General features: G+C 36.5%; 2 protein-coding genes and 1 pseudogene across 2 annotated transcripts; 2 read left to right on the top strand and 1 right to left on the bottom strand.

Annotated features, from left to right (window-relative positions):
- Positions 1-17,941: 17,941 nt before the first annotated feature.
- LOC113290882 lies at positions 17,942-23,411 on the top strand (annotated as a pseudogene).
- Positions 23,412-30,494: 7,083 nt separating this feature from the next.
- Positions 30,495-33,805, top strand: LOC113285736 (polycomb group protein FIE1-like). Its single transcript, XM_026534508.1, has 13 exons — positions 30,495-30,823; positions 30,912-30,977; positions 31,081-31,203; positions 31,399-31,479; positions 31,575-31,667; positions 31,791-31,866; positions 32,049-32,128; positions 32,208-32,279; positions 32,560-32,619; positions 32,796-32,892; positions 33,002-33,065; positions 33,302-33,361; positions 33,443-33,805. Exons 1-13 carry the CDS (start codon positions 30,623-30,625, stop codon positions 33,513-33,515), a joined length of 1,146 nt encoding a protein of 381 aa, XP_026390293.1. The 5' UTR covers positions 30,495-30,622; the 3' UTR covers positions 33,516-33,805.
- Positions 33,806-34,786: 981 nt separating this feature from the next.
- LOC113287844 lies at positions 34,787-41,597 on the bottom strand. Its single transcript, XM_026536695.1, has 19 exons — positions 41,234-41,597; positions 41,049-41,137; positions 40,837-40,949; positions 40,685-40,739; positions 40,414-40,569; positions 40,253-40,315; positions 39,908-40,078; positions 39,687-39,780; positions 39,516-39,592; positions 39,328-39,400; positions 39,129-39,172; positions 38,807-38,874; positions 38,490-38,575; positions 38,226-38,383; positions 36,801-38,133; positions 36,332-36,615; positions 35,969-36,172; positions 35,730-35,886; positions 34,787-35,438 (listed from the first exon to the last, which is right to left on the bottom strand). Exons 1-19 carry the CDS (start codon positions 41,343-41,345, stop codon positions 35,128-35,130), a joined length of 3,648 nt encoding a protein of 1,215 aa, XP_026392480.1. The 5' UTR covers positions 41,346-41,597; the 3' UTR covers positions 34,787-35,127.
- Positions 41,598-72,089: the final 30,492 nt, after the last annotated feature.

The following is a 72,089-nucleotide window of genomic DNA, read 5'->3' as shown; positions in this document are numbered from 1 at the left end:
ATGATCTTGTCTTTCGAATTGAAATTGCTAGTTGTCATTGAATTCATAAGAAGTACAGATAACCTTGTCAAAAGTTAAGTCGTTCGTAAGTCGATATGCATGTATTGATAAAAGAATGAATGGACTTTTGACATGATAAAAGTTTTGAATCCTATTATGTCATTATTGATGGAAGATAGGATGAACTTTTGATTTCGAGGATTATGTCTATTGTATGTCATTGTGCAAATAGTGATGGAAAACAGAATGAATCCTTGTTTATTCCGCTGTATTGATCTTCCCTGATCCATATTTTATGTATATACTGTGCGGCTCCGTAAGTTCTCTTATGTTGAGCATTTCCGATTTGATTAATCATGGGATTTCTTGTGTTTAATTTAAATTGAGTATTAATTGGATTCAAATTCATATTCGTACGCGATTTGTTATGTCCGAAGAAATCCTTCTTTTTCCACGAAATTAAGGTCGCTCTTGTTGTTCTTTCGGGAATGACATATTATGGGGGAGAGTTCTTAATTGAACTTGTGCTTAATTGCCAAATCTTAGTGGGGAGTGCGGCTGTGGAATATTATAGGAGTCATCCTGTATATTTATAAACTCCTTGATGAAAGCATTTAGCTTCGGCTATATGATTGCATCTAAATAAGTTGATATGTGCTTCCTTTTGGTCATGAAATGTCTCTATGGAAATTTTCATTAGGATCCCGTTCTTGTACCTTTGTCAATTTATTGAAAAAAAGGGGGAGAATTAATGTGTAGTTCACACTACAAATACATATGGTTTTCGGATCATTATGTAAGGGGGAGTGGTTTCCATGTGAGATAGAGTATTGACTAAGGGGGAGTGATACATATCACCATAGTATTGATGTCGAAGTTGTGATACCATTGAACTTTGATGCTGCATAATGATACTATGACACTGGATAACAATGATCGAGAATTCTGTTTTCTCAGTGTTATAGCTATGGATTTTCAACAACGATGATGCTAAAGTTACAACCTTTGGAATCATTAAAGTACTTGGAAGTGACGAAGATTTCGATTAATGTTGAAGATTAGTCATGTGGAATAGGAGCTACAAAAGTTTATTTATTTATTTTTGTATTCCATATGTATCAATAGTTTTGTCACTAAAATTGACAAAGGAGGAGATTGTTAGAGCACTCCTCGGTCGAACTCGCATGCGTTGCTATCTCAAGCATATTTGTCAATGTTAATGATCAAAACTATAAGTCTTGATTTCTAGACTACTATATCTAAGTCTTAGACTAGGATAGAAAGTTTAGTTGAGCTCAAGAACTCCATGGAGATCATCATACAATACGAAGAACTACTCAAGGAACTGGTGGAACTTCATCGACTACAAGGTATGTGGAGACTTGAACTTATCTATCACTCAAAAGTCTATCTACTCTATCTCCTATCTTGAGACAAAAGTCGTTTTGCTATATAGACTTTGGTTATACACATTTACTATTTCGAGCCGAGTTTATCTCGCTTATCTATTTCTCGAAATATGTGTTGGTAAGCTTTCGCTTTGGCCAAGTTCATCTTTACCTAGTGACGAAAGTCATGATATGTTTCAATCACTTGAAAATGGCTTTGACGAAAAATGGTTTGTGAATAACACTATAGAACGTCCTCTAAGAATGTTTCAATGATTGAAATGAGAGTTTAGAATATATAACCAATGTTGGATATAAGCATTGTGTGGAAACATATATATGTATAAGTCCTTATTCCTTGAACCAAAGTATGCATACTTTGTTGATCAGGAAAACCGGAACAAGAGTCCGCGAACTCAGTCCGTGAACTCAGTCTGCGAACTCAGTTCGCGAACTTTCGGAGGTTCTCGACCCGAGAAAATCTGCTGGAGTTTGTAAACTTCTTCCGGGAACTTGGGTCCGCGAACTAAGTCCGCGTACTTGAGTTGGTTATTTCTAAAGACGATTATTTATGAACTTATACTTATATAAACTACGGAATGCAAGTTTGCAAACTGTGGATATAAAGTTCATGAATCGATTCGAGTGAATCAAATCGTTTTTGCTTCGATTGTGTCTTGTATACTTCTATAAGATCTAAGCAATTGAACAACTCTCTAACTAGTTCATTTGAGTCATTTGAACTAGTTATGGTGAAGAAGAACATGGTTGATATGAAAGTGCTCATATGGCTAACCATTTGGTTAACTATTATTGAACCAACGAATGCGCATGTTTGGGTACGGTTACACAAACGTAAAATCGTGCATTTCACTTGTGTGTAACAATCTAAGTTTTCGATCTAACAGTTGAAAGATATTAGCCTTAAATCTAATCAGGTTTTCATCTAACGGTGAATATTGAATGCTTTGTTACCAAGCTAACATTGATTGCAAACCCTGATTTGAAAGACTATATAAGGGAGAACTCTAGCAACTGGGAAACCTAATCCCCACACCTTACGTGTGATACTAGTTGTATAAGCTAGAGTCGATTATCCTTTAACCTTAGGTTTCTTCTTGAAAACCAGGTTAACGACTTAAAGACTTCACTAGGATTGTGAAGCCAGACCGATACTACTTTCTTGTAGTTGTGTGATCTGATCTTGTAGTTTCTATCGTCCGAGTACAATCGCAAAGATTGGCTTGATATTGATATCTCCGATAGGAAAGATATAAAAGTAATCACAAACATCTCCGTCTCATCATTTGTGATTCCACAATATTTTTTTTCGCCGCGTCGATTAAGATTATTGTGAGGTGATTGATAATACTGAGTTGTTCTTCGGGAATATAAGTCTGGTTTATCAATTGGTTCATGTTCACCTTGATTTATCAAAATACGGAACAAAACTCGTAGGTATTTTTGTGGGAGACAGATTTATCTATTACCGTAGACTTTTCTATGTGATACATATTTATTTATTAAAAACTTCGACTTTGGGTCGTAGCAACTCTTAGTTGTGGGTGACATCAGCTAAGGGAATCAAGTGTGTAGTATCCTGCTGGGATCAGAGACGTAGGAGCATAAATGTACGTTGGATCAGTGTGAGATTGATTTGGGTTCAACTACAGTCCTGACCGAAGTTAGCTTGTAGTAGGCTTGTGTCTGTAGCGGCTTGATACAGTGTGTGTTCAATCTGGACTAGGTCTCGGGGTTTTTCTGTATTTGCGGTTTCCTCGTTAACAAAACTTCTGGTGTCTGTGTTATTTCTTTTCCGCATCGTATTTTTTTATATAATTGAAATATCACAGGTTGTGCGTTAGTTCAATCAATTAGAATACCCGACCTTTGGTTGTTGATTTACATTGATTGACACTTGGATATTGGTCTTTGGTACCATCCAAGTTATCTCTCTTATATTTAATCATACTCGCAGATTTTTATTTGATTGTGTAAGGATTAAATCGAGAGATCGAGGTAATATAACTCTTTGATATACTTTATTAAGATTGAGTCTAGTTGATTCTCTTGAAAGTATATTGGAGTTAGTCCATACAGATTTCTACGCGAAATATTTGGTGTAGTTGTTGTACCCACGCTTTTTCAAAGAGTGTAGCAGATTGCTGAATGGGTCTTGTGTGCAAGACCTGGCTACTCTGATTAATTGTACGCCAACTAAGTCGCAGATATCCATGTGTGGCGAGTTAAAGTTAGGAGACTTTCCGCAAGAGAATAGCGTGTGATGCTATTAGGCTTGTTGGTCGCCTAAAACTTGCCATAAGCCTGTCAATTCTGTGGCGAATTTGGACGGCTGAGATTGTAATTCATGTGAGAGGGTGGACATTGATTATGGCCGCATTTTGTTGGCATCTTTTAATAGCATAGTAGAGCCATTGGCACATGACAGTAACATGGTGGCATGGCCAAAGCTAGGATTTGGTGTCGTGGCCAAAATTAGGGCTTGGCGGCATGGCCAAGCCAGGATTTGGCATATTGGTGTTAGACCCAAATATGGCTTCGACAACATTGGATCCAGTTTCCATATCAAACTTAATGCCTTAATAAGCATTACTTGGATTGGTTGGCGTGACAACCTTGGCTAAATTAGGGTTCGGCATATCGAAACCCTAATTAGCGCGTGTGGCATGTGGCCGTGGCACAATGTCGTTTTTGTGCAAACGGAGCCATGGCCACGCCAAAGGAATCATGGCAGAGCCATAAGACTGGGGATGGACACAGGAGCAAGGGAGGCTATGAGTGTCCATAGCATGGAGCCACTTTTATGGTTTCTTGGGTTCCACATGGCTCGTGGCATGTTGTGGGGACCAAAGCGGCGTAATTTTGTCCACAACTGGAAATTAGGGTTTTGGTTAATGCGCCTAAAGCAAAGTCGTGCTTCTGACTAGAAAACCCTAATTTAAGCACGTCATGGCGTTGACCACGAACATGAGGTAGGTTAGCACGTAGGCGCGCTATTTATGGCACGTTGGCATGTTTGGCATGCTGTCATAAAGTGACACGTTTGACGTGGCGGAGTGGCATGTTGGCATGCCGTTCAGCTCATTGGCGCAACATGACACGTTTGGCATGTTGGCACGGTTTTAAAAAGCCAATTGGCTTTGTGACCATCTAGCGCAATTTGCCGCTTTTAACACTGTGGAAAGTTTAGAGCAACCTGATTGGTTAATATAAAAGAGGTCGGACAAGCATGGGCATGGCCATTGGCAAGTGGCGCCGACTGGCTTATGGCACAACCACACCTCCCTTTGCTGCTGCTTTTTTTTTCCGCGGCTCCTCTTTTTTATTCCTTGTTTTCTGATTTTGAGTAGGATCTTGAACCAGCAAGGTCTGATATACTGCACGGGGCGCAAAGCCTAATTTTGCAAATTAATTGGGTTAGGATATTTTCGTGAGTTATCACAAAATTGATTGAACTCTGCATAGAGTTCTTTAAATTTATTTTCGGAGAGCAGTATGCTTTCCTGTTGAGTTCTTTTATGCAAAGACCTTAACCTTGATACTTCGGGAAATTCATGCTACTTTGCTGCGAATGAATATTAATTATCATGTCATATCAATATTAAGGGTTCATCCGGGGAACGTAGTACAGAAAAGTATTCAGTGAGTCTTATATTAATGAATAATTTAGGCAGGGCGCCGAAATTTACAGAACATCTGGGATTGTTGCTACATGCACCATTCTGGGTAAATTTCATGTGAATATATTGAATTTCTCAATAAATGTGCCAGTGAAGAGGTTGAACGCTCATCAATATTACATGGCTTTGTCTCTTTGCAGAGTGACAACATATTAAATGCGGTAAAATTACAACTTTTAGCCCTGAACTAAAAACCACCATCAACAGAAGGATGAATAAACATGAATAGAGATGCTCTTAAAGTCTTCTGTGTTATGTTAGGTCATTCTTTGAAACCGGACTTTGTGCAACAAAGTACCGTGTAATCAGTAAGCGTCCATGAACCATGCAATGAATTCTTTGTTGGAAAACTTATGAATTCAGTTTCCAAATTTCATGTTTAAGCCGATTACCAGGATAATGTCTTGCTGAAAAATTACCCTCATGCAGTGTTTTATTTTGCTATACACGAGGGCATTGACTATCTGCCATTTAGGACCTATTGTTAATGGTTCAACAAAATTGGGCTTAAGAGGTATGCCTGCAAGGCATCTAGTGATATAAATTAAAGAGACAGAACTAATGAATTCAAATTTAGTGGCAACGTTAAACCTATTGGATGGAAATTGTTGCATCGAAAATTATGTTGCACACCACCCGGAACCTAGATTGAGGAAGGTCTTTAGGGATAAAAAAATCTGATCCTGTGCGAAGCACGGGCGCACAACTAGTGAAATTAATGGAATATCTTGTGTCATCTTTGGTAATGGTAACCACAGTTATGCATGCTAATTTGATCCGTAAAGTGCAATCTTAGATTTTCTGGGATATATCTATATTCATCTTTAAAATTCGAAACCATGGTCTGTCATGACTATCATATTGTGATCCTTGCGCTTAACCTTATGATTTTCGTGCTGACTTTTTGAAATACTTGTATTTCTTTCTTTACCTTGTAAGGATTGTGGAGATTCATGTAGTTCTATTTTGTAAACAGAATCAATACTCCTCTCTGTATACTCCTTTAACATTTTTTTTTGTTTTGAATTGTTCAAGTAAAAAACAAGAAACTAGACACCTAATAACTAAGAACCTTAAATACAAATCTAGGATAATTGTGGAATTTTTTTACTCTCTCTGCATTTGTTAATCTTTATTAAAATCCTATTATGTCACCTACCGTGGGAGTGGCAATTTTTCACTTTTTCCTCTCCCAAAAGTTCAAGGATATCTCAAAGTCTTAGCTTATATGTCCTCTACAATTGGCTAGAAAAATTATGGTATCCTGTTATTCTTGTCCAAAAGGTGTTGAGAAATTTGCTGGTTAGTCATGTAAACCCGACTCGGCTTATCCTATAGTCCACCAGCAAAAAACAAATTAAACGGAGGTCCAAAAAGGTTTTGAATACATAAAATTATCTTCATGCCCATCACAGTGTTCTCTTTCACCATAATTTCACTAAAACCACGTCGTTGTCGTTCACAAACTAGAAAATCTAAAACTATTCTCAGATCGAAATCGAAAATTTTGGCACTGGAAATCGAAGGAAAAAGTGTATCATCCCACAATACATATTGATCAAACACTACATATTGATATGTACTGGAGGAAAATACCTAATGTAGGTAAAAGTGTATAATCCTACAATACATATTAATCCAGCAATACATATTATTATGTACTGAAGGAAAATATGTATTCAAGGAAAAAGTGTATCATCCCATGGTACATATTGATATATACTGAAGGAAAAAGTGTATAATTCCATGATACATATTGATATGTATTGAAGGAAATTTTTTATGATCCCACAATGCATAGTAATCCAACAGTACATAGTAATATGTACTTAATAAAATATGTATCGGAGGCAAAAGTGTAAGGTCCAACAATACGTATCAATATTTACTGAAGGAAAAGTGTATAATCCCACTGTAGATATTGATATGTACTGTATGATTATACAAAATTTTACATCTCCTCATTCTTCTTCTTCTTCTTCTTCTTCTTCTTCTTCTTCTTATTCTTCTTCTTCGTGGATTTATTTGTGAAACTTCTTGATCTTCTTCTTCACTTGTTTTCACTTATTATAGAATATACCTGATTGGATGGATATGAAGATGATTACAGAGCACCAAAACGATCTTCAAATAAAAACCCTAAAAACACCGGTAGAGAAGAGAAGACAAATCAAAAATAGGAAAAATATGGTTTAGTCCAAAAACCAGTCGAAAAGTACTGTTTAGTCCAGCCCGAGTTAACTAGTTACGGATTGTCCAAAAAAGATACAAAGATATTAATATCCTTCACAAATTTTTCGTAATCCAAACTTGCTGCGAATTAAAACCGTTATTCTTCTCAATACCTAAACAAAAATTGGAAGGAAAAAAAATGATTTTTTTTTCAAAATAATCATTTAACCGAGAGAAAAAGAAACATCAATTAGTGAAGATTCAAATCAAAACCCTAGTTATGGATGAACATCGCAGCAGCAATAACATCATGGTGAAGAAGGTGCAACAATAAAACAACCCAGAATCATCGTCTAAATCGAAATCAATGAATTAAAACAAATCAAGAGATTCAAAGAAAACAAAACGACAACAAGCATTAGATTCAACATCTAATCAGGTAGCCAAAAATCCAAAACCATCATTATCTAAAAGGAAATCGGCGATTGAAGTGAAATCAAGACCTTCAAAGAAGAAAAAACAACAGCAAAAGAAGATTCAACATTTATTCAAGTAACAAAAGGTAAGATCATCTGCTACTTCCATATATTGGACTGATATGTGTCTACGATTGCTATTTTGTTAGATTTGTTGCGATAGCATACAGATCTGTACACCGACGTGATTTTTCAGGGATGTATGGCCTGTTACGTGTGTATGAATGCTATTTTTGTTAGATTTGTTATGATAGTGTACGGATCTGTACACTTGCATGTTGTTTCAGGGATGTATGGCTTGTTATGAGTGTGAATGTTTTTTTTGTTTGTATTTTTTATACTGTACAGATCTGTATACCGCAATGCTATTTCAGGGATGTATGGACTGTTCTATGTGTATGAATGTCATTTTTGTTAGATTTTTGTGATAGTGTAAAGTTCTGTATACCGCAGTGCTTTTTTAGGGATGTATGAACCGTTATGTGGGCAAGAATGTTGGTAGTGTTCATATTTGTTGTGGTAGTGTACATATTTATGCACTATAATGCTATTTCATGGGTCTATGGATTGTTATGTGGGTATGAATGTTGTTTTTGTTAGATTTATTGTAGTCGTGCACACATTTGCACAACAACATGCTATTTCAGGGGTATATGGACTGTAATGTGAGTATGAATTCTATTTTACTTAAATTAGTGGTGGTTGTGTACAGATTTGTACACACGTATGATAACTCAAGGATATATGGCTTATTTCGTGGGCATTCGTGTTGTTTTTGTTATACTTATTCAGAAGTGTACATACTTGCACGCCGTTGTATCATGTCATGGGAAATATGACCTGTTTTGTGGTTTTGAATTTCGGAGTTTTTCTATTTCTGTAGGTGTGTACATATTACACATTACACATGAATGATGTCAAATATTTCATAACTCTAATTATCCTTTTAATCCTTTATTTCTTAATCCACAAATAATCAAACATATTCTCAAAAATTAATTGTATCCCTTAAGCATAGATTATCTAACCAAACCATAACCTATCTAATTGAATCACAACTAATGAAGAAAATTATGTAAACTTTTAAGAACTCTGCAAAATCAGTGATTGAGTGAATTATAATTAAATATTAGAGAAAATGAAATAGTTACCCATTGTTCATGTGTGAATAGCTTCATCCATTTCCTTGGTTATGAGAGAATTATCCGCTCATCATGTTGGAAACACGCTCAAAAGTTTATTTTATTTATGTTCAAAGGGTTACAGATGATGAATAAGGGAGAATTATAATAAAAATCGGGTTTGCAATGCTTATAACTATTGCAAAAGCCGTTACAAAGAGCCGTTATTGTACTGTTGCGTTTTTTAAGTCTGTCTCTGATCTGCGACCAAAAGTATGAGTCGCTGACACTGTTTAAAAACGGCGGTTGTGGCGAGTCTGTTCTTCGTGTTCTTCAGTGTTCTTCAATGGCAGCAGCAGCAGGTGGTCTCTCTGCAAATTCGATTTTTTTGACTCTGTGGTGCTCTAAACTTCTCCCAATTTCTCCCTCCTCACTTCTCTATGATCCCCTCACCCTATATATACTCAACAGCAGCAAAATATCACGCCATAACTCTCACAAATTTTCATTAAACTCGGCAGTGAAGAAAAATATTCTAGGAATATTTTCTTCCCTGTTTTAGCTTCTCAGGTGTTTCTACAGCTGCAAAATCTCCTCATTTATCTTCTTCACGATCCAGAGTGTTGCTAGAGTCATCATACACGAGCAGAACACGCATAAATCTTCCAAAACCCGTGAACTATTCTTCTCATGCACGGGCTTCCCTGATTCCTTGTCACGGATTTTCCATCCAAATTTGATCGAAACAAACACCCATACCATCTCTTTTATGACATATCACAACTACCCATGAAGTTTCAGCTCTTTAGTCCACCTAGAACATCTTCAAATTTCGATCGAAACATTCTCAGAGAGCTGCCACATTTTTCCCGCCAATTTTTAAGTTTCAAATGAAGAAGATGGTGTCCCTCTAACCAGCTGTGGGGTGCGAATAGCAGCTGCCTTTTTGGGGGTGCCCCTTAGCCAAATTAGACACATTGAGGACAAATTAGACACATTGAGGACAAATTAGACACATAAATGCGTCTATCACTTGTACACTGCTGTATCATGTCATGGACATATGTCATGTTTTTTGTGAGCATACATGTTGGATTAGTTAAATTTTTGTAGCTGCGTATATACTTGTACACTGATGTATCATCTCATGGGAATAGGACATATTCTGTGGTTTTGAATGTTAGGTTGTGCCCAAGGTAGTTAATATCGGTTGTACAGGACGATAATACATGTTTTTATAGGATATCGGAAAAAATATGTACGATACAGCAAATATCGGCGGTACGAAGGAGGAACGATAAAAACACTTGTATCGTCCTGTACAGGCCGATAAACCAGTTTCACTTGTACACCTATAATATAGGGGATGGTATTTGCGTAATTCAATTCCAAGTATTAAATACCGTAATCTCATAGTGTTTTCCTCCCATCTCTTGCACAACCGTTTTTCACTCTCTCTGCAGCCGAGAAGCTGCGGAATACCTTACTAAATCGGTAAGATCTAACTGATATTTTTGTTCTAATTTCTTGTCATTCAAATTGATTATGTGATTCAAATTGTTCTAATTTCAGTTTAGTGAAACCGAGAAGTCAGTTTGTTTAAAACCTACATGGTTGATTGATAAAATCTTTTGTTGTTGTATGTAATAAAAGAGGATTCATGGGTTTGTAAACATGATGGGTAATCCAAGTTGTTTAGGTGACTTGAAGTTCTCCCTTTCTTCAAGTGGTTAATTGAAACATAAAGTGTTATATATTGATGCATATTTGTTCTAGTTACTTTGTACTCAAAATGTAAACTTTAATCAGGGACTTCGAATAAATGTTCATGTCTTTGAATGTTAATTTCAGAGATTGATTTAGAGCTTAAATCCTTCTAGAGTTTTAGTAATACTTTAGTTAGCTTGTGTAGAAAAAAATGCTAAGAATGTAGTTTATAGTGGCCAGGATATCTAGAAGGTTTTAGCTTGACTTTGCGGTGGAATTTGATTGATGTAGTTTATCAGTAGAAGCTTTGTGTCGGAATTTGATTGAAGTAGTGTATCAGCAGGTTCTTTGTGGTTCATTGAATTTGATTCGTTTTTGTTGAAATTCTGATGATATGTTTCATGTATAGGAGTCATTCTTGAACGAATTATTATTTGCATTCTCTACGAGTGAGTATTATCACCATCTCTCATTTATGCAACAGTTTTGGAAAATTTAACCAATCTTTCCTAAATCTGTATTGTTTCTTACAACAGAAGTTGAATGACTGTGTTTAAATTCAATACAATAAGAAATTGCAGCGCAGATACGAAGAAATACAAATACATAATTCTGGGGGGCCTGAAATCCCAATTTTTTTGGATGCACTTGATGGAGATGATAGCTGGTTGGACCCTGCGAACTTGAGTGATTTGCTTCATCAAGCTGATGAGTTTACAGGTGCTCAAGCAAACCATGTTATGGGTATCATTTCAGGACCAGTTACAAGGAGTAGCCGACGAGTTCCTAGGATCCACTCTCCAATTAATGTCGTGGACGATGAATTTGATTCTGATTTTAATTGTGAAGCTCAAGTACCTGCCAGCGAGGGATTATATGGTTTTGGACGCCATTTGGCTGATCCTGCAAACGCTATTATGGATGATCTATTTTAGAAATCTAACTAATGGTAGTATGATGCCCATGTTTTTAGCCTCTGATTCTGATTTCTAGAGATGTAACTAATGTCAGACTTGGTATATCACTAATGTTTTTTGTCTTTTGATATGATTTCTTGAACTGTTAGTTCAAGAAAGTAACTCCACTAATTTTGGTAAATTCGGTATATCATAATAGTGGATGTAATTACTGTAAATGTGATGTAAATGGGCTAATGTACATTTCTTCCAATGCTTGGTTTTGTTGTTAACAGTATAAGCCTCTGACCACCTTTTATTTTGTAAGATTGAAGTAGGTTTGCAACAATTATTATTTTCTATTATGGTTATATTATCTTCCACTATAGTTATATCAATATGTTTTTTTGTTTGATAAATAATAAATATTAAAAAAATATATTAATGGTGTATCGCCTGTAAAAACAGATATTATCTTTTGTATATATGTATAGGACCTGACCTTTACGATACCGATACACGATATTGACTACCTTGGTTGCGCCATTTCTATAGGTGTGTACATACTTATACACTATTGTATCATGTCATGGGCATATGACCTTTCTTGTGTGAGTATGGATATTGGATTTTTAAGATTTCTGTAGGTGTGTACATACTTGTACACGAATATGTTATGTCATGGATATATGATCTGTTTTGTGAGTACGGATATCGTAATTTCTATAATTTTCGAAGTTGGATTTGTAGGGTGTGCATACTAGTACACTAGTAAGCTATCTCATGGATATATGTCATTGTTTCATAATTTTTGAAGTTGGATTTGTCTGATTTTTACAGGTGTGTACATACTTATTGGAGATGGTAGCATCAGTAACTGCAGAAACATGTTGGTGGTTCTGCCAAATTATAGAATATCGCAGAAGATAAAGCATACCAAGATTAGCGTGCGAGTATGAGAGCAACAACTTGATTTCTGTTTAAAACTTGCTTAAATTATTTGTAACTTTCTCAAACTTTTGACAACTATGTTTCTTAAATTTCTGAAACAAGTATTATTACTAGTAAACCTTGAATTAATCTTATTATTAGTGTGAATTATGTTTTGAATGTTGATTTGTGTCATATTTACAAGGTAGATTATAGGTAAAAAAAATTCATGTGTACATGAAGGTTCACATCTACTGACAAGTTAGAAAATTAAAATGTACATGATGTTGAACATGTACTGACATATTATAAAATTATTCATACCCGCAGAAATAAAGACACATGTATTGAAGTAAAAAACCAAACTAGATTCTTCAAATAAATATGATAGTGTCATCCATTTTAACAAGCTACACGAAAACAAAAAGTACAAAGTCGTAAGCAAGAAAGGTAGTAAATCATCGAGGGAAGGGTAAGTAAAGCACTCAGTGCAGATCATAGGTATTCTTTACTTCTCCCTAACAATTTTATTGTGTTGAGTTCTTCATCTTCCAAATGGAGTCATGGATATGGGACTAATGATCCTATCCATAAAAGATTTTACATGTCTCTTAGACATCAATATGATAATCTTCAACCTGGAAAATAAAACATAAAACACCAATGAAATGATCAGGAAAAAATAAAACACCATAAAGTTTCGGAACTATGCGCAGATTCAAAAACAATAAACATGTGTATAAATATGTACACATTAAGAAAAAGCATGTGTACAACTATGTACACTTAGTTGCAGAACTATCCACATCTTCAAAATAATCAACCTGTGTACCTACGTACCCAAAAAATGCCATATGTAAGTGAGATAGAACAGCGTACACCATTTTATACGCACGTATACAACTTGAATCGTGTACCTAAGCAACAATATCACTACCCATTTTGAATAAAATCATTTTGAGCTTATGAGTCCCTAGATTTATAACATATTAAATCAAATAATAGCTAACGAGTTTGAAATGTGACATATCATCTGCATCATTACTAGGGTGAACTATGCTCAAAATAAGATTTCAAGTTCAAGCGAAGGTAAAGAAACTTACCCTAGTGACATCCACTATTTATAAATAGAATAATCAAGAGGTAATCATCTCTGCATCGTATCCATGTCCAACAATCTTCATTAACTGCGGCCAAATGATTCATGCACCTGTTACAACAACAAAAAATGTCAAAGGAGGATAAGGGTAATAAGTTCTATATCATTAATAATCAGTGTACAACTATATACACATTAACATTAACATGTGTACAAACTATACGTACACACAACAACATGATCCTGATAATCTTAAAATCAAAAGTAAACTTCAAAATAATCATTACATAGCATACAAGTATGCAAATATGGACACCTCTATAAAAATGTAACAAATTCTAGCTTCCATACTCACATGACAGACAATCCATTCATCACCGAGCATACTAGTGTACAAACATGTACAACTCTACAAAAATCAAACTAATCAAACATCCATACCCACAAAACAGACCATATAATTATGAGAGAGCACAACGGTGTACAAATATGTACACAATTACAAAAATCCAACATTCATACCCCTAATTAAATCATGCCATATAATATTAACACAACACAAATGGTGTACAACTTTAAATGGTGCACACCTTCAAAATCCAATTAATCCAACATCCATACCCACAAAACAGAACATAAAATCATGAGATATCACACTAGTGGATAAGTACGTACACATCTACAGAAAAAACAACAAAAATAAAGCATTAATCAATTCAAACAAAATAACGTGCGTTCATTACACATAAAGTTTTAGTGTACAAATGTGTACGCATCTACCAAAATAGGACAAAATACTCACCATGATTCAAAAACAAGCATATACAACCTTCTCAGACATGGTCGATACCCAATATAGTACAAAAACCATATATCAAAAAATATACGATGTACATTAAAGTGCATGCACATGCTATACAAACTGAAACATATATTAGCGTACATACATATACACCTCTACAGAAAACTAAAACATTCATGCACATGTTATGCAAAATGCTAGCATCTTACCCACTGGACATGCCATGCATTCATCAAAGAGCATTCTAGTCTGCAAAACATTTACACTCTACAGAAACCTAACAAAATATAGTATCCATACCCACATAACAGGCCATATATTCATTATAGAGCATTTCAAGGTACAAACATGTACAAATCTACAGAAAAACACCAAAATCTAGTGTATATATCAACAACACAGGTCATGCATCCATCACATACATACTAGTGTACATGTATATAAATATTTACATCAAAATAACAAAATAGATCAATGGTTCAAATAAAACAACCCATGCATTCATCGTAGAAAATATTACTGTAAAAATATGTACACATCTACAGGGCCAGCCCCATAGGGTAGTCAGGGAAAGGCCCAGGTGCAACAAAAGCCTAAGTTTGATACAGGGGGCATTCTAAAAATTAAGTATACTTAAGGACTTAATGATGAAAGCACACAAATAATTTGGACAAAAGTTTAACTTATATAAATATTTGAGGACTTATTTATGAATCTCTTTAAACTCCTTAATATTTGGGGACTTTGTAGTTCTTGCCAGACAATTTTGTTTTTTTATTTGCCTCATGAATCTTTTGTACTCCTTAAACGTTGGATGGAAAATGTATCTCAATTGTTCATGTTTATCTCCCCCTTTTTCTATTTCTAACACACATATAGAAAGATAATATTTAGGGTTTATATTTTGGTGAAAAGATGTTGTCTTTTTTGATCGATCTATGTTCGTATAATTAATTCAAAAATTATTTAGGGCCTATGGAAGTGCTTACGTGTTCAGTTCATTGATTTTGGTACTTTTTTTTTAATCTTAAGCCTTAAAGTTTGGAATTTAGGGTTTTGAAGGAAAAACAATTAGATTTTAGATTTTATCATAGAGTTGCGTAAGGAAAATATTTGGGGGCATAAATATTATTTTTTTGCTTCGGGACAAAAATTTCTCAGGAACCTCCTCGACATCTACCAAATAGGGCCGAATGCTCACCATGATTCAAGATAGCATACAAAATCTTCCCAGACATGGTTGATACACTGCATATTACAAAAAACATATATCAAAAACATATAAATGAAGACATCAAAGATCTAAACCACACGCAAAAGATCTCAAGAAGTAGCATTCTTAGGTTTAATCCACATACAATGATAAATCCAATAACTAATAAAAAAGACCCAAGTCACATCTAAAAGATCCCAAAATCGAATCCACTAACACAAAGATTTAACATTAAAAGATCCGAATCATATTTAAATTTATCTGAGAATCAACCTTAAAATCATAATAAATTGAAACATATACAGTGTACAAGAAAGTACACATTATGTACAGTCAAGAAATAAAAGAAATCAATTACTCTATCAATTTAAACCATGAATAAAATTTTCAGCTTGTTAATAAAATACACGGAAGAAAAGGAAAATCAAAAAAACAAAGACCAAAAATCGAATCTATTTCTTATCATACATCCAAAAACAAATCAAAAGAAAACTTAAAACAAAAGAGTTTCATGTCAATCAAAACTTTACAAATAACAAAATCAAAATCAGAAGAAGAAATCAAAAGATCGAATGAAAGACGAAAGACAAAATTGATTTCATCTCATGCATTAAAATTAAGGAAAAAAAAATCGAAGAAACATAATCGAAGAAACAAACAAAACAGTAGAAAGGATGAGACTAAAATATGAGATCTCTAACCTGTGATCGAAATCTGATGGAGAAGCAATTGAATCCAAAATCCCCTCAAAATCTCTCGCAGTCTCTCTCTCTCTATCTCTGAATCTCTCCTGATTTAAATTTGAAATCTGAAGATTAAAAAAAATTTGTTCATATCAAGGTATCATCATAATGAAGGGCATTTCTGGTTCTAGATTAGTTTGAACCCGTACGAGTTTGGACTAACTCGTTAACATTTTGACCAAACTGTTAAGCCGGAGGTTTTTTGGACTAGGGAGTACTAGGCCTAAGGACGCTAGACTAGAATGTCTAAAACCCACTAAAAATGAGATTAAACGTTAACTTCTACATCAAAAATATGGAAAGACATTTGAAACTCGCATATGTATTGGACCAGCGAGTAAAAAATTTGGTCCAAAATCATATTTTTGGACTAGCGAGTAAATTAGTTAGACGGGTAGACTAGACAATAGTCGGGTCTCCTAAATAGGACTGTACAGTAATTCCTAGAAAGGGTGTTTCAAATTCGAGGCTTGTCCTATTTCTAAACACCACAGCACAGCACTAATCCCTAAAATTTGTTTTTAGATTTCAAGGCCATCGATCACCATTGAGAAAATCTATAGCCACACACAGGTCCTAGGTTAAAAGACAATTTTCTCCGGCATAGGTAAATATGCATCCGCACATCAATTACGAAAACTGTCCCAAACTTAATAGTAGTATATCTTTAGATGCCACTTGAGCTTAACTGCGTGCATTCAAGTGCGTGCCTATGTTGGAGGTTTGGCATACAATAACATTCTCTACACACAAGCTTTGGGGAATATCTATTGCTGTCTGGTCTCAATTGAACCCCCAGAAGTCAAAACCGCGTCTTTGGTAATAATGCTCCATCGCTTTTGTTGGAAAATAACAAGCAATGAAGTTTTAACCCAAAAGGTTAAACCTCAGACTCGAAACTAAAACTGCACGAGTATATGACTAAAGGACTAAAGTAACAGAATAAAATTTTAGCTGCTGTAAGTGTTTGATTCCAGTTTTACATAGTTCTACCTCAGAATATCCAAGGTTAACAAATACTCATACATCTGAGGATATCCCTTAATATTTGTTGAATTCGAGCTTGTGCATTGCTCAAGAATCTGGTATTACAATGCCACCTTCCATGCACGTAAGCACCATTCTTGGGATAGAGAACTAAGATTTTGTTCATTGAAAGTCGAATCCCGTATCAACTGATTCTATATTACATTCATTTATCATATAAGTCCATTTCAAGTGTATCCTTTTACCAACGAAATCGAGGATCGAAAGGAAAAGAAGAATGCTGGGTAGAAATTACTTTCATGATCTACTCAGCTTCTTCTTCTTCTTCTTCTTCTCCTTCTCCATACATTTATATGGTGGGTTACTTAAAACAGCAGAATCAACATATCTTTATCACTACTGTTTAGATGGTAATTACGTTCCAACAAATACATTTCAAACCAATCTCAACAGCCTTCTCTCCACACTATCCAATTCTATTACAATGAACAACGGATACAACAACGCGACAGACTGTTGGTGAATCACCTGATACAGTTTACGGGTCTTACCAATGTAGAAAAGATATCGATGCAGATACATGCCAACAGAGATGTGTTCAACCAGGTTTTAATGAGCTTGCATTATTGTGTCCTAATTCTTATGAAGCAATTATATGGTATCATAGATGCACGTTAAGGTAGCTAATAGACCATTCTTCGAAATCATGGAAGACGAACCATCTTACACATTGATCGTGAACAACGAGTTGAACAACAACCTTACTAACCCAAATCAGTTTACTAAAGCATTAGTCGGTTTGGTTGAAGATCTTTCAAGAAAAGCCACTCTTGTTACTGGTCATGATTCTGGTTCAGGTTCTGGTGCAGGTGCTGGTCGGATTTGGTTATTTGCTACCGGGAAAACAAATTTTCCGGCATCTGATGGAGATAAAATCTACGGGTTAATACAATGTGATTCAGTTATAACACCAAAGAGTTGCAGAACATGTCTTGTAAAGATTAAGGTTGATGCCGGAATAGATTGTTATGGGAAGAGAAATGGAGAAATAATGCGACCTAGTTGCTATCTTCGATATCAGAGTGACGATTTCATCCATGTTGACGTGCCTAGTACCACTGAAAAACCAGCTCCATCTCTAACACCACATTCTTCGAACAACACGACAATGGCTAAACCTACAAAGAGTACGCCATTCTTATACTTAGAAGACTTTTTTTTAAATTTGTACAGTAATTATTGATTTTCCAGAGTGTCAGTTGAGGGGTGAGTATCAACTATCAAGTTGATCTCATTGCATAGTATGCACTTGATCAGTATTGTTAGCAAAGGATATTGCGCACTCTAATTTTCTGACACAAGTACTGGGGCAGGGGTCTTACCTCCTTTTTACAACATCGCTATGCACAATCTGAAATTTAACATACGTCTATTTGTACGTAAAAGTCGGTTTAGAATAGATAGTAAAACATTTTGCCCCCTAGATGATGACTGGAACATAGACAGTCTTCAGTAGGTCTCCTTCTTCTTGCATCTGTTATTGTGAAAAATATTGGCAGTTTCCATAACCATAACTTTCAGTTTCTTCAATCCCTAGCTATACTTCGAAAATCTGAAATGTTGCACGTTATACATGAAGACCAAAACAACGCCGTGCTAAAATAATTTGATACTCCCCAAAATTATGAGTTGGCGAGAGGTGTATTCTTCTTCTTTGGGGATTATCAGTATTGAAGAGCAAATCTGGATATAATTTTTGTTTTCTTCTAGGATGACTCTTGTTAGGGAAATAGTTTAGTCACTTATTCGATAGTGGAACACATTTCATTACATGGCTTGTCAGAGATGAACCACAATGGTACATAACTTGCCAACTGCATTTTCAATCTAGTCTTACTCCTCTTTGCTTTGCTTAAGAGTTTTGAACACTGAATTTCATGCTGCAGGAAAGATTAAGACATCATCAATGATTGCTGTTGCTATAGTTATTAGTATAGTTGTTATAGCAATTATAATGACAACCATTATCCGAATGCAATCATCTACTGCTACAAATGGACATTACTTGATCTGCTTAAGAAGATGGATAGCAAAGAATTTAATGGATGGTACATTTTCCATTCTACTCAATGTCAGTGGTTTTAATTAATGAGTTACAATATGTAAGTAATGTGCCATGTATTTTGTTTGATGAAGATGTGGATGATATGGCAACCGCTGAGTCCTTGCAATTTAATTTCACCACGATTAGAGCTGCAACAAACAACTTCTCGGAGGCTAATAAACTAGGCCAGGGTGGTTTTGGTTCTGTTTACAAGGTACTATATGCAATTAAGTGCATTACCATGCATACATTGCCGAAATCAAATTGAAGACAACTTGTGGTAAGTTGTTTTAATGTCCTGAGCAGGGTACACTTCCAAGTGTGCAAGAAATAGCAGTGAAAAGGCTTTCTAGCAATTCAGGTCAAGGAGAAGAAGAATTTAAGAATGAGGTGCTTTTGGTAGTCAAACTTCAACACAGGAATCTTGTTAGACTTCTTGGCTTCTGTTTACAGTTGGAAGAAAAACTACTCATTTACGAGTTCATGCCAAATGCAAGCCTCGATCAATTCATATTCGGTTTGGCTCCAACTAATCTCTTTCTCGGAAAAGACTAATCGTATAGTTCTGTTTTTCCATTTCTAATAGAAAACAACTGCTGGTGCGTGATTTTAAAGTACAAAGAATAATATTTGGTCTGTATATGTGAATGTGCAGATCCGTTAAACGTAAACGGTTAGATTGGGATAGACGATACAAGATTATAGAAGGAATCTCTAGAGGTCTTCTATATCTTCATGAAGATTCGCGACTTAGGATTATTCATCGAGATCTCAAGCCTAGCAATGTATTATTAGATGCAGATATGGAGCCAAAAATTGCAGATTTTGGCATGGCTAGGATGTTCAAGGTTGATCAACATCAAGCTAGTACAAAAAGAATTATGGGAACATAGTAAGTTTTTGTATTTCAAACCGTAAAGCAACCGGTTGTTTTAAAATACTAGTACATATTATAACTTGCATATCTGCAGTGGATATATGGCTCCAGAGTATGCAATGCGAGGGCACTTCTCAGTCAAATCAGATGTCTTTAGCTTCGGAGTGTTGGTCCTAGAGATTCTTAGCGGAAAGAGAATCAACTCTTTCCACGAATCAAAAGGTGTCGACGACCTTCTAACTTATGTAAGTATGATCCCCATTCATAAGAACTCTTTTTGCTTATATATCCGGTCAATAAGCTGGATGAGAAAAATGAGAAATTCTTACAGGCATGGGCATTGTGGAAGAAAGGGACGGCTTTAGAACTGTTAGATCCAACACTGAAGGAGAACCATTCGAGAGGGGAAGTGATGAGATGTATCCACATAACATTATTATGTGTTCAAGAAGATATGACAGATAGACCTACAATGGCAGCCATCATTCAAAAGCTCACCAACTTCTCAGTTAGTCTCCAATTACCCACATCACCACCTACGTATTTTGTGAAAAAGAAAGGTGAAACATCTACATCTTTTGGAGATAATGTCGATGAAGATCAGTATACTGTCAATGATGCATCAATTACCCAATTGCACCCTAGATAACAGTATATTTGAGAATTTTATACAATTCAATAACACTAATTGTATTCGCTTTCTAGTATTTATATTTACGAGCAAATTAGTGAATAAGATAAGGTTTTACCTAAATGCCACCCACAGTTTAAAAACACAATAGATGTACACCCAATCTAAAGTGCGTAATGAAGACTCACCTTCTTTTACAGCTACCGCCACCACCATGGCTGGGGCTGCACAAGATCCGCCCATGATACCCAAACCCACCCGTACCCGCTAAATCCGTGGGTTTTTAATCCATACCCGCCCGTTGTGGGTGCGGGGTTGGTTATGAAAAAAAAAAACCCGCTGTCTGTGGGTGCGAGGTTGGTTTAAGCTAATACCCGCCCATACCCGCCCAAAAAACCCGCAGATTATATATCATTAGATAAAACTAATCCTAGTCGTCCATTATGAAACCCTAATACTAGTAGATAGGATAACTGATAACCCTCATTCACTTTCTACACTCTTCTCTCTGTTCGACCTCTCCTCTTCTTCCTCCTCAGTTCTTCTTCTTCACCTACGAACGAAAATTACCAGAAATCTTCACCAGAAATCGACAACAACAACTTCGAATCTTCACCAGAAATCGACAACAATCGAAAAATCAACAGATTCAACACTTAATCTTCATATGTGAACTTCCTAGATATGAATATTTTGGGGGTTTTGGTTTTTTTTTCTCACTTAATCAAGGAGAATAGAAGTTACTCTAAATACTTGAATATAAAGCGGGTTTAAACCCGTTTAAACCCATACCCGCCCAACCCGTAGCGGGCGGGTAACAAAACCCGCCCGCTGTTTGTGGGTGCGGGGTTGGTTATGAAAAAAAAAACCCGCAGTCTGTGGGTGCGAGGTTGGTTTTAGCTTATACCCGCCCATACCCGCCCATGTGCAGCCCTAACCATGGCAGTCCTCCTCATAATTCTGTACCATATCAATGGATTTTCATCTTTTGTTTTTTCGTTTGTTGGCGGGAAGATCGTGTCCATGGATCTTATTGCGAAGTTTTCATGTTATATACTCCAACTTGGGAAATCTCTTTGTATATTGGAATCGAGCAGACTTTGTAGACATAAGAGATCCCGATATCCAACTTGTGATCGTGACTATAATTAATCTCTGTCAACAACTTAAAAACCTAATCGATCAACATAATGTAAGATCGAGGCCGGCCTAAGTTTTATAATCCATTGTTTTTAAGAATGATCCAGTTATAGGATCGTTGCCAGCCAGTACCCTTCAGAGTAGTAATACATGATCTGGATTTCAGACGGTTGTACCTATCCAAATCAGCGTATGGCATCAAAATAGTGATGATTCAATAAATGGATCCCATCGATACGAAATCTTTCCAGAGATTCATGGCCGACACCTACAAAAAAAAGGGTCAACTTAACGTTTGCGGTACCTAACTTTAAATCGAAAAATTAATTTGACATCCATATAAAAATAAGATAATTAATAGGGGAAAACCCACTTTTACTAGAGGGAAGCTGACCCGGTCTAAATTATTTGACTATTAGTCAATATTGGGTAGATGTAATAATAAGCTTTCCCCATATCAATTTTTTTTTTCAAGTTTAGATTCCCATATCGCCCTTCAAACGTGTGTATGGCATGAGAACTTCGTCTGGATTGTATGATATAGGTGCAGCAACGAAACTAGTACCGGACGGACAAATCAGAGAACTTATCAAAAATAAAAGCAAACAAACCTATTATATCAGCTTCAATAGTAATTTGTAGGTCGTTCCTATTAATGCTGCTACTTGTTAACTGAAACTTCTATAGATGTCAAGGTCGTGCATTTGATCTTATGAAAAGACAAGCTTTCGATGGTGGAACTATAACTGGAAGACGTAATTATATGTCAAAGGACGTTTGGGAAGGGCATATACCCAAGTAAGACAATGCAAGTGTTATATGAGACTAACTGCCAACTATCTAACTTCGAAACATTAGCAATCTAGACTAACTGCCAACGATAAGGAGACTGCACGTATATTATAATCAGTCCAATGATATGAAAAATGAAAAAGCAAATAAAAAATGAAAGACACTGCACACTGTCCTTGCGAACTTGAAAATTCTACCGTACTAAACTTATTTCATTTCAACCAAAGAAAGCATTCTCGTTTCTGCAATATCAAAATATGTCCTCCTAAGATTTTTTTTTTTTTTTTTTTTTGATAAAGTTATACTAAAGAAAAGGTCAGGCCTAATAAACAAAACATACCATACTTGGTCTGACAACAGCAACACAACAAATGTCGCATCTTCATGTAATCAGTACCACTGAAATACTGCCTAACTAACTGGAATGCTTGACTGATTCAGTCTGCAAAACACTAAAACACCTGCAATACAACTTAAATGATGAGAACTGCATTTCCAGGCTGCAATCTGACTTCGAAAATGCCTGCTACAGATCCAGGCTTCAAATCTGGCAGCAAGAAAATGACTTCCATACCACTGCAGTGAAGGATCAGACTGTAATCGTCACTGCATACTGTCTGCTACAAATCTAGACAGAAAACTGACTGCAATCTCCGAACTTGGAAAATAACGTTATTCTCCGATGAAATCATCCAAGTTAATCGTTTCCATCCTCTCATCTTTGTTTTTGGGCCTAGTTATTTTCGTGAGCGCTTCATATACCGCAATTCTGTTCTTGTATGGAGCTAACCATTCCCGTCCACAATCAGTTAAGGGTTTCTCTGCAAAATCATACGGTGGATATGGAGGGATCGGCGCATTGGATTCCACCTGCAGACTCACAAAATGTCGTCCATCAACGAATCCCATAAAGATGATCTTACCCTTTGTCCTATTATAAGGTCTAACATGGTTAGATACAAAAGTATAGCTACCGTGCTCACTGTATACGACAACGACGGTTGTGAAAAATTCAGTTAAGTCTAAATTGGAAGAAGCAGGACGAGTTGCATAGTCAAGTCCAATTTCATCGCCTCCAACATCCACAATTGGAACTTCATTCTCATAATCAAGAACCTTAACAAATATAAAAAATAGCGTTAGTTGCATCTCAGAGAGTTTGAGAGAGTTTGAGAGAGTGTAGGGAGTTTGAGAGAGTTTGGTGTTTTTGAGTTCAGGGAGTTTGGGGGAGTGTAGGGATTTTGAGAGAGTTTATTAGAGGGAGTTCGGGGGAGTTTGGGGGAGTTTGAGAGAGTTCACTCCTAACTCATTCTCTTTTAAGAAACAATAAACCCTCATTTACAAATAACATTGATCTTTAATCAAAAGAAAAAATAAATGAAAATGATCATATTTCTGTATCAATAGTATATTATTTTGTGTAACGAGATATTTTTTTCCCTTCAATTTAACGGTCTCCATACAATTCTAACTCCCTTTGTTCACGAACATTTTCCCACATATCATCCGCTATACTCTTTCTCCATGCATTAGCTTCTTGACGTTGTTGTTCTTGAGTTTGTTGTGTCAAAATTTCGTCGTCATTTACAAGCGTTGATGGATGGCTATCTTCCTCTTCCTCTTCCTCGACCGGAAACTCATCTGAACGGCATTCTTTTCGTAAGAAGTTGTGTAGGCCTGCACAAGCTGTCATTATCTCCGCTTGCACCTGATACGGAAATGGAGGTTGAGACTTAAAGATCAAGAAACGAGACTTCACAACACCAAACAATCTTTCAACTATATTCCTCAAAGAAGCATGACGCATGTTAAATAATTCTTCAGCCTTTTTCGCATGATTACCCGTACCAGAAAATTCTTTCAAATGATAACGTTGGCCACGAAATGGTGTTAAACAATATCGTCGGTTTGCAAAGCCACCATCCCCCAAGTAATATTTACCTGAATAAAACACAAAAAGAAAACTTCGTCAAGTAGAACCCGAAAATAACTTAACCAAAAAACTCAAAACTTCACATTAGATAAAAGTAAAATTACCTTGCGGTATTTTCAGTCCATTTCTTTTTGTCATTGCGTCGTTAAGTATTTTCGAATCATGAGAAGACCCTTCCCATCCACTGAGCACGTATATGAACTCCAAGTCGAAGTTGCAAACCGCTAACACATTTTGAGATGTAATTCCATGTCGATTCCGATAAACGGCTGCATTTCTTTTCTCTACCATTGCTGGGATATGTGTACCGTCCATAGCTCCAATGCAATCCTTAAAGTAAGGATAAAATCGTGTACTCTCACGAATTTTAAATGGAGTTGCACTTGTTGGCTTAGACATCATCCTCGGAGCTATAGAATTTAAAGCTCGCAACATCCTGTTGAAGTTTTTACTAACTGGCCATCGAGAGCGACCAAATGTGTCACGTATTGTGCAATATCGTGAACTTTGGCCAACAACGAGTAAAAATGTACCAAGCATTTCTTCAATAGAAACACATCTTGTATCACATAATGATGTACTTTCTCTAATGATACAACATAGTTTTAGAAAAATATCAGGGTACATCCTATAACTTCTTCGAAAGTCTTCTGGGTCTTGACGCAAAACTCTCCTTATATAGTTATATCCAAACAAAGTAACTGGGCGTCTCATTGGTCTTTCAATACGCTGACTTTGTATGTATTGCAATTGCTTGATTATATCCATCAACCATGAATGCACCGCTGAAAGTATATTCAAAAATATGGATAGTTCAAATTCATTATTGCTGCTTACCTCTTCATCATCATTGCTTTCTTCTTCTGTATCAAAGGCTTCATCTTCACTATCAGTAGATAAATCCAAATCAGACATGTTCACCTAAAAAGATGATAAAAGTACTTTTTTTTATTAGAATCATCATTATTTCAAAAGCATAAAAGTATATGTATATAGAAAATAAGCATATAGAATATAAAGTTCATAAATTCAATCATAATAACCATAAAGATGTCAATCCATAAAAATTATTAGCAATCAATCCATAATAATAAGTTCTCAACTTGGAGAAAAAAATTTAAATACTAATAGTTACGAAGAAAAACGATCAAATGTTGTAACTCTAAAAGCCCATTAAACCTAATAGAAACTTGCAAAGATGACAGGTTTATGCTTTTAACTTTGAACCATCCACAACTTTCTCTCTTCAGGAGTAAAACGTATGAATAAGTTCTTCTTGTGATTGTTGTCCAGCATTTCAATTACTTTCAGCTTATCTTCCAAAGAAATTTCATTCATGCCATAAACAAGATCCCATACTTGGTTATCTTTCTTATCCTTATCAATTCTACGCATTTCTTTTTCAATTTTGCGGTCTTCTTCTCTTTCGAAATAAGAGCATGCATTGAATCAATAGAATAAGCAATCGATGAACTGTTGGAAATCAATTTCTCTAGATAATCAGACTGCCCAGTAGGATTAGTTGATGTAGAAGAGTCACCAATATCACACCTTGGTCTTTTCTTTGGTGCCGTTTTTCTGACGGGAATTTTCGTTGTGTTCATATCTTGAGTTTCATCTTTATCTTGTTCATCACTTTCCTCTAAGCCATATCCCACGTATGATACGTTAAAAGCACTATCATATTGCTCTCGTTGAGTATAATCAACATCGAAGTAATTATCTTGTTCATCTTCCTTATCACAGGTTCTAGCACTTGTACCCTCATGGGTAAGATCAACTGTAACTTTTCCAGAAGCACATTTATTCCCAAAAACAATAAGCAAGTCACCATAGTCTTTACCATTATCTTCCCTTAAGTTAGTTTGGTTTGGATGGCTCTGTTAACACACAAAATAAATAAAGGATAAAGCATGAATTAGAACTCTGCACAAAATAGAAGAAAAAAATATCAAATTAGTTGTCAGTAAGTAACATACACATACCTCAAAGTAATTGTTCCACATCTCGTCGGATCCAGTAATCATCTTGTTAGCATCATCCCAACCAAATCCAGAAGTACAAGATTTAAACAAATCCTGGTATTGACCAAATCTAGTCTTCAGCCATCTATGTTTCCCTTTATAGTTCTCAAAAGATTTGTCACAACCACATGCTTGGTTAAGTTTTGGAAGTATCTCCTCTTCCACTATTCTCTTAGTAAAACATCCACTAGTGTCTTTCTTCTTCTCAAGTGTAGCTTCTACCAACAGTTCCAATAATTTCTCAGTCTCTCGAGTTGTCCATTGTTTGTAATTCGTAGTCACTTCCGTTTCCGGTTCCGTATTCTTATTCTTCCTAACATTATTTTTCTTCTTGTTGTTTTCAGAAGATTGGCTGGATTTTTCCATTCTATGGTGTGACATGTTAGCTACATTAGTACTTAGACTAATACTAGAACTTAACAAAGCAAGAAAGAAGAGATTCTATGGTGATGAAATTCAGCAAATTTCGTCTCTTTAGAAAGCCGAGGAATCCCTCATTAACATAAAAATGATAAGAAATAAATATGGGTTTGATAGCTGTGCCCAAAGGTCTAAACCAAACAGGGCAGAAATCACGTTTTCAAGACTTGAATACGTCTTCAGAAAATTTTAGATTTCACAATCTTTACTCAAAAAATCATACAAAAATCATTGTGTGATGGAATTCAACAAATTTGGTATTGTTGCAAATCTAAGAAACTCCTATTTAACATAAAAATTATATCGCAAAGGAATGAGTTTTATAGATATGTCAGAATCATCTCGAAAAACAGGGCAGAAATCACGTTTTCCGGACTTGAATACGTCTTCAGAAAATTTTAGATTTCACAATCTTTACTCAAAAAATCATACAAAAATCAGTGTGTGATGGAATTCAACAAATTTGGTCTTGTTGCAAAGCTAAGAAACTCCTTTTTAACATAAAAATTATATCGCAAAGGAATGAGTTTTATAGATATGTCAGAATCATCTCGACAAACAGGGCAGAAATCACGTTTTCAGGACTTGAATACGTCGTCAGAAAATTTTAGATTTCACAATCTTTACTCAAAAAATCATAAAAAAATAATTGTGTAATGGAATTCAACAAATTTGGTCTTGTTGCAAAGCTAAGAAACTCCTATTTAACATAAAAATTATATCACAAAGGAATGAGTTTTATAGATATGTCAGAATCATCTCGACAAACAGGGCAGAAATCACGTTTTCAGGACTTGAATATGTCGTCAGAAAATTTTAGATTTCACAATATTTACTCAAAAAATCATAAAAAAATCATTGTGTGATGGAATTCAACAAATTTGGTCTTGTTGCAAAGCTAAGAAACTCCTCTTTAACATAAAAATTATATCACAAAGGAATGAGTTTTATAGATATGTCAGAATCATCTCGACAAACAGGGCAGAAATCACGTTTTCAGGACTTGAATACGTCGTCAGAAATTTTTTAGATTTCACGGTCTTTACTCAAAAAATCAGACAAAAATCATTGTGTGATGGAATTAAACAAATTTGGTCTGGTTGCAAAGCTAAGAAACTCCTCTTTAACATAAAAATTATATCACAAAGGAATGAGTTTTATAGGTATGTCAGAATCGTCTCGACAAACAGGGCAGGAATCACGTTTTCAGGACTTGAATACGTCGTCAGAAATTTTTTAGATTTCACGGTCTTTACTCAAAAAATCATACAAAAATCATTGTGTGATGGAATTCAACAAATTTGGTCTGGTTGCAAAGATAAGAAACTCCTCTTTAACATAAAAATTATATCACAAAGGAATGAGTTTTATAGGTATGTCAGAATCGTCTCGACAAACAGGGCAGGAACATGTTTTTCAGAAAAATCTATACGAAAAACACTATTAGGGTTTTGACCGAGAGAGAGAGAGTACGCACAAAAAAAACTATACACAATCAAAATAAACAATCATGGAGATCAAAGATATGAAAAACAATCAAAATAGTACACAAATCAAACTATAAACAATCATGGAGATCAAAGAAGAAAAAAACATACCTGGAAAAAACGTTTCCTCTTCTTTCTCCTATGGTTTTCTACGCATCAAACTCCTTCCCAAATCTCTACTCTTTTGAGAGATTTGTTGTGAGACCAAAATACACCTAAAAACTCCTTTGAACTCCCTAAAGCAACCAACTCCCTAGTATTGTAGGGTTTTATGACTAACAGGGAGTTCAAGAGCTTTTTTTAAACTCCCCAACGACTAACAGATGTTTTCTAGGGAGTTTAGGAGACTCCTCTAAACTCCCCCACGACTAACGGGGATTTGGAGAGACTCCCTCAAACTCCCCCACGACTAACAGGAGAAAACACAAATACATTAAAATCTCTCGAACTCTCCCACGACTAACCCCCGGTAAATTGGAAGAAGCAGGACGAGTTGCATAGTCAAGTCCAATTTCATCGCCTCCAACAACCACAATTGGAACTTCATTCTCATAATCAAGAACCTTAACAAATATAAAAAATAGCGTTAGTTGCATCTCTAATCTATGAACTAATATCTAGCATATCCTAATTAACCCCATGGACAAAGGAAAAGGAGCAGATTGTATAAAAAAGTTAAATACCTCATTCAGTTGATTTTCTTGTAATAGTTCTTCATCGTGTTGCTTTTCTTTTGCTTCTACATCAAACAACTGAATATAATAGTTTTCTTCTATTTTAGCATTTCACGCTCGCGATCAAATTAATGATCTAACCATTTTGATATTACTTAGGGTTTGTTAATAAATAAATAATGAATAACAAAATTAGGGTTAATTGGGATATATATGTACGTTCTGTTAGTTCGGGAAGTGTATACGGTGGCATAACAAACTAAACTACATGAGATATTTTTTGATAGGGGAAAGCTTATTTTAATTCCACCTAATGATGATTCGGAGTCAAATAACCTAGATTAAAGTCAGCTTTCCCTCTAATAAAAGTGGCTTTCCCCCTATTAATTATCAAAAATAATTAAACTTCAATCTTAATAATAAATAGATTTCATGTCATACATCGTTATGTTATATTAGTAAGTTGATGGTGGTGGTGGCGGACTCGGCTAGATGGTGGTTATAGACACGTAGACTAAGGTAATAGTTGGGGAAGAATGCCAGGTTCTGTTACCCACTTTAATTTGAGTAGAAAATTATTTTCTTTTTAATTGTAGGCGGTATTTAGGAAATGTGTGGGTGGTATTTAGGTAAAACCTAAGATAAATGGGATACAACGTCAAAAATAGTCACACACATAGGTGCTAATCTAGCAGCTAGATTAGCAGTCCACGTCAGCCAGGACTGCTACTTCCTAAGTCCTATAGGAGTGCTAATCTAGCAGCTAGATTAGCAGCCCACGTCAGCTGGGACCACCGCCCAGCGTTGTTTGGTTCAGCGCAACCAATTTAGGTCGTCGGATCAAATTTTGTGACTTTTGTGAATCGTTTGATTTGTGAGCGTTGAACCATTCAGCGTAAAGGTGATTTTTATGGCGCTGGGCGCTTCAATTTCGCTGCATTTCACGTGCGAGCACATGCTAGGAGAGAAAATTAGTGTTAACTTTTAGACCACATTTTTTTTTTGAATTGCAACACTTAACTGCTTATCTAGCAGCTCAATCTAGCCCATAAGACTTAGCCTGGTAAGTCTTGGCAACCCTAACCTTTCGAAGCCTAAGACTACAGTCAACGTTACTGGACTATGAGTTTTTCTAGTATTTCTACTAAATCTGGTCGGAGCGGGTTTAAGGCTTCCGAAATTTAAACTTTGGAGAAAATTCTTTCCGCAAAAAACCTTTCCCACTCCAAATCCTACTACTTACCTGAGAATTTTTGCAGCTAAAGATTGTCGACCGTTATAGTTATTAGGGCAAGTAATAGTCTAATGGCGAAGATACCAATACCACCACCAATAACTTTAGGTTGTGAACCAGCAGTTGGTTCATTAACCCTAACTTCGTCCAAAAAGAGAGATTACAGAGTTACCAATAGACTTCAAGAGGGGAAACGTCCAATCTATGCAGTCGTCTTTAACTTTGTTGATTCTCGTTACTTCAATGTCTTTGGTACCGTTGGTCAAAATCGGGTCAGTAATACTGATAATCTCAACTTTTGTCAATGCATCCAGTTTAGGGTTTAAGTCCCTAAAATTTTGATTTTTATGCTTTTTCCAGATAAATGTTTACCAATGCCTTGAAGGAGGAGTGATTGCTGTTCTACAGTCTTATGTTGATGAAGATGTAAGTAAAGATTTCTTTCTTTCTTTTCTTTGAATGATATCGACCTTGTGGTTTTACCATCTGATGCATGTCGTCTGGTTTGGTCATGTATTGTATAGTTCAGAAGGAAGAGTCATTCTATACTTTGAGTTGGGCTTGTAATATTGATGGGAATCCGCTGTTAGTTGCTGGTGGACTCAATGGTATTATACGTGTTATCGATGCTGGTAGTGAAAAAATACATAAGGTATCTCAGACACCACTTTATTTTATCTTTTGCTATCTGTGAACTCTATAAAATTGTATCTAAATTCATAGTCAAATAAATGTGGAGTGCTGCATGTCTTTTCTGTGTTCAGTCTCGTTCATTGCGACGTTACAAAGTCTTGTTATGGGGAATTGGTGAAAGGAATTCATACTAGTGTGGTGTATGTATCTGCAGAGTTTTGTTGGTCATGGAGACTCCATAAACGAGATCAGGACGCAAGCTTTGAAACCTTCACTTGTGGTGTCTGCTAGTAAAGTAAAAAGAAAGACTATCTTTTCCAACTGTGAAATACTATGGTTATTCTGTCATTTGGTTAGCATATATGGTTACTTAGTTGATCAATTGAACAGGATGAATCTGTACGGCTTTGGAATGTACATACTGGGATTTGCATTTTGATTTTCGCTGGAGCTGGTGGTCATCGTAACGAAGTTTTGAGTGTGGTAATCTAAGCGTGCAACCTTTTCTTTTCCTTTCCTTTAATAAGTTTGGGTTTGTTTAATGAGATGTAGTGGAGGTGGATATAGTATGGTGCTGATTACATAACTGGAACTGGTCTGATGTAGGATTTCCATCCTTCGGACATATACCGCATTGCAAGTTGTGGCATGGATAACACCGTTAAGATATGGTCAATGAAAGGTAGTAGTCTAATCTGGATATCGAGGTTTTTTTATTCATCTTACTTGTTAAACAATTATGTAAACTGTCCAAGTTGTGCTCTTGACATACGTGAAGTTGAAGACATGAATTATGGCTACTATATGACATACTGAACTGTAATGTTGCTAGCATCCTAGTTTTAACCTTCGTAATCATCGCAGAATTCTGGACATATGTTGAGAAGTCATTTACATGGACAGACCTTCCATCAAAGTTTCCCACGAAGTATGTGCAATTCCCAGTAAGTAAAAGTCGCTATTTCGTTCATCTTTGAGTTATGTATAACTCTTGTTACCAGTCTGATGACTTATTTTTTCCAGGTATTTATGGCTTCAATCCATACCAACTATGTTGACTGCACTAGATGGCTTGGTGATTTTGTCTTATCGAAGGTAATGTTACTTGGTCAATGTCCATGGTCTACTAACTTTAAAGGCATATGAAAAATATATGCTTATACATATTTAACCTATGTTCTTTCAATGTGGTAGTAAGACATAAAGGTTATCATTAGAATTGGAGGTAAGGAGTCACTAAAATTTCCTGTTATGTATTAACTGAGTCAGTCATCTAACCTCAACTTACAGCTTTCTCTGAGTGGTGTAAGTGGGATTTGTTTAGTTAACTCTAACACCATGATTTATTCTCACTGAATTTTTTGCCACAACACAGAGTGTTGACAATGAAATTGTCTTGTGGGAGCCAAAATTGAAGGAGCAAAGCCCTGGAGAGGTTGGTACATGAATTCACAATTTTTCATTTTGTTCAGTTTGGCTTATTCATGCATCTAAGAGAGTGTCTTTCTGAAAGATACATTACGGAAGTAACATGCGAATACTTTTTTGAGCCAGAATGCCTGTTTTCAGCTAATGACAGTCCCTTACAAAGATATTGGTTTCAATTTCCAGGGTACAGTTGACATTCTTCAAAAGTATCCTGCTCCGGAATGTGATATATGGTTTATCAAGTTTTCTTGCGACTTTCATTACAATATAATTGCTATAGGTAAGGGAAACTGCTAATGCATGCAGATAAAAGTAAAAGATGTACAGCATTCATATCCGATCAAGCTTCACTGGCCAATGTCTAGAAATCTAATATTCTGGTTTATCAGGAAATAGGGAAGGGAAAATCTTCGTTTGGGAGCTCCAATCTAGCCCACCTGTTCTCATAGCCAGGTTTTACTTTTTTCCTCTTCACTAGCTTCCATGCTTCGAGGCATTAAACCAATTCTATATAGGCTGATCGATGGCATCCGAATAGATCAATGCTTATTTTTATATTTTGGTAATTAGATTCAATGCTCACTCTGTGTGGAAAGTAAAGTGGGTCATGACAACTGAAGAATGATTTTGGATGTGCTACCTAGGACAATGTTTTCATCTCTGCTATGAAACTCTTTTTTGTGTTTCAGGTTATCTCATCCTCAAAGCAAGGTTGCTATCAGGCAAACTGCTACGTCGTTCGATGGAAGGTAATTTTCAAATAGTAACTTCGTTTGTAAATGGTAGTTCTTTCTTCGAATGACCTCAATGAAATGAATAATTTTGGGCAGCATTATCCTTGGCTGCTGTGAGGATGGAACAATATGGCGATGGGATGCAAATCAGCCACAAGAACAGCAGTAGATGCCAACAGCACATTACTGAAAATGCCTGAAGTTCCATGCACATGCCGGGCAAGAGAGATATCTATCTATGGATTTGAATTCAGACTTCCTGGCCTGGGATTCATAGGTTTTGCATCCGCATGTCAGTTGATTTATCTAGTGTTATTCGCATATATCTATAGACAGGGTACATGTAAATTAAGCTAATTTGTTCTGTATTCTCAAAATGTAATTCCATTACAGTTGCTTCTCTGTTGTTTTAACTTGCTGCTATCCAATCGAAACTTGATACCACTTGCTTCTGTTTAATATCATTTTGCTTCAGGGTCTCAGCACGCCATCTATGACATGCTATTATCCATCTCCCTCGGGGGAACATCTGTGTTACCTAGTGGGCGCTCAGTAAGCAAGCACATAATCAGTTATTTCTCTTTTTTTATTTCTCAATAGAGTTGCACGAGCTGATTGGTTCCTACATTGGAATGAGCTCCAAACCTGAGCTTAACTTTCTTCGAGTTTGTTGCAACAATTATTCCATTTAGGTCTGTTATTGACCAATCTACTGTCACTTATTCTCCCGTATAATTTTTCAAAAAAAAAAAAAAAATCCCATAATTTTTCCAATCTCTGTCATCTATTCTCCCTCAAAAAAAAATTCATGCGAGGAGTTCCACACCGCATGGCTGTTACATGCCTAGCGGTGCTATGCCATATAACTAGGGATGAGGGACACCACAATCCACTCCACCCTATGCTAGTTTTTTTTTTCTTTTGGACTGCATCAGCTATAACAAAACCCTTCTTTCTTTACAATTGCTAGTCTGAACTCCATAGTCTCATATCCTCTTCATTTGGTTTTGGTGGCTGACTTACCTCTATCCCAAGTTGCCACTCCCCTTCTACTATCAGCTCACTAAGCTTGCCAATATTTAAGTTACGTCTTTGCATATTTGGATTTTCAGAGATGAGCAGTAGGCACACTGCTACGCCAAGCATCAAACCATATTGATATCTTCTCACCACTACCTAGTACACAAAAATATAGAGCAATCTTGCTCAGAATTCATAATATTCCAACAAAGCTTCACTAGTAAAGCTTTATGTACCTAATCTTTATTTAACAACTCAGTGTTACAGTTGCTTCAACAGTTGTCCAATCCATACCGAAACCACTTGCTTCGTTAAATATCATTTTACGCCATGGTCTCAGCACGAGATCTAACATATAGCAAATACATCAGCTGTCTCGTTTTACAGTCCAAAGTTCTGTGTCTACAGAAAAGATTTTAAATGCTTATTCTTGATTCAAGTCGTTCAACATTAACATCATTCATGTTAAACATATATTCAGAATCCTTGTACTGAAACCTTCACCATAGGATCAGCAGTAAGGTGTTACAGACAAGAAAAGGAACCGACTATGCTACTACAAAAAGTTAAGTATACGACTCTGAAGGAACAATTATTTTCTAAGGGAACAAAATCACTTCTTATTTCTGCCTGTTTCTTACATACTCTTCTCACCTGTATTTGTATTTTGTATATATATATTTACAGAAAAGAATGGGTGAAAATAACAAACCTACAACCAACTACATGCACAGCTGGAGGGAGGACGACGGCATGGAATTTTAAATTTGAGTCCGTAATCGTGACAGCAGAAGTTGCATGCTCTCAAGCTTCTGTTGTAGCTGTCTTATATCGGTAAGATGTTGCTGTTTAATAAAGATGTCGGGATTATCTAGCTCAGACATGAGTCCCAAGCACTTTGACTGAGAGTCTGAAACGGCTGACTCAAGCAAGGCCACTGTAGATTCCAGGCTGGGATGTTGGCTTTCACTGGCGTTTGAAGTTGGTGTGATTGGTGTAAACCCCATGCTACAAGTACTACTACGCCTGCTTAGCTTTTCTGGGCTGAAAATCTTCTCCAAACCATCACTTCCTGCAAATGAATTTCATATTAATCCGCGGAAGTAAAACATAGAAATTTCAAATGAAAGAGGGAAAATTTCAAATGAAGAAGGCACGGGACAAATTTCAAATGAAAGAGGGAAAACAATAACATGCATCGAGGCTTCTTTCTCTTCTTTCCTTTGCCTTTCACTATAGCAAAACATAAAAACACCGTGATTTTCAAACGCCGACTATGTGTCTGATTGGCCTGATTTTATCATTCCTCCACAAAGCTTTCTAATACATAATGACGCTATGATGTTGATTAAAAAAAAAATACCAAGGTTGGAGAGCTGGTCTATCGCTGCTTGACCAACGGATCCGTCCAGCTTAAGTAGTCGCAACATTCCCGCAGCAATACGACCCATTGAATCTACTTCAGACTTGCACAAACCAACAAGGTATTCCAGTTCCTCCTTAGTTGCGACTGCCTCAATCTGTAAAAGAGCTCATTAAAAAGCCAGTCTCTTCACAACAGAAAGGTCCATTGCATATATTTTCAATAGTTTAGTCTCATACCGGTTGTTTAATAGAAAATTTCACGTTTTCCAACCCCCAGGTGGGCATCTCAGTGCTTTCAGTGTTCTCTGAGCTCAACATGCGAATTTCAAAATTTACCCCTCCACAATTCCCCGTGCCTTTATTTCCTCTCGAAGAGATACCATCTACAGTGATCTCTTTCCTGGTTTGTGGTTTTATAGCCTGCAAGCCCTCAACACCAACCTAGAAGAACTCCGCAACATATAAGATGTTAGACATAAGAAAAAAGTGAAAGACTGAATGACTTGGGTGTTTGTCATCAATACTCTTTTTGCTTTTTGTTGAGTTACGAAGGACCTTATATAACAAATTGCGGATCAAGAAAACCAAAACAGTGCTCACCGTAACCAATTCAACGGGATATTTCTGTGATAGAGGTGATATTATGGAGCCATTCTCGACATTCTTGGGACGACTTTTTGCCTTCACAAGCAAACTCCGAAACATCGTGTGCCAGCATCTGTCCTCTCTGCCGATATCCTCATCATGGAACCACCACCTTTCTGCCCTCTCCTGAGCACCCTCGAGAGCAAATAACCAATTTTTCAGCTCGACGGACACATCTATGTCATCTGGCATTCCCAACTCCAGGCTTGGACCACCTTCCTCGTCCTCGGAACTTCCACCTGAACTCGATGGCAAAAGGCATACGAAACAAATTAGATAGAAAAAGGCAAGTAACCAATTGATGCGGGACATCAATAAGACCATAGTGCAGTTCTTGAGAAACGCAAGTTTAAGTGGAATGGAAGCAACAAACTAATTACAGACCCAACTAAATAAGAAGGCGAAAAGTTCAGTGTTCTCTTACTCTCTTGCTCTTCATCCTCAATAGTCGGTGATGCTCTCAGGAGCTTTGATAGTGGACCATTAGACAAATACTTCAACCCTTTTGATAGCCCTCCACTAGGACCACCATCAGGCCCAAGTATACCAAACCTATGCAAAAGAGCTTCAGTATAATTCATCCCACCTCCAAGACGTACTCCTCCAACCTTGGCAGACATACTCAGACTATGGCATTCAGTATCTTGTGCATTGTACGGGATAACCTGCACCATGCTGATGTCCAGAAACGGAATAGGTGATGTGACTCCTGTAGGAAGATTCCCGCCAGTGTTATCAATCCAAAAGACGGTTCTCATGTGTGGGTACCCATTTCCAGTCATCAGCAAACCATCTTCACTAGGAATTCCAACTATGCCGTTCTTGTGAACCAGGTTTCCATCTCCATCTACACAGTCCACCTGAATACTCTCCCAACGTATGTTAGATGACACTGCAATAGCACCACCTAGGGTTCTGTGAGAAACTTTGATAAACAGATCTTCTCCATTGAAAAGAACTAAAGGCATCCCTTCGATATTAATGGAGGAAGAAGACTCTAGAAATCTAAGCTGGAGGTCTTGCATTGCCAGTACAACTGCTGTGTCGCTAGGAAACTTCTCAATAAGCTTTCCTCCAAGGCTCTTTTTTATACTTCCATTATCTCGGTTACCTTTTCCGATTTTTGATATCTTTTCAGCGACTTTACCAAAATAGCTATAAAGGTCAAGAACAAAAAACAGTTGCTCCACTGATGTGTTGGATAGATATTGTAGGCAAGAAACACCTATCCTGACAATACCTCCTGGAGGGGGAACAGTTACTAGAGGGCTACCATCTGCAGTTACCATGGCTGCCTCCACACAGACTTCTAGGAGTTCAACACATTTCCATAAGCCCGTCGATGTGTCGGAAAAAATTTGATTTTCTGTAGCAGTCTCAAGAGATAAACTAAGTTGAGAAGCTCGAGCTGTCCACTTTAGCTGGCTGGCATCCACAGGTTGATCCTCCCAGAGACAGAAGCAAGCTGGATCCTCGTCCAAGTTCAATAACCTAAGTTTTAATTCAGATGACTCCGAGAAGAACAGATCTTTGACATGTAGTCTTGCTCCAGCAAAGGAGCTCCGGAAAGTATTGTTTCCCAATGCATCATCGTTATCCAACTTCCCAACATCCAAAGGAACAGTTAGATCTATCTCTTTGAGACTGAATATAAGGGAGTATACAGAGAAATCTGGTAAAACATCACCAGGATTGACCACAATTCCATCTGCTAGAAAGGAGGCGATCCTCAAACAAGATTCTTCTTGAAGATGAATCTATATGATACAAAAAAAGAAACAAAGAAAACTCAAATGGTGAGGTATTTGAGAAGCACAAAAATCCTTGATGATCTTATTCCAAAATATACCGTAAGAGGCTGACAATCAATGATTGTCTGTGATGCAAAAGATGGAGGGGCTGGTGAGGGCTTCATCTGTAGAGAATGGAGGCATATTACTGGAACACCCTCATTTACTTGCCACCGCATGTCGCCCAAGGGATAGATTGGCGAGCAAAAATTCTTTCCTGCTCCAATGGACGAGGGAAAGTTTTTACTTTTAAGTGGAACGCACACGACAGCTAGCTAGAGCATGCTTGTTGAAAGATAAACAATAATCAGGTTAAATAATACCAAAATCAGGAACACGCAGTGAATCATCTGTAACTGCTTGCATTGATGGCTGTATTAAGGTGCATGGAGGATGCGAAAATGTGTCCCTGCATTCCAGGCAGCAGCTTATAAGTTGATATGCAGTTATATGGACCCCCATAATGAGAGGAAAAGGAAAGTGGCTCTGCTGGTACTAGTACATCTGAGGTTTATTGATTCGCTATAGTAAAAGAGTTTGCTTCTAGAGACATTTTAGGAAGGGAGATTATTTTATCAATGGACAGAAATCGTAAGAGCCTCAAATGACTAGGCAAATAAGTAGCAAATCTGACTGGTACCTCAGAAATAGTCCAGCTACTGTAATTTTGGACAAATTTTTAGTATTTCCACCATCAGATACACTAGCCTGCACCAAACATAGAAGGATGAAAATTAATAACAAGCGAGGGAGATTATAAAGGTGTGGAATTAGTGATTATTAGAAAAATCACCTCTGATTCCAATACCAAGTACCTAAAAGGTTTCCCCTAGTGGAATATTTAGTTTTTCCCAATAATGTTTGAAGTATCACAGAAGATACACACGCAACATAAGTAAGAGGCCTTCTATCTAATGTGGCTACTAAGAAAATTAAGTACATTCAAGGTATTCGATCAGTACCCGAGAAAAGAATAACGACTGCATCAAAAGCTCAAGCTGGAAATCTGCAGATGATGATTTTGATATAAATAGGAAGTTATCTCAATAAGTGCCTAGGTAAACTCATAGGATAGCATAAGCAGTTCAAGTAATATTGTGTTCTACAAATGCGGTAATTTTTAGAGAATGGTAATAACAATGTCAAGCGATGATAACTGACCAGCATCCTTAATGCAGAGAAATATATGGTCTACAACAATCGATACGATAGAACGTCCCGCTGCTTCTGTAGCCTGTCGCCAAGTATTCGGTACAACCATAAGCAATAAAGAAAACATTTTTATACAGCATAAGTATGATCTTCTCATTATAGTTGTGTTGGAAAGTCACTTGTGAGAAAATATAAACCTGTTGGGCATTAGGATCCACATCCCTATTAATGCACACATACAATCCAGTCATGAAGCGCAAAACAGCACGCAGACCTGCTCAGATAGTGGCATGTTTTTACTCAACAAGCTTCAGAGGAAAGAGGCACTACATAAACATGAAAAATAATCTACCAAATTTTTAGCTAACCTGGTTCACTTAGAGCAGGGCAAACAGCTTCAGGGAAATGCAATTGAACCTCAAGCCCTAATGGACTGTTTAGTTCTGTCCTTTGCACTGTAATCTGGTCGCAATCATGAAATTAGAACTACTTGAGATTGGTAAATAATTAAGCAATCCCAAAAAATAATTTAGAAGCAAATGTAACCAAGTGTTCAAAAAATCATTTGAAATGGCATATTTTGACTTACATAAGCCTGTCCTGATATTCCTTCCAAAAACCTTTCACCTCCAAAGAAAACTCGTTTTGCACCATCATCTTCACGCTTATTCCCTCCATTGCTAGAGCACGTCAAATTAGCATCAGTGAACATGTCAGGATGAGGTAGGAGGTCCATCGATAATGATGCCCATTCCAGTTTCTGGTGATAGAGAGAAGTAGCATTATTAGAGAAGGAAAGATGACATTGTCAAGCCAAAATGCATGCCGCAAGCGTGCATGTCCCCATAATCTAACTTATAGTTTTCAAGTAGCATAACCATATCATCAAACCAGATTAGGACGTGCAATACAAACCACAAGGTGAAATAATTACCTTGAACACATATATGCACTTCTTATTGTTGGAAAAGTCTCTTGCTTCTTTAAGACTAACAACCTTAAAAACAATGAAAATCAAGTTAAACTGCGGTTTCTCTGAGCATGGTAATAAAGTTGGCAACAGATTGTGGTACAAGAAGAAAGTAATTTGAGCACCTCCCAATTTTCATTAGTGGTATATAACAAAAGGTTCTGAATTGTGATTGAAGCTAGAGGTGAAGCCCATGCAGCACCTCCTTGTTTTTGAGCGCCACCACGGGTTTCTATCAGAAGATTGACAGTTCGCACTTCCAAAGTCATTCCATCTGCAATCTGACATTGTACAGAAACTAAAGTTTTACATTCTCTAATTAGAAAACAAAAATGCAAAAGTACTGCAACAAATATATCATACTAAAATCTCCTCACGAAGAATAAATAAGCGTACCTTATCAGCAAATCCATAACCACTACCCTTCGACGAACTAGAGGAAGACTGTGCACTGTCACATCATTGTAGCGTAAGACAAATAAAATGTCATTATTGAAATCTGAACTGCATAATCAAAACCTAACTAAAAGAAACACACTGTTAGTTACCTAGTTGAACTCCTAGATGAAGCATCGGAACTGGAATTTTCTTCAAGAACCAAATCGAGTCTATCTATTTGAACAACAATTGGTTCATACTGAACATTACTTACAGATGGAAGCTACAATGAAAAAAGCACAAACAAATGAGCAAAAAAAAAAAACTAAAATTTCAGTTCAAATTAATAAATCGAAACTAACAAACAAGTGTCAGATCTAACCTTAATTTCTAACTTTCCAACTTTAGCAGTTGTAACAGTTAGTGGTGGTGGTAATCCAGCACTAGCATGTAAGGCTTCTCCATTTATATCTAACAAAAATATTATCAAATTCCACAGATTAACAACATTTTCCATCAATTTATCCTTGCTTCAAGAAATTAGCAACAAATTACCCAAATTCTTACCTAAATTGGAGAGCTGTACGGTTCGACCTTGTAACTTGAACTGATCTCTTGAAAAAGATTTCAACCAGTATTTGAGTGTATACTCCAATGCCCTAGCAAGAATTGATTCCATCTTCAATTATCAAATATTTTTATCCTTCTCCTAAAACCCTAAAATTCTTCTTCAACTCGTAGAATTCAGATAAACATTTTTCTGTATCTCTATTTTAGATCTAGAAAATTAGAAGAGTGATTATTTTGTAAGAGTTTCAGACTGAGGAAAAAGTGATACTCAGAGACAAAATGAGAAAGCTGTCGGAAACCAGAAACCGTCTTCTGGTTTTTGGATACCTCTCACATTCCGTCTCTTTCTTGCATGGTAATGCTTACTTTTACGGGTGTATTTTTAGGGAAGAGTTTTAGCCTCTATTGTACAGATGGTAGGGTCCACTGTCTGCTTTGTGCGTCAGATAGCACTAAAATGAGCCGGGCCCGGCGTAAATATTCATCAACAGCTGCTGCTAGTCTGTAGTTCTACTTTACTCGATCGTTCGACTAAAATACCCTTTTATGTCTTGAATGATTGTGGAGATCTTGAAGATACGAGGTTCTTTGCTTTCCTTCAGGAATAAATGATACGAGTCATGACTGTCATCCCTGGGCAGTAAGATAAACCCAAATATCCGTATTCTAAGAGCAAGCTTTCGGGAAGTCCAAGGCAATAAATCCAGCAAAGTGGTAATTCCTAGTAAGCCTATAGCATCCCGATCGCTGGTGATTGGGTTACTAACTAGGTTTGAAACTTAGTATTTCTACACAGACCACGGTCCCAAACACCATTTAAATCACTATACCTTAATGTTGAAATTTAGTATTTCTACAGAGACCAAGGTCCAAACACCCTTTAAATCACTATACCTTAATTTGGTAAGCAATTAATTATTTTAGAAATGGTAAGTCACCGCGGAAAACCATGCGACCCACAAAAACAAAAACCAAAAAAATAAAAAAATAGTAAAATAAATGTGAGACTCGATTTTGGTGATGCTTAATCACTTCATCTGTTTAGAGACCTCTTTTTCGAAATTGTGAGCAGCGAGGAGGGTAACATTTCCTAAACTAGAACAAATTCACGATGCATGATCTGCATTATTTTGATACTACGATTTATTGTTTTGAAAGTAAGTTTTCATATTAGTATGCTTTGGTTTTGCTTTTCTTGAGTTTTTAAAGAGTTTTTCGTGTTATTCAATTAAAGAAGAAAGAAAATAGTTATTGCAAAACAAAATGGGGAAATTAGAGATGAAAAATGAATTTTGAAGGCTTAGTGTATAGAGAGAAAGGTTCGGTCAGGATATTTTCCTGTAACTTAAGAGACTTTAGAAGCTTAAAAATCAAAGTTTGGATAGAGCATATCGTTGAGACATTGTCTACGAAGAGTTCTGAGGACTTAGCCAAACGTCAAAGTGAGTTTTCGTCAAAAATGCAAAAGTTACGGAAGAAAAATTAGAAGGGTTTGGACTAAAAAACCTAGTTGATCCTGGAGCCAATATCGGAAGATTGTTGGTGACAGAATCAACTGGGTTAGAACAAAAAGCCTAATCGATTCTGACACTGGCCGGGAGTAAATATGATGTGCGTTCTTTAACCTAACTTGAAACATTTGAGTCTCGATAGAGCTTTAAAGGCCTGATTTTTGAAGGAACTATTGGTTTCTTAAACTTTCAAAATACACAATACTCTATAACACTAGAGAAGGTTCTTGGAATTGATCTTCACGGTTTATAGGATTTTGTTTACTCTCTTTGGGTGTACTTTCCATGGATTACAAGAAATCCATGACGAGCTAAATTTATTTTTATCGGTTAAGGATGTAACTGGATATCCAAAACATGTTACTTCTTGATTAGCATATATTGGTTTCGTTATTTAATCTCATAATTATTGGTTATGTTCCACTTTAATATAAATTATATTATTAAATACTTTTTTATTTTATATAAGTCGCGAGTTAAGTGAATAGGTGTTCATATTTATAACTAGACTAGGGTTTGAGGTACGTAATCACCTCCGACCATAGTAACAAGTAGCATGGTGTGATTATTGATTTTGGTGATAACTTCATGTACTGCGTGTCGAAAATGTGGTCTTTATTAAACGGACTACCTTCAGTGCTAGAGCATTTCTTGGTTGAAAACACATGCTATCTATATGTCAAGTATGGAATTATCATATGTAGAAGTAGAAACTATGCTTTTATCTTACACCACTGAGTCAACTTCGATGTAAGGTAAAACTTAGGTTGCAGCGGCGACGTACATAATATAGCAGCTTCCAATTACCTATGGATACTGAATAACACACGAAAGCATTCAACTAAGAGGTTAGTAATTGGAGATTCATTTTCCTTCTTATGATTATTTCCCTCTTATGAATGGTAACTTTTATATGAGGGGGGAAATGGTCATTTTTAAGGTTCGATTCAAGATTTACGACAAAGTCAAGTCCATGAATACCAGTACCTCAACACGTGAATGACATTCGACCCTAGGTCATATGGTTGTAGTTTAGTTTGTATGCCCAAATCTCAGTCTGTACATCTGAATCCCACCTACTCAAGTCTTTGCCTGTCCAATCCCAAGATCTCAGCCTCATGAGTAGGTCTCCGCTCATTTACATATGAGTGAAAATCCACTCATCCACATATGAGAAAAACTATATATGCTCTGCTATATATGAGCGAGACTCCGCTCGACTCCTCATGAATAAGACTCGGCTCTCGGTCTCTTGAGACTCGGTCATCATCCTTAGGTTTTACATATACTTGTCGTGTCTACTCATTGTTCTTGTGATGCACCCACAACTGATACCATGAGCATGAGCGATACTTATGTGTCCAATAATCACGAATCACGTCTCGGCCTCACGAGCACGACTCAAGCCTTAGTTAGGCCTCGTAACTGATTCGTAGTACATCTTCCCAAGATATACTTAGTCATGTCTGCCCTGAGCCGCATGACCGACTCCTAGCACATCCACACGAGATACGCCGGCGATGTCTGCTACATGCATGTTTATGATTCACGACTAGATCCTAGAACCTCCTAGCTAAATACACTGGTTAGTTAAAGTGTTCTACAGTCTCATATAAAATACGTTATTAGGCATACAACCCTCAATCTCAGTCTCCCAAACACGTCCCTGACTGCTTCTATGAGACTTGAACTCTACGAGCATGCTTTAGCCCACCTTATATGACCTGATATTTTCTAGCTCGTTCTAGGACTCGTACAAGATACAGGACTAAGGCACAAGCCTCACCTAAAGTACATGCCTCCTTCTCAGACTCATATGCATGCTCACGGCTAGAAACTGAAGTCTAATTTATACAAACTTAACTAAAAAACTTGGTCAAACTTCCCGGAGCTCTATACACGCATCAGAGGGACCAAAAAGAAAAGGATGCGGCCTCCATAAGAAATATGTTCCTGGCCACGCAAAGATGAGGCTCAACCTCAGTTCCTCTCGTATTAAATACACGATTTCTGAGATATTTTCACTATTCACGATACTCATCCTAATCATATCTTACAGAGTAGGAAATATTTTCTTTATTTCGGCCTAAGTCGGCTAGAAAGACTATTGATGCTCTACTAGCACATTTGTACGAAGGATGACTCTGTCACACAAATATAGGGATACAAATTAGGGTTTTGGGTTGGCGGTCTACGACACGTGTAGAAAATATGTATCAGTATTTTGCACCGCTAAATAGAACAGTCGGTCGAGATATTATAAGAATTTAAGAATTCAGCTTAGCTCGACTTATCTTTAGCCGTTACTTTAATCACAGAAGGATTGCTCCTTATATAAAGAAATCATTGTCTCACCGAATTGAGATTAGAGGGTTTAGTTTTAAAATATCGCATTAGTCAAATCTTCTAAACACAACTCTCGGAGCATTCTTCTGAGAAACTAGAATTACTTTGATCTCTCTCTTTCATCTGCTTCCCTCCATAAGACCACCCTTAATGCTTCTATCATGTGACTAAAGCATTCTTCGAATGGTCATTTATCTTGGTTTAGGCGAGGATTATTCGTGCTCAACCTCTGGCAATTCACACTCAAAACCCTAAAACTCAGCTTTACCCTTTTACTCAATTTTAGGTGTAAGAGCACTGCTCTGTCGAACTCGCAAGTTTTGCTATCTCAAGCTTGTTAAGAATGTTAGATGCATATCGATATATCTTGATTTCTAGTCTACTAAAGTCAAGTCTCGGACTAGGATTAGAGCATGGTAATTGAGTATCAGACATCACTAAATAACCCTCAAAGATCGAGAACTCAAGATCAAACGAAGACATTAAAAGAACTTCATGGATAAAGAGGTGTGTGAAGATAAACCATCTTATTTACTCACGACATTTACCATTCTATCTTTATGATACTATACCGTATAATTTTAGTAGATTTTATTAGAGCATTGCTCGGTCGACCTCGCATGCGTTGCTATCTCAAGCATGTTTATCAATGTTAGTGATCAAAACTATAAGTCTTGATTTCTAGTCTACTATAGCTAAGGTCTCGTACTAGGATAGAAAGTGTAGTTGAGCTCAAGAACTCCATGGCGATCATCATATAAGACGAATGATTACTCAAGGAACTGGTGGATCTTCATCGACTAAAAGGTATGTGGAGACTTGAACTTATCTATCACTCAAAAGTCTATATACTCTATCTCCTATCTTGAGACAAAAGTCGTTGTGTTATATAGACTTTCATTATACACATTTGCTATTTCGAGCCGAGTTTATCTCGCCTATCTATTTCTCGAAATATGTGTTGGTAAGATTTCGCTTTGGCCAAACTTATCTTTACCTAGTGACGAAAGTCATGTTATGTTTCAATCACTTTGAAAATGGCTTTGATGACGGTAGTCAATTCTTTATGTCTAACGACTATTATAACATTATAGAAGAATGTTTCAATGATTGAAATGAGAGTTTAGATTATATAACCAATGGTGGATATAAGCATTGTTGTGGAAACACATACATGTATAAGTCCTTATTCCTTGAACCGAATTTTGCGAACTTTGTTGATCAAGAGAACCGGAACTAGAGCCGTGAACCCAGTCCGCGAACTGGCGGAAGTTCTCGACCCGAGAAAATCTGCTAGAGTTTGAGAACTCCTTCAGGGAACTTTAAGTCCGCGAATTTGAGTTAGTTTATATCTAAAGACGATTGTTTGTGAACTCATGTTTATATAAACTAAGGAATGCAAGTTTGTAAACCTTGTCTATAAAGTTCAGAAATCGATTCGAGTGAGTCAAATCGTCTTTGCTTTAATTGTGTCTTGTGTAGTTACATAAGATTTCCTTGCAATTGAACAACTGTCTAACTAGTTCATTTGAGTCATTTGAACTAGTTATGGTAAATAAGAGATTGGTTGATACGAAAGTGCTCATATGGCTAACCATTTGGTTAACTACTATTGAACCAATAAATGTACATGTTTGGGTACGGTTACACAGACCTAAAATTGTACATTTCATTTGTGTGTGACAAGCTAGGTTTTTCGATCTAACGGTTGAAAGATATTAGCTTGAATCTAAACCAGGTTTTCATCTAACGGTGAATATTGAATGCTTTGTTACCAAGCTAACATTGATTGCAAACCTTGATTTGAAAGGCTATATAAAGGAGAACTCTAGCAACTGGGAAACCTAATCCCCACACCTTTTTTGTGATATTGGTTGCATAGCTAGAGTCGATTCTCCTTTAACCTTTGGTTTCTTCTTCTAAACCAGGTTAACGACTTAAAGACTTCATTGGGATTGTGAAGCCAGACCGATACTACTTTCTCGTAGTTGTGTGATCTGATCTTGCATATTCTATCGTACGAGTACAATTGCAAGGATTGGCTTGAGATTAATATCTCAGATAGAAAAGATATAAAAAGTAATCACAAACATCTTCGTCTCATCGTTTGTGATTCTACAACATCTTCTTTCATCGCGTCGATTAAGATTGTTGTGAGGTGATTGATAATACTAGGCTGTTCATCGGGAATATAAGTCTGGATTATCAATTGGTTCCTGTTCACCTTGATTTATCAAAAGACGGAACAAAAACTTGTAGGTATTTCTGTGGGAGACATATTTATCTATTACTATAGACATTTCTGTGTGATACATATTTGTTTATTAAAGTCTTCGACTTTGGGTCGTAGCAACTCTTAGTTGTGGGTGATATCAGCTAAGGGAATCAAGTGTGTAGCATCCTTCTGGGATCAGAGACGTAGGAGCATAAATGTACCTTGGATCAGTGTGAGATTGATTGGGATTCAACTACAGTCCAGATCGAAGTTAGTTTGAAGTAGGCTAGTGTCTGTAGCGGCTTAATACAATGTGTGTTCAATCTGGACTAGGTCCCGGGGTTTTTCTGCATTTGCGGTTTCTGTTAGAGCATTGCTCGGTCGAACTCGCATGCATTGCTATATCAAGCATGTTTGTCAATGTTAGTGATCAAAACTATAAGTCTTGATTTATAATCTATTATAAATAAGTCTCGGACTAGGATAGAAAGTGTAGTTGAGCTCAAGGCTTCCTGGCGATTCATCATATAAGTAGAAGAACTACTCAAGGAACCGGTGGAACTTCTCGAAAAAAAGGTATGTGAAGACTTGAACTTATCTATCACTCAAAAGTCTATATACTCTATCTCCTACTCTTTGAGACAAGAAGTCGTATGCTATATATATAGATTTTGATTATACACATTTGGTATTTCGAGCCGAGTATACCTCGCCTATCTATATCTCGAAATATGAGTTGGTAAGCTTTTCGCTTTAACCAAGTTTATATTTACCATGTGACAAAAGTCATGATATGTTTCAATCATCTTGAAAATTTCTTTGACGAGTAATGGTGTAACAACTGCATAACGTCCTCTAAGAATGTTTCAATGGTTGAAATGAGAGTTTAGATTACATAACCAATGGTGGACATAAGCATTGTTGTGGAAACACATTTATGTATAAGTCCTATTCCTTGAACCAAAGTTTGCGAACTTTGTTGATCAAGATAACCGTAAGAATAGCGTGAGCCAAGTCCGCGAGATGCCGAAGTTCTCAAACCCGAGAATTTCTGCTGGAGTTGACAAACTACTTGCGTGAAGCTAAGTCCGCGAACTGGCGAAGTTCTCATACCCGAGAATTTCTGCTAGAGTTTGTAAACTCTGCCTGGTAACTTAAGTCCGCGAACCTAATCTGCGAACTTGAGAAGGTTATATATCTCAAGATGATTTCTAAACTTAAACTTTAAAAAGACTAAGGAATGCAGTTTGCAAACCGTGGCTATAAAAGTTCATGAACTGATTCGAGTGAATCAAATCATCTTTGCTTCAATTGTGTCTTGTGTAGTACATGAGATTTCCTTGCAATTGAACAACTCTCTAACTAGCTCATTTAAAGTCATTTGAACTAGTTAAGGTGAAGAAGAACGTGGTTTACATGAAATGCTCATATGGCTAACCTTTTGGTTAACTATTGTTGAACCAATAAGTGCATATGTTTGGGTATGGTTAACAAACCTAGAAGCGTGCATTGTAAAGTGTGTATAACAAGCTAAGTTTTCGATCTAACAGTTGATAAATATTAGCTTGAATTTAAATCAGGTTTTAATCCAACGGTGGATATTGATTGCTTTGTTACCAAGGTAACTTAATTGCAAACCCTGATTCGAAAGACTATATAAGGGGAACTCTAGAATGTGCAAAACTAATCCCCACACCTCATGTGTGATACTAGTTTGCATACTAGAGTCGGTTCTCCTTTAACCTTTGGTTTTCTTCTTCTAAAACCAGGTTAACGACTTAAAGACTTCATTGGGATTGTGAAGCCAGATCGGTACTACTTTTATCGTAGTTGTGTGATATGATCTTGCATCTTCTATCGTACGAGTACAATCAGATTGATTGGCTTGAGATTGATATCTCCGATAGGCAAGATATAAAAAGTAATCACAAACATCTTCGTATCATTGTTTGTGATTCCGCAACATCTTGTTTCGCTACCATACGATTAAGATTGTTGTGAGGTGATTGATAACTCTAGGTTGTTCTTCTGGAATATAAGACTGCATTATCAATTGGTTCCTGTTCACGTTGATTATTATCAAAATACGGAACAAAACCTTTTAGGGTTTATCTGTGGGATACAAATTGATCCTTTGACAGACTTGTCTGTGTGAGACAGATTTTTTTATTGTCAAAGCCTGCGATTTTGGGTCGTAGAAACTCTTAGTTGTGGGTGAGATCAGTTAAGGGAATCAAGTGCGTCGTGTCCTGCCGGGATCAGAGGTGTAGGGAGTACAACTGTACCTTGGATCAGTGGGAGACTGATTTGGGCTCAACTACAGTCCAGTCCGAAGTTAGATTGGAGTAGGATAGTGTCTGTAGCGGATTAATACAGTGTGTGTTAAATCTGGACTAGGTCCCGGGGGTTTTCTGCTTTTGCGGTTTTCTCGTTAAGAAAATCTTTGGTATCTGTGTTATTTTAATTTCCACATTATATTGTTTTATCTTTAATAATTGAAATAATACAGGTTGTGCGTTAGATCATCAATTAGAGTAACCCAACCTTTGGTTGTTGATTGTCATTGATTGATCCTTGGATATTGGTCTTTGGTACCATCCAAGTTATTCCTTGCATTTGATTAGAACTCGCAGTTCCTGCTTGAGTAAATCAAATCAAGAGAGAGATATAAACTCGTTGATATACTTTTAATTGATTGAGTCTTGTTGATTCTCTTAAAAGTATATTCGAGTTTGTCCATACAGATTGCTAAGCGAAATATTGGGTGGTGTTGTTAGACCCCCGCTTTTTCAATTTGTATCAGAGCAGGCAAACACGTTCAAGACCTTACAAGTCTGTGTTTGTAGCGATCTGACTCTATGGACAGAGGTGATATCTCTATTAACGTACCACCAGTCTTCGATGGCTCTAATTACTTATGGTGGAAAATTGATATGCGATCTTTTCTTCAAGCGCGTGATTTTAAATCATGGGTATATGTTGTTAGTGGCTATGATGCTCCCGTTGTGGCAGGTTGAGATGTAAACGTTCCCAAGAATATTGGTGAATACAGTCCTGCCGAGATACTTGCTGCAAAGCAAAATTCCGACGGTTTGAATGCCATTACCCCAAATCTTCAGCACCATGTGTCAAATTGCACTAGATCTAAAGATGCTTGGGATATCTTAGAACCGTATTTGAAGGTAACTCCAGTGAAAAGGAAGCTAGGCTTCAAAACCTTAATTCCGATTGGGAGAACCTTTGTATGGCAGATGAAGATAATTTGATGAGTTTAATCACAGAGTGTCTGAAATTGTTAATGCATCTTTTGCATTGGGTAAGACTATTCCTGAAAAGGACATTATGATGAAAATTCTTAGATCGCTACCATCTAGATACGAGTCTAAGAAGCATGCCATCGTTGAGGGAAATAACCTTGATAATCTTTCCAGAAATACATTGGTTGAAAAGCTAAAGATCTTTGATCATGAGCATACATCCAAAATCGGAAAGGATGTTGCCTTTAAAGCACAGAAGAACACTAAATTACTTGATAAAAGTAAAAGTGTTTATGTCTCTGGGGATGATCAGTCTGAGGGTGATTTTTTGGATGAAGATCTTGACAAATCAGTCTCCTTGATCACAAGACTGTTTAGGGATCTTCTACTAAAGAGAAGTAAACGGTTTTCAAGAGACAAACCTAGGTCATCAGATAAACCTCACAATCGCGTTCCTTCTAAAAACAGGGATGCTGACGAGGCTGATGACGAGGATATGCCACAGTGCTTTAAGTGTAAAGATTTTGGTCATTTTGCAAATGAGTGCCCAAATCGTAGAAAATACACTGGGAACAAAGGTCTTGTTGTAACACTTGATGAGATGTCTGATATCGATGATTCTGATGAAGATAGGAAATCAAGTGTTGGTCTTCTATGTGAAAACATTGATTTTGATAATTGTAGCAATACATATATCAACCTTGATGGTTTCGGTGAAGAAGTTAATCCAATCAAGCTGGAAGAATCAATTGACCCATCCTTTGGAAACTCTATCTGTAATGTTTCAGGATCTACTATGTGTCTAGCTGCTTTCACACCACAGATGCTTGAATACTATCCAAGATTGACGTGCTCATTTTGTTCTCATAAGGGTCATGAACTATCAAGATGTTACAAGTACAAACATCAAGTGAGGCACGCCAACAAACTTCAAAAAAGAGAAAATCGATTGGCAAGGAAGCTTAAACTTGCTCAGAAGACTGCTGAGGTATGTAGGATTTTATCTTCGTCTAACAAGTTGGTTTCCAAAGACAAAATGAGGCCATTAGAGAATAAGGTATGGTCAAATCGCTTTGATAGACAGAAGTCAGCGGATTCCTCTCAAGAGGAAAATGGTGGACAAATTGTTGTTCACCACAGCACAAATTAATTGTGTTGTTTGGTAAATCTTGTCTCATGTGCCTGATCAAAAGAGATAAGATTGTGTACCGCTCAGGCTTTAGGAAAAGTTTTTTTTTCTTAGGTTTGTTTTTCCTGTCTATCAAATAAAGGGTTATTATCGACAATTCTACTCTTTATAGGGTTTAGAGTTGGACGTCCACGAACCTGTTTAAAGGTTGCGAACCCTACATTCCTTTTTCCTTTCTGATATCCCTTATATCTTAAGACTGCTTGATGATATTGTGAATTCCACTCACAAAAACCAGTTGTTTATAACTGTTCTCTAAGCATCATGTCTTTGGATGGAAAAGATGTCAACATGATTGTTAAGCCATCAATCAAGGAAAAAGAGATATCTCCAGTAACTCCATCCTTGAAAAGAAAGAGGAGGAATACAAGAAAGCCAGGGGATGTCCCTTCTAACTCTCATAAGTTTTCTGATGTTCTTGATGAGTTGAAGGAAGTAAGAAAGGAGATTCATGGAATAAAGGCCTGCGTTTTAAGATCTTTGGAAATTCAGAAAGCCCTGGTTCGACATCATCAGCCAAGAAAGTTTGTTGATATTAACTCCTATCTCCACGAACCTTATATTCAAATGTCTGTTGATGACAAGGAGTTCGGGAATGATAAAGAATTTCTCAAAGATATTGTTCCCTAGTATGTCTTATTTTTTATTTAGTTGGAAGAATAACTATGCTTTGAATAGCAATGATTGTGACTACACATAGCTATTATTTTTCATCTTCTTGTTCTTTTTTAGGTTTATTGATTTAAATTCTAAAACTTTTTGGAGGATGATGTTTTGCAGTATTTAATCTTTATGATTTGTTATATTGCAATTTGTTATGGGATATTGGTGTTTACGTCCGTGAACTATGTTTGTCCCATACTTTGTCAAAAGTAAAGTCGTTCGTGATTGGTATTCACGTACTGGTAAAAGAATGAATGGACTTTTGACAAATACAAAAGTTAAGCCTATATTGTCAAATTTTTGATGGAAGATAGGTTAAAATTTGTTGGTTTCAAGGATTATGTCTATCAATATCGTTATGCAAATAGTGATGGAAAATAGAATGAATCCTTGTGTATTCCGCAGTATTGATCATCCCTGGTCCATAGTTTATGTATTACTGTGAGGCTCCGTAATGTATCTTATGTTGAGCACTATACAACCAAGTTGATTTTTTAGCTTTGTTGATGTTCCGTGAGATATGTTATGTCGAGCATATTGAACTAAATTAATAATCTTGTTTGGTTATTTATTTATTGCTCCGTAAGTTTTCTTATGTCGAGCAAAACAAATGACAATTAAATTAATTAATTTTGTGATTAGTTTGATTATATATTCCGATTAGATTAATTATCGGTTCTCTTGTAATTAATCTAGTTGAGTATTTTCGTGTCTCCATAAGTTCTCTTATGTTGAGCATAATCAATTGAATTGATCACTTTTTGTGTTTAATTTGATTGTGTATTCCGATTAAACTAATAATGGGTTTACTTGTGATTAATTTGATTGAGTTTTTGGATATAAAAACCATTCCTATGGTTTTGGTGTCTAATAAAAATCCTTCTTTTGTTTTGAAATTAAGGTCGCTCTTGTTGTTCTTTCGGGAATGACATCGAATGGGAGAGAGTTCTTTTGAACTTGTGCTTAATGGTCATATCTTGAGGGGTGTGCGAATGTGGAATTTTAGAGGGGTTATCTTGTATCTTTAAACTACTTTATGAATGCATTTAGCTTCGGCTTTATGATTGCATCTAAATTAGTTGGTATGTATTTTTCCTTTTGTCATGAAATGTCTCTCTCGAAAATTTCATTATGATCCCGTTCTTGTACCTTTGCCAATTTTATTGAAAAAAAGGGGGAGAATTAATATGTAGTTCACACTACAAATACATATGGTTTTAGGATCATTGTGTAAGGGGGAGTGGTTTCCATGTGAGATGGAGTATTGACTAAGGCGGAGTGATACATATCACCATAGTATTATTGTTGAAGTTGTGATATAATTGGACTTTGACACTATGTAATAATACTATGACACTGTATAAAAATGATCGAGACCGATGCTTTCTCATTGTTATAGCTACGGATCTTCAACAACGGTGATGCTAAACTTACAACCTTTGGGATCATTGGAGTACTTGGAAGTGACGAAGATTTCGAGGAATGTTGAAGATAAGACATGTGGAATAGGATCTACTAAATTTTATTTATATTTGTTGTATTAAATATGTATTGATAGTTTTGTCACTAAAATTGACAAAGGGGGAGATTGTAAGAGCATTGCTCGGTGGAACTCGCATGCGTTGCTATCTCAAGCATATTTGTCAATGTTAGTGATCAAAACTATAAGTCTTGATTTATAGTCTATTATAACTAAGTCTCGGACTAGAATATGAAGTGTAGTTGATCTCAAGGACTTCATGGCTATTCATCATACAAGTAGAAGAACTACTCAAGGAACCGGTGGAACTTCTCGACAAAAAGGTATGTGAATACTTGAACTTATCTATCACTCAAAAGTCTATCTACTCTATCTTCTACTCTTTGAGACGAGAAGTCGTATGTTATATATATAGACTTTGATTATACACATTTGGTATTTTGAGCCGAGTATACCTCGCCTATCTATATCTCGAAATATGAGTTGGTAAGCTTTTCTCTTTAACCAAGTTTATCTTTACCATGTGACGAAAGTCATGATATGTTTCAATCATCTTGAAAATTGCTTTGACGAGAAATGGTGTAACAACTGTATAACATCTTCTAAGAATGTTTCAATGGTTGAAATGAGAGTTTAGATTACATAACCAATGGTGGACATAAGCATTATTGTGGAAACACATTTATGTATAAGTCCTATTCCTTGAACCAAAGTTTGCGAACTTTGTTGATCAAGAGAACCAGAAGAATAGCGTGATCCAAGTCCACGAACTGCCGAAGTTCTCAAACCCGAGAATTTCTGCTGGAGTTGACAAACTACTTGCATGAAGCTAAGTCCGCGAACTGGCGAAGTTCTCATACCCGGGAATTTCTGCTGGAGTTTGTAAACTCTGCCCGGTAACTTAAGTCCGCGAGCCTAGTCTGCGAACTTGAGAAGGTTATATATCTCAAGATGATTTCTAAACTTAAACTTTAAAAAGACTAAGGAATGCAGTTAGCAAACCGTGGCTATAAAAGTTCATGAACCGATTCGAGTGAATCAAATCATCTTTGCTTCAATTGTGTCTTGTATAGTACATGAGATTTCCTTGCAATTGAAAAACTCTCTAACTAGTTCATTTGAAGTCATTTGAACTAGTTATGGTGAAGAAGAACGTGGTTGATATGAAATGCTCATATGGCTAACCTTTTGGTTAACTATTGTTGAACCAACAAGTGCATATGTTTGGGTACGATTAACAAACCTAGAAGCGTGCATTGTCAAGTGTGTATAACAAGCTAAGTTTTCGATCTAACGGTTGAGAAATATTAGCTTGAATCTAAATCAGGTTTTCATCTAACGGTGGATATTGATTGCTATGTTACCAAGGTAACTTAATTGCAAACCCTGATTCGAAAGACCATATAAGGGGAACTCTAGAATTTGTGCAAAATTAATCCCCACACCTCACGTGTGATACTAGTTTGCATACTAGAGTCGGTTCTCCTTTAACCTTTGGGTTTTGTCTTCTAAAACTAGGTTAACGACTTAAAGGCTTCATTGGGATTGTGAAGCCAGACCGATACTACTTTTATCGTAGTTGTGTGATCTAATCTTGCATCTTCTATCGTACGAGTACAATCATATTGATTGGATTAAGATTGATATCTCCGATAGGAAAGATATAAAAAGTAATCACAAACATCTTCGTCTCATTGTTTGTGATTCCACAACATCTTGTTTCGATACCATACGATTAAGATTGTTGTGAGGTGATTGATAACTCTAGGCTGTTCTTCGGGAAAATAAGACCGAATTATCAATTAGTTCCTGTTCACCTTTATTATTATCAAAATACGGAACAAAACCTTTTAGGGTTTATCTGTGGGAGACAGATTGATCCTTTGATAGACTTGTCTGTGTGAGACAGATTTGTTTATTGTCAAAGCCTGCGATTTTGGTTTGTAGCAACTCTTAATTGTGGTTGGGATCAGCTAAGGGAATCAAGTACGCAGTATCCTGCTGGGATCAGGGCGTAGGGAGTACAACTGTACCTTGGATCAGCGGGAGACTTATTGAGGTTCAACTACAGTATAGTATGAAGTTATCTTGGAGTAAGCTAGTGTCTGTAGCAGCTTAATACAGTGTGTGTTCAATCTGGACTAGGTACCGGGGTTTTCTGCATTTGCGGTTTCCTCGTTAACAAAATTTATGGTGTCTGTGTTATTTCAATTTCCGCATTATATTGTTTTATCTTTATAATTGAAATAATACAGGTTGTGCATTAGATCATCAATTAGAGTAATCCAACCTTTGGTTATTGATTGTCATTGATTGATCCTTGGATATTGGTCTTTGGTACCATCCAAGTTATTCCTTGCATTTGATTAGAACTCACAGTTCCTGCTTGAGTAAATCAAATCAAGAGAGAGATATAAAGTCGTTGATATACTTTTAATTGATTGAGTCTTGTTGATTCTATTAAAAGTATATTCGAGTTTGTCCATAGAGATTCTTAAGCGAAATATTGGGTGGTTTTGTTAGACCCCGGCTTTTTCAGTTTCCTCGTTAACAAAATTCTGGTGTCTGTGTTATTTCTATTTCCGCATTATATTGTTTATCTTTATAATTGAAATATCACAGGTTGTGCGTTAAGATCAATCAATTAGAATATCCAACCTTTGGTTGTTGATTTAAATTGATTGACACTTGGATATTGGTCTTTGGTACCATCCAAGTTATCTCTCTTTGATAAAGACTTGCAGATTTCTATTTGCTTGAGTATAGATCAAATCGAGAGATTGATATATAAAACTATTTGATGTACTTTTATCTAGATTGAGTCTGAATGTCTAGTTGATTCTGTAGAAAGTATATTGGAGTTTGTTCATACAAATTGCTAAGCGAAATATTGGGTGTGGTTGTTAGACCCCCGCTTTTTGAATTGGTATCAGAGTAGGCAAACACGTTTAAGACTTTACAAGTCTGTGTTTGTAGCGATCTGACTCTATGGAAAAAGGTGTTATCTCTATTAACGTACCACCAGTCTTCGATGGTTCAAACTACCCATGGTGGAAAGTTGCTATGCGTGCTTTTCTTCAAGCTCGTGACTTTCGAACATGGGTACGTGTCATTAATGGCTATGATCCTCCGGTTAATACAAAAGGCGATGTATATGTACCTAAGGATGTTGGAAGATATAGTCCAGAAGAAATCCTTGCTACAAAGCAAAATTATGACAGCTTAGATGCTATCAGACATGCCATTATCCCATACCTTCAGCACTATGTGTCTTCTTGCACGAAGTCTAAAGATGCATGGGATATCTTAGAAACTATATTTGAAGATAATAGATACGTTTCTAAGAAGCATACCATCGATGGAGGAAACAACCTCAACACTCTCTCCAAAAATACTCCTATTGGAAAGGTAAAAATTCTTGATCAAAATTTTGTTCAAACCTTTGCATTCAATGCCGTTTCCGACACAAGTGAAACCTCTAACTTGTCTTGGGCTGATGAATGTTGTTCAAATGATGATTGGTTTGATAAACCATTGATAACAGAAAGGATCAAAGAATTTGTAAAAATGAGCCTTAGATGTGATAAACATCTCTTGTCAGCATTTGCTGCTAATGATACTATAAAAGAGAAATCCTTAGGTATCAACGGTTTGAATACTTATGATGGATGTGATGAACCCTCAGCTCATGCAGCACAAACATCCTCATACTCAAATCCTGGTTTAAAATTTGAGTCTGACACAAAGATTTTCGGATTCTTGAATAGAGAGGTTCTTCAAGAAAATCTTCAATTAAAATCTTCATTAAAGAGACTAGAATCATTAATCCAGGTGAAAACCCTTGAGATAGATTGTCTCAATGAAGAACTTACCAGAACCATTTCTCTAAAGGAAAAACATATTAACACTCTCAAGGATGATCTACAAAGATTATCTAGAAGCTCTGACAAAATTTCAGCAATGCTATTTGGTCAGAAGTCCTTTGGAAACACAAATGGTTTAGGATTTAAAGGCAAAACTGCTGGCATTGTCAAACCTGTCGTGTTTATTGATCATGGAATAAAGGTTGACATTTGTGATAAACAGAAGGTATTTCAACAAGACTAAGGATCCTTGATTTGTTCGTTTTGTGGAAATGCAAATCATGTTCAAAGCACGTGCTGGAGATTCATAAGGAGCAATAAGAAAATCACCAAACTGCAAAAGAACATGCAAAAGATGAATCTGGATAATCAACATGGGTCTCATAAAACCAGTGCTTCCAGAATCAGAAGAGGTAGGAAATCTGTTTATACAACAAACCTTGGTAAACCACTATATGGTAAACAAAGGGAGCGGTTGGCTCACAACGTATCTGTCTAATACCAGAGACGTTCACATCCTCATCTTTAACTTGATAAAATGGGGTTTTGCGTCTTTGTGGCTCAAGCACTGTTTTTTTTTAAATAAAATATTCTTCTAACAATATAGATAATGGATCATTAAACTACAGAAGACTTGTTCTTCTAGGGTTTAGACGTTCATAAGTCTATAAAATCTTTTGTAGACTTTCTTCTTCCCTAAAAAGATACAGTTTCATGTCTCTTGTAACTAGAGGCACCACAAGCAGGGATGCAGTTGAAGCAGCTAACGTGTATCTGTGTAAAGGAATCTCTTCCTCAAAGGTGAAGAAAGTGAAGGCTACAAATAATGAAGAAGGCTCTTCCTCTAATTGGTTCTTGTCTTTTTATCAGCTTGATGATAACTTCAGGGACTTGGTGAAAAAATTCATCAACAAAAGAAACGATTTAAAATCTCAAATTGTTTCGTCTTTAGAAAAGTTAATTCACTATGAATGAATTTTGGCTCAAACAATAAACACCGTGCGTGAACTAAAAAGAGAACTTGGTGAATTGAAAAATATTTCTGAAGATTTAGAGGAATTGAACGATCCCATAATCAATGGGTTTTCAATAATGAGAAGGAATTCTCTGTAGATACTCTGAGAAATATCTACAACGACTAGCAAGTCTGCGGATGAGAATTTTTATTTTTCTTGTTCTATTTAGAAGAATAACTAGAGTTTGGAATAACCATTATTGTGATTACACATAGTTATGTCCAATGTTTTCATCTTCATGTTTTTAGGTTTATTTGTTTAAATTCTAAAAAAATTGTTTGGAAGATGATTTTTGCAGTATTAATCTTTATGATTTTATATATTGCAATATGTTATGGGATTGTGTGTTTGCATCCGTGAACTATGATTGTCCCATACTTTGTCAAAAGTAAAGTCTTTCGTAAGTCGATATTCACGTATTGATAAAAGAATGGACTTTTGACAAATACAAAAGTTAAGCCTATTATGTCAATTATTGATGGAAGATAGGTTAAAATATTTTGTTTTCAAGGATTATATCTATTGTATGTCATTGTGCAAATAGTGATGGAAAATAGAATGAATCCTTGTGTATTCCGCAGTATTGGTCTTCCCTGATCCATAATTTTTTGTGTATATACTGTGTTGTTCCATAAGGTGTCTTATATTGAGCACTATCGACTGAGTTGATTATTTTCTTATGATTAGCTTAGTTGTTGCTCCGTGAGGTACTTTATGTCGAGCATTCTCAACTAAATTAATCATCTTGTTTGGTTATTTAGTTGTTGCTCCGTAAGGTTTCTTATGTCGAGCATGACCAATTTAATTGATTACTTTTGTGATTAGTTTGGTTGCGTATTCCGATTAGATTAATTATGGGATCTCTTGTGATTAATCTAATTGAGTATTTTTTGAGTCTCCATAAGATTCACTTATGTTGAGCACTTCCGATTAAATTAATCATAGGTTCTCTTTTGGTTAATTTAATTGAGTATTTTTTTATTCAAATTCATACTTGTATGTGATTTGTTATGTCCAAAGAAATCCTTCTTTTCTTTCAAAATTAAGGTCGCTTTTGTTATTCTTTCGGGAATGACATCAAATGGGGGAGAGTTCTTTTGAACTGGTGCTTAATTGCAAAATCTTTATGGGGAGTGCGGCTGTGGAATATTACAGGGGTTATCTTGTATCTTTATAAACTCCTTGATGAATGCATTTAGCTTCGGCTTTATGATTGAATCTAAACAAGTTGATATGTGCTTCCTTTGGTCATGAAATGTCTCTTTCGGAAATTTTATTAGGATCCCGTTCTTGTACCTTTACTAATTTTGTTGACAAAAAGAGGGAGAATTAATATGTAGTTCACACTACAAATACATATGGTTTTCGGATCACTATGTAAGGGGGAGTGGTTTCCATGTGAGATGGAGTATTGACTGAGGGGGAGTGATAATATTACCATAGTATTGTTGTCAAAGTTGTGATACAATTGAACTTTGATATTGTGTAATGATACTATGACATTGTATAACAATGATCGAGAACTTTGTTTTCTCATTTTTATAGCTACGGATTTTCAACAACGATGATGCTGAACTTACAACCTTTGGGATCATTGGAGTACTTGGAAGTGACGAAGATTTCGAGTAATGTTGAAGATTAGGCATGTGGAATAGAAGCTACAAAAGTTTATGTATTTATTTTTTTATTCCATATGTATTAATAGTTTTGTCACTAAAATTGACAAAAGGGGAGATTGTTAGAGCATTGCTCGGTCGACCTCGCATGCGTTGCTATCTCAAGCATGTTTCTCAATGTTAGTGATCAAAACTATAAGTCTTGATTTCTAGTCTACTATAGCTAAGGTCTTGGACTAGGATAGAAAGTGTAGTTGAGCTCAAGAACTCCATGGCGATCATCATACAAGACGAAGGACTACTCAAGGAACTGGTGTATCTTCATCGACTAAAAGGTATGTGGAGACTTGAACTTATCTATCACTCAAAAGTCTATCTACTCTATCTCCTATCTTGAGACAAAAGTCGTTGTGCTATATAGACTTTGATTATATACATTTGCTATTTCGAGCCGAGTTTATCTCGCCTATATATTTCTCGAAATATGTGTTGGTAAGCTTTCGCTTTGGCCAAACTTATCTTTACCTAGTGACGAAAGTCATGTTATGTTTCAATCACTTTGAAAATGGCTTTGATGACGATAATCGATTCTTTATGTATAACGACTATTATAACCTTATGGAAGAATGTTTCAATGATTGAAATGAGAGTTTAGATTATATAACCAATGGTGGATATAAGCATTGTTGTGGAAACACATACATGTATAAGTCCTTATTCCTTGAACCGAAGTTTGCGAACTTTGTTGATCAAGAGAACCGGAACTAGAGCCGTGAACTCAGTCCGCGAACTGGCGGAAGTTCTCGACCCGAGAAAATTTGCTAGAGTTTGAGAACTCCTTCTGGGAACTTAAATCCGCGAACCCAGTCCACGAACTTGAGTTAGATTATATCTAAAGACGATTGTTTGTGAACTCATGTTTATATAAGGAATGCAAGTTTGCAAACCGTGGCTATAAAGTTCATAAACTGATTCGAGTGAATCAAATCGTTTTTGCTTCAATTGTGCTTGTGTAGTTACATAAGATTTCCTTGCAATTGAACAACTCTCTAACTAGTTCATTTGAGTCATTTGAACTAGTTATGGTAAAGAAGAGATTGGTTGATATGAAAGTGCTCATATGGCTAACCGTTTGGTTAACTACTATTGAACCAACAAATGTACATGTTTGGGTACGGTTACACAAACCTAAAATCGTACATTTCATTTGTGTGTAACAAGCTAGGTTTTTCGATATTACGGTTAAAAGATATTATCTTGAATCCAAATCAGGTTTTCATCTAACGGTGAATATTGAATGCTTTTTTACCAAGCTAACATTGATTGCAAACCCTGATTTGAAAGGTTATATAAAGGATAACTCTAGCAACTGGGAAACCTTATCCCCACACCTTCTGTGTGATACTAGTTGCATAGCTAGAGTCGATTCTCATTTAACCTTTGGTTTCTTCTTCTAAACCAGGTTGACGACTTAAAGACTTCATTGGGATTGTGAAGCCAGACCGATACTAATTTCTCGTATTTGTGTGATCTGATCTTGTATATTCTATCATACGAGTACAATCACAAGGATTGGCTTGAGATTAATATCTCCGATAGGCAAGATATAAAAAATAATCACAAACATCTTCGTCTCATCGTTTGAGATTCCACAACATCTTCTTTCGCCGAGTCGATTAAGATTGTTGTGAGGTGATTGATAATACTAGGCTGTTCTTCGGGAATATAAGTCTGGATTATCAATTGGTTCCTATTCACCTTGATTTATCAAAAGACGAAACAAAAACTTGTAGGTATTTCTGTGGGAGACAGAATTATCTATTACTATAGACTTTTCTGTGTGATGCAGATTTGTTTATTAAAGTCTTCGACTTTGGGTCGTAGAAACTCTTAGTTGTGGGTGATATCAGCTAAGGGAATCAAGTGCGTAGCATCCTGCTGGGATCAGAGACGTAGGAGCACAATTGTACCTTGGATTAGTATGAGATTGATTGGGGTTCAACTACAGTCCAGATCGAAGTTAGTTTGAAGTAGGCTAGTGTCTGTAGCGGCTTAATACAGTCTGTGTTTAATTTGGACTAGGTCCCAGGGTTTTTCTGCATTTGCGTTTTCCTCGTTAACAAAATTCTGGTGTCTGTGTTATTTCTATTTATGCATTATATTGTTTATCTTTATAATTGAAATATCACAGGTTGTGTGTTAGGATCAATCAGTTTGAATATCCAACCTTTGGTTGTTCATTTATATTGATTGACACTTGGATATTGGTATTTGGTACCATCCAAGTCAGATCTCTTTGATAAAGACTCGCAGATTTCAATTTGCTTGAGTATAGATCAAATCGAGAGATTGAGATATAAAACTCTTTGATGTACTTTTATCTAGATTGAGTCTGACTGTCTAGTTGATTCTCTAGAAAGTATATTGGAGTTCGTCCATGAAGATTGCTAAGCGAAATATTGGGTGTGGTTGTTGGACCCCCGCTTTTTCAGATTTCATATTGTAAAAAAGAAATTTTGAGTCAAGCTTGTCTTGATTAAATCTCTCAAAATATGACTTAAGTAATGGATGTTCGTAGATCCTTAACAATATTAGTCAAGAATAATTCATTGTTGAAAAGCTAATCTTGTTTCAAGTTGATCATTTAAAAATTGGCCAAGAAATGATATTTCATATATGTGGCAATTAAGAATATTCATATTGTTCAAAGAGATTATTCATAATTTCTGATATTCTGTACACAAAGAGGTACGCATATCCAATACGTTTACCGTAAACATCTGAGTTCCCGGACAAGGGAGGTATGCATACCCAATACGCGTACCCCAAGGTTCTGAATTCGTGAATAAGGGAGATACATATACCCAATATGCGTACCCCAAGGGCCTGAGCTCGTAAACGTTTAAGGGTTCACGTACCCAGTACACCTACCCTAGCATCCTAAATTCATGAACTAGTTCATAGGTATGCGTACCCTACACACACCTACCCAGTACGAATTAAGCAGATGCTCATAAATTATTTTCGTTAATATGTTTGGCATTGCTACAACTCTCGTAAATACTTGTAAGACATTTTCTACCACAAAATTACTTTGTCTTTGTGAATCATGCTTTAACTACCGAGTGTTAATGAACACAATTATGCTTATAATTTCATAAGGCATCTTTCCAAGAATTATCATTATACACGGTTAAAGTACCCTGGACCATTGTGTATACTCTTCCATGTAATTTCAAGATAAACTTATCATATGTTTACGTGAATTCCTACCAAGAATTTCATCTAAACTGAAAAAGTGTTTGCTTAAATCTCAAGTTATCTGAGTTTGAATTCAAATCTAATCATATTCTTGAATATCTATAAGTAGGGAGACTCAAACAACTGGGAATTTCAATCATTAACACCTTTTTGTCCTAGTTACTTGCTAGAGTCATCCTCTATTAACCTAGGTTTCCTCCGAGAAACATAATTAGGTTTACGACTTGAAGACTTTAGTTAGGGATTCGTGAAACTAGGTCCGACTATCTTTACCTTGATAGTTAGTGTATCTTAATCTTATTCGTATTGATTGTCTAGGTTTTCGTCGACCTCCAATCAAGAACGAGATATATAGAAATCGCTAAGTTCTCTACGCCTCAGTTTTTTTGATTCCTAAAGATAAATATCTAAAACTCTTCTTTATTGATCGGCTTAGATTGTTCTTGAAAGGTGATTACTAATCCAGGCTTCTCATCTAACTGAGTGTAAGTGTTCTGGACTAGTGAGGTTTGCTAGATTTGTCTATTGCAAACATATTTCCAAGCCTTGATCTAAACAATCTAAAGGGAAATCAAATAGGCTTATTCGTTAAAAGCATATTGATATCAAAAGTCTTCACTTAGGTTGAAACAACTCTTAGGCTGTAAATGACGCTATATAAGGGAACCAATTGCGTTGAGCTTTGTGAGGTTCAAGAGACGTAAAGAGCAGGAATGCAGCTTAATTGATTGAAGGGTTAACTCGGTCTCAATACATTCCAGTCCAAAGACTAAAAATAGGCTAGCGTTCGTAGCAACTTAATACATTTGGATGAAGTCCCAGGATATTTCTGCAGGTGCACTTTTCTTCGTTAACAAAATTTCTGGTATCTTGTGCTTTTTTTTCCGCATTATATTATTTTATTTTTATAATAGGAATATCACAAGTAGTTCGTATTTAATCTAGGTAGTTTAAGTCCTTATTAATTGTGATCAATAATGAGACTTGTTCTTATTGAAATGGTATCTTGAGAGATAGATAACAAGTTTCATACTTGGCAAAATTCAAATCCTCTTGATTTGGATACGACTAGATTGATCTTGGATGTTGATTTGTGAGATCGTCCAAGAACACTTCTACACAATCAGGTTCACGGACTTTGTTATCTAGACATATTAATTACGGAAGATATAGGATAAACTCTATGTACATATTGTGCAAGGACCTTTAATTAGATCTACTTGCAATTGTATTAGGTTTTATGTATACAGGTTATTGAACAACAAAGTTGATGGTTACTTGGCACCCTCTTCTTTTCATTAGGTATATTCACCTTTATGTTTATCTTCTATCTATCAAAGAATAAATTATGGACTTTAAAAAGTTAGAATTGACCATTGAGCTGGTCAAACTGTCGAATGAATTAGTTACAAGAATTTTATTTGCTTTTCTCTGTAAAGGCTTCGAAAACTTGAAAACGCAAGGGATACCTACACCCAACTTTTTCGTTTGGCAATCTGTATAGACAAAACTTAATACAATAGCAAGTAGACCAATTGAATAATCCTTGACAATATGTATATAGTGTTTATATATCAACCTCTATTCAATCAATCATACCCAGTATCCATACCATAAAAAGTCTGTTGACTCGTGAACCCAGAAGGTATGCATACCGGAAAAGATCTGTTGGTTTCTAAACCGTAAAGGTACCATACCCAATATATAGACCGGAAAAGATATGTGGATTCCTGAACCCGTTTTTGTCTTAAGGATACACATACCCGGTACACATACTATGACAAAAAAAAAATCATGAACAGGTACAACACACGTACCTAGGGATGCCAACGGGTACGCGATTACCCAGAACTGAATCGGACCCGAGTGTATCGGGTCCTAATATTAGACCCATTAGCAAAATCACTACCCGACGGGTAGACCCATTAGGAAACGATAAGTTTTCGGGTCCTAATGGGTATTACCTGACGGGTACCCGCCGGATACCGTATATTTATCTTTTATTTGTTAATTTTACTTATAATGGAAAGACTTTGTATGGTTTCGCTTGATTTTATTTTTTCATTTTTCCTTTATTTTCTTACATTTAATGTTCAGATATTTATATAGATATAATAATAATTTTATATGAAAAGCTATAAGATTCGAGCTAACATAACAAATATAAAAATAAATTATAAAAAAATATAGTTGATTTTATAGGACCCAATAAATACCCGTACCCGATAGGTAATTAAGGTTTTTAACGGGTCCGGTTCCGGGTCCGTCAATTTAGGAACCGGACCCGGAACCGATAGGACCGGTTGGCACCCCTACACGTACTAGGTACACGTATTTACCCTGTCGAATATTTTCAGATGCATCAGAATTATTTCTATGAGATAATCGGCATTTGAACAACTCTCTAAAAGCACTATCTAGAACATGATTGGTCACAAATGTGGGCAGTACAAGATTAAAAGTCTTAAAGTGCTATATGAAAATAGTTAAACATATAGTATTATAGTTCGATTGGCTAGTTTCAGCTAACTTTTCATGAACAAGTCACTGTACACGGTTCGGTTATGGTTTATCCTAACCAGAGTGTATATTCTTCTATGTCAATATCAAAGTCAACTTTTCATCTAACAGTGATTATTGATTGCTTGATTACAAAGCTACCTTAGCTTAAATCCAAAGCAACATTGACCTTGAAAGTCTATATAAGGAGAACCTCTAACAACTGAGATTTTTGAATCCCTGATGCTATTCTTGTGTGTCCTAGTTGTAAACTAGATTTTTCCTCTCATTCAAACCCTTTTAGGGTTTAGCGACCAAAAAGACTTCACTAATTAGGGATTCGTGAAGCCAAGTCCAACTATCTTTATCTTGATAGTTCGTGTATCCTGATCTTGATTTGATTGTTGAGCTTGCTCCAACAAACAAGATAGATAGAAATCGCAAAGTTTCTTCCTCTCAGACTTTTTGATTCCACAAGTTTATATCTGTGAGGTTAATAACAATTTAGGATGCTCTTTGGGAGTCATAAGCGGATTTTTAGGTTTGCCAGACTTTGTCTATTGCAATCAATTCCCCACCTTACCTTGATATTCGATCAGAACGAAAATCACATATAGGCTTATCTGTGGGAGGCAAATTGGCTTAAAGTCTTAATTGAGTTGAAGCAACTCTTAGGCTGTAAAGGACGCCAGCTAAGGGAAACAATTGCAGAGAGTCCTGCCGGGATTCAAGAGGCGTAAGGAGCGCGACTGTAACTAAATTGTTATGACGGTTTAATTCGGTCTCAACGACATTCCAGTATGAAGTTTTGATAGTAGGCTAGAGTTTGTAACGACTTAATACAATTTTGGTGTTCAAATCTGGACAAGGTCTTAGGATTTTTCTGCATTTGCGGTTTCCTCATTAACAAAATTTCTGGTGTCTGTTTTCGCATTATATTGTTTATCTTTATAATTGAAATATCACATGTTGTACGTAAATCAATCAAAGTAGATATATCCATCCTTGTTTGTTGGTGGTGTATTTTGGTACCCACGCATTTTCAACATTGATAGACGTATTTATGTGTCTATTTTGGTATTAATTATGTGTACTGTTAGTGCTCGATTTTGTAGTTATTTGATTATTCTATGTTTTTGTAGGTGTTTTTGGAGAAATAACCCTTTGCGGAGAAATTGGCTCGAAAAGTGGTTACGGGAGAAAATTGTTAAGGGGCACCTCAGATGGATAAGGGGCATCCTATTTCCAGGGCAACTACTATTGGCAGAGCCGTACATGATACGGGGAGGTCATCTCCTACATTTTTAATTTTTAAAATTGGTGGGAAAATGTGCTCTTCATAGGGCAGATTAGGGTTTGGATTTTGGGAGATTTTGGACGAGATTCAATCGCCAGAACTGGGTTCAATGGATCTGTTTGGGATTAACAAGGATGCTATGGGCAATATCTTCGATCCAGATGGGCTGGATAATTCGGTATTGGTGAAACAGGGAGTAGAGGTTAGCTCGGGCTTTTGTGGTCTGAAGATACGTGAGAGCTTTCTAGGAATTTTCCTCGGAATGATTCACGGGAGTTAAACAGGGAAAGTGTTGATCTTAGAAACGTAAGAAATGAACTTTTCATCGAATCTCGATTACACAGGGCATTGATATATTTTTGGATTCTGTTTGAGGAAGTTACGAGTAAAAACATACAAGATATCCTCCCTATTATCTCATTCTATACTTGCAAGGGTCTGTAACAACTCATCATCTGTGACTGACGCGGAAAGAAGAAATAAAAAATGGAAATAATATCGTGACTTGACCGAGGGAGGAAAAAAGGTATTTTTGGAGTTTTCTTGCTCAAGAGAGTTGTTGTTATGTATATAAAGGGATTACCGAGTCACAAGTGAGAGAGCGGAGAGTTAGGGGTATTTTTAGAGCAATAAAAATCTTTACAGAGCGATTCTGCAGTAGCAACAGAGAAGAGGAAGATGAAGAGTTGCAGAAGAAGTGTCGTTCTCAAGAACCCTAAGATGAAAACATATAGATGCAAAGAACAGTCGTAGTCAGTGTCTTATATTCAAATTGTTCTGTAACAGTCCATTAGTCATGTCTATCTTCAGTTAGTAACACCTCTTGTAATGGTGTATTATGTAACGTCCATCAAGTGTTGCAGATTCGTTGAATTATCATATTGTTTATGGGTAAAAAACTGTTTCCGCTGGTTTTGGTAATTTGGGTGTGTGGATGAGAAACGAGTCTAAACCTAAAACAAATGTACTGCACGGGAGTACTTTAAGATTCAAGAGATCAATCTGTACAATCCTGGCCTAAACCAAGAAATGGCCGTTCTAGTCTTGCTTCGGTCACAAAATGAAGGAGAAGGGTTGGTCTTAGGGAGGGAAGCGAAGAAGGTGTTGAGACCATAATGGTTAATTATGAAGGTGTGGCTATTTTATGACTTGTATCAGAATTTGGAACTGGCTTGCGGAATGAAAACTATCAGTCTTTTGGTATTTTCTGGATACCGTGTTGTTGTTCTCACCAAAACTTGTTGTTTGATGGAAAAATAGGTAAAACCTATTTATACAAGTCATATTTGAATACCCCCTGGTCTTATAGGAAGTGGGAGTGATCGAGTGATGGAAGAGTGGAGTAACGTGTAACTGCCAGAAACTATTCCTCCACCACGAAGGAAGCGGGTTTGTTTACACCCACTACTTTTTGCCTCCACTAACTGCCCTGTTTTCCTGACACTTTCTTATGATGGACGTGTTGCACGCCGTACACTGTAAACCACCAGACCAATACCCTGACGAGCATCCCCCAGTTTGTGACATGTTTGATGTCTCGAGTGTTTTTGTAAAAAACGTGTAGCAGATTGCTACGTGTGGCAAGTCAAAGTCAAGAGACTTTCCATAGGAAAATAGCATGTGATGCTATTAGGCAACTTGCCACAGGCCTGTCAATTCCATGGCGAATTTGGACTCCCGAGATTGTAGCTTATGAGAAAGAATGGCCATTGATTATGGCCACATCTTGTTATACAACAAAGTGGCGCCATTGGCATGGTGGCGCCTGGCGTATCCATGGCATAGCGGCATGCCAGTGGCGTAGCCGTGGCAGTTGTTTTGGCATATTGGTGTTAGACCCAAATATGGCTCCGGAAACATCGTCCATATTTCCACATCAATCCCAATGCTCTGGAAAACATTACTTGGATTGGTTGGCGTAGTAATTTTACCTGAATTAGGGTTTGGTGTGCCAAAAACCTAATTAGTGCATACGACATGTGGCATGTGACCGTGGCGCATCGACGTTTTGTGCAAATGGTGCCATAGCCACGCCAAAAGAACCATAGCCAGGCCATCATATGGAAACGACCACATGAGCAAGAATTTCCACGGGTAGCTATGATATGGCGTCTTTATTAGGGCTTCCTGGGTCCCACATGGCTCGTGGCATGTTGTGGAGCCCGAAGTGGCATAATTTGTGCCATGACTAGAAATTAGGGTTTCGACCATGCAAGGTCGTGTTACTGGTTAGGATAACCATATTGAAGTATGTTATGGCGTTGGCCACAAACAGAAAATGGGTTGGCACGTTAGTGCACTATTTATGGTATGTTGCCACGTTTGGCTTGCTACTACGGCAAAGTAGCACCTTTGGCATGCACGTTTAGCGCATCGGCTCGGCATGGCATGTTTGGCATGCCATTAGTATGCGAAACGGAATGGTGCGTTTAGCATACTATTAGCACGTTTGGCATGCCATTGGCATGTTGGTGCGATTTTTGGGAATCCAATTGGCTTTATGACCCTCTGGCGCACTTTTGACTCTTTTAATACTATGGCAAGTTTAGAGCAACCTTATTGGTCAACACAAGAGAGGCCGAACAAGCATGGGCATGGCCACACTTTTAATGTGGGTGTGGCAAGTTTAAAGCGACCTGATTGGTCGATGGGAAATAGGTCCGGCAAGTATGGGCCCAGCCACAACTTATGTGTATGTGGCGGATTTAAGGCGACCTGATTGGTCGAGGGAAATAGGGCCGGTTTTGGCAACATGGGGCGTGGCCAATGGAAAATGGCACCGGCTGGCCTAAGGCATGGCCACGCCTCCCTTTGCTGCTGCTCGTATTCTGCGGCTCCTTTATTTCTTGTTTTCTGATTCTGGGCAATATTTTGCACATACTAATCCATGGCGGATTAATTACCTAGTTTGCCTGGGCTTAATTTCGACAGGCAAGGTTTGATATGTTGCGCAAGGCGCAAAACACTAATTTTGCAAATTAGTCAGGGTAATATTTAGATCCTGTGAATTATCACAAAATAGATTGAATTCTATGTGTTGACACAGAGTTCTTTAAGTTCATTTCCAAAGAGTAGTACGCTTTCTGATTGAATACTTTATGCAAAGACCTTATCCTTGATACTTGGAAATTCGTGCTACTCTGCCGCGAGTGAACATAGCACGGAAGGCATTTAAGAAACTTATATTAACTGAATAATACGGGTACGGTGCCAAAATTTACAGAATATCTGGGATTGTTGCTACATGCACCATTCTGGAAAAATTTCATGAGAAAATATTGAGTTGCTCAATAAATGCGCCAGTGAAGAGGTTGAACACTCATCACATTTACATGGCTTTGTTTCCTTGCAGAATGACGGCACATTATATGCAGGGTTTTACAAATTTAGCCCTGAACTAAAAACCAACATCAACACATATCTCTTCAATAAAAACACCTTTTTGATCTATGGATTGTTATTTTGAGTGTGTTATTGACATGAGGAGCTAAACCCCATCACTAGGATGACGGACAAAGCCTTATCACAATTGTTTGGTAATTATAATTGATTCTTTATGACTTTTTGCACTTATTTTAATAGATTTATGATTTTCACTAATTAGTTGTGATTTTGTTTGATGGTGTATGCTTATATGTAAGAGATTTTGACATAACATGCTTGTGATTTACATCTAATATTTTAGAAATCTACCTTGGCAAAGAAATAGAGTCCATAATAGAGCTAGAATTGTTATGAGTCATTATATGAACCAATTGAATGTGATTAATGGTGGAATCCGAAGTCCCAGTAAGTACTCTTACTCTTGTTACCTTCTTTTACATATTTTTGATAGTTTTAGTATTTTCTTTAATTAAGTCAAAAATTAACAACTTCACAAGTCCGAGAATCAAACCATTTTCTTACTACTGTAAAAACTACATCAATATTTGGCGCCGCCGACGCGGACTTGTTTTTAGGTTAGGTTTTAGATTTTATTTTCTAGGTTTATTTATTTTATTTATTTTATTAGATTTTACTTTGGGTATTTTTGTTTTTGGTGTGCAGGTTTTGCTTGAATCTAAAAGTGGAAAGTTGGACTTGCCTAATATAGTACAAAAAATCCAAGATTTTTATTTTATTTTTGTGGGTTTTTTATTTTCTTCATTTTGGACTTGTATATATTGTGTGTTTATTGTTTTGGTATTTTATATAAAGGAAAAAAAAACACAAGCACGAAAGCACACGTGCACATCATATTGCATCGTCTGGCACCGATTAGTAGGAAAAAACGTGGTTTAGTAAGGTGAACCCTCTGGGAGTTATCATCCAAAACACCACAAGTGTTAGCCTCGTACCTTTGACCAGTCTCTGATTGTAGGTATATTTTGCTAAAGGTAACCCAAGCCTAACCAAAATAGTCAACCCTGCATTTGCACGTGCACATAAAAATGTCGAATTGGTATATATTATCACAGCCAATACAGCGAATACCCGACTGATTTTCAAAAGGACATTATCCTTATTGTAACCCTAGTGTGAATAGTGGTTGAGAACGCCCTTTTTAAGGATATGGGTCATACCATGGTGAGCCCAATTACTATCCACATGCATACCGGTCATACAAGCAAGATTCTTATATTTTTCCTCAACTAGAGTCG

The sequence above is a fragment of the Papaver somniferum genome, chromosome 6 (assembly GCF_003573695.1).
Source record: "Papaver somniferum cultivar HN1 chromosome 6, ASM357369v1, whole genome shotgun sequence".
NCBI classification, from domain to species: Eukaryota; Viridiplantae; Streptophyta; class Magnoliopsida; order Ranunculales; family Papaveraceae; genus Papaver; species Papaver somniferum.
Note: the sequence above shows the minus strand (reverse complement) of the source record. Positions and strands in the feature narration are given on the sequence as shown.

Bases quoted from the DNA above. Each gene is read 5' to 3' on its own strand.
- LOC113287844 (XM_026536695.1), bottom strand. From the start codon at position 41,345: ATGGAATCAATTCTTGCTAGGGCATTGGAGTATACACTCAAATACTGG. The intron at 41,138-41,233 runs GTAAGAATTTGG...TATTTTTGTTAG, and splicing joins CGTACAGCTCTCCAATTTAG to ATATAAATGGAGAAGCCTTA. The intron at 39,173-39,327 runs GTCAGTTATCAT...CATCATCTGCAG, and splicing joins TCTCTGCATTAAGGATGCTG to ATTTCCAGCTTGAGCTTTTG.
- LOC113285736 (XM_026534508.1), top strand. From the start codon at position 30,623: ATGGCGAAGATACCAATACCACCACCAATAACTTTAGGTTGTGAACCA. The intron at 31,668-31,790 runs GTAATCTAAGCG...GGTCTGATGTAG, and splicing joins GTAACGAAGTTTTGAGTGTG to GATTTCCATCCTTCGGACAT. The intron at 33,066-33,301 runs GTTTTACTTTTT...TTTGTGTTTCAG, and splicing joins CCACCTGTTCTCATAGCCAG to GTTATCTCATCCTCAAAGCA.